This window comes from Muscardinus avellanarius (assembly GCF_963383645.1).
Source record: "Muscardinus avellanarius genome assembly, chromosome: 21".
In the NCBI taxonomy this organism is placed as follows: Eukaryota; Metazoa; Chordata; class Mammalia; order Rodentia; family Gliridae; genus Muscardinus; species Muscardinus avellanarius.
Window position 1 is genome coordinate 24,901,531 of NC_137807.1, and position 67,750 is coordinate 24,969,280.

A 67,750-nucleotide genomic window follows, 5' to 3' on the forward strand; every position below is an offset into this window, starting at 1 on the left:
TAGTTAGACTCATCAATGTAACAGGACCCTGTTTCAAAATAAAAATTTGCTGTGGGTATAGCTCAGAAATTGAATGTCAGCTGGGAGTGGTGGTGCACGCTTAGAATCCCTGCTCTTGGGAGGCTGAGACAGGAGGATCTCACAGGTTCAAAGCCAGCCTCAGCTACTTAGTGAGGCTCTCAGCAACTTAGTGAGACCCTGTTTCCAGATAAAATAGAAAATAGGTCTGAGAATATAGCCTGGAGGTCGAAAGCCTCTGGGTTCCACACCTAGTACCACAAAAAAAAAAAGAGAGAGAGAAATTGAATGTCCTTGGGGTCTATCTCCAGTACCCTTACCTCCCACCACCATTAAAAAAAATAAAAAATAAAAAACAACCTTGTTTGGTTGTCTCTCCCCACCGTCTGAGAGCTGTCACCCTCCAAGTCCCCTCCTTTTCTCTGTGGTCTTCTCCAGAAGATGGATTTGCCCATGTGTGTGGAGTGCAGTGAGCAGAGCAGGCCCTGAGCTAGGGTGCCGTGGGCGGGGACAGGGTGGAGAGCAGAGGACGGGCTGGTGTGCCTGACCCCACCCCACGGCTGGCTGGACACTAGTGTCAGGGAAGGGAGGCGACTCTAGGTGCCTGGCACATCAGAGAACGCGGGGATGGGCCAGAGTGTGGTTGGAGGGGGAGGAGGCTGGGAATACCATGACTGTTATGGAGGTGACCGTGGCAGCGGCTGGGGAAGCAGAGCTGGGGTGGTCAGCGGGAGACCGTGTGTGGCCTGCCCGGCTCTTGGTGAGCGAGGGCTTTCTCTGCAATTTGTCCCAAGTGAGTTTGAGTGGCAGGAAGGAGACAGGTCCCTCTGCTCCCCTCGCGTTTGAGTCCTTCCTGTGGGAAGGGTAGTGCTTCTCCTTGTGTGTATACTCTCCATTTTTTGTTGGCAGGGCATCCTAACCCTTTTCTCTCCGTCCCTGCAGGTTGGTGACATTGTGAAGGTCACGAGGATGAATATAAACGGGCAGTGGGAAGGCGAGGTGAATGGGCGCAAAGGGCTGTTCCCCTTCACGCACGTCAAAATCTTCGACCCTCAGAACCCGGATGAGAACGAGTGAGCGCTGCTGCCCCGTCCTGCTGCTTCGCCCGCCTGTCACGTCCTCGCAGTGGGAAGCATTCTCTCAGGCGAGCCTCACCGCACTGCCGACGTCAGCTGGCTGCACGCTGGTGTCTTGTGCACGTCCGCAGTGCGCGGCAGCCGTCTCCTGGCATCTGTATCATAGCAGCCCTATTGTCACAGAGTAGCCCGTCCTAGAGTTCTTTTGGAACGTAAACTGGAAACGCTGGTGGAGGGGCTGGCCAGGAGGCCTCCCATCGCCGCCCTGCTCGTGGTGCGCTCGTTCTGTCCTGTTCATCCGAGAGAGAGCGCTTGCAGCACGGCGGCTCCGCCACCCACTTGTCTTTCTTTGAACAACAGAGGAAATGAACCTTAAGAGAGAATTCTGTCCTAAATCCCTCAAATCTGGCCTTTTTTTCATTTTTTGGGTTTGGTTTGGCTTTTGGAAGACTAATTAGGCTTATGTGTTCTGAACAGATTTTTAAGTAGCAGGTCGGGCTTTTGTGATAGTCCAAATGACTGCCTCTGAGCTTCTGCGCCGAAGCTGCTGTGACTGCAGGAGCAGGAAGAGCTCCCCGAGGCGCGGAGCCGTGGCTGCAGCGGGACCTTGTGTCGACACACAGCAGAAAAGCTCACGGGGCGCTGTCGTGGTTGCCAGGCTGTGTCCAGCCTCTGGATTACTTTGTTCTCAAAAGCTTCCAAGTAGGGTGGTGCGGGGAAGATTTTCTTACCTTGTTCGCCAGTGACAAGAGCTGGGCGGGGTGCTTGGCCAGTTTTCTGTGAATGTACCCCTTCAAGGCATACAACTCAGAGTTCTTTAGAAAATAAGGTTGTTCATAGAATCATTGGACCTGCCGATGAGTCTACATTGGGTCATTGAGTTCTGCTCACTGAAGCCCACTCAGCCCTCTCCCCTGGCCCAAGTTCCCAGCTGGGCTGCCGGAGAAAGGTGGCGCTGCCCGTGCCGGCTCCGCGGTGTGCACAGCCGGCCATGGTGCTCCAGGCAGGCCCGATCCTGGAAGTGGGCTCCCACGTTCAGGTCCGTGTGCTGGTGACTAGGGCAAACCTTAACCACTTTTCAGTTCATTGATGTCTAAGCGTTTGTTAGCTGAGAGACGAGTTTATACAAGCCCGCTGGTACCAGTGGGGCTATCCCTCTGCTGCACGTGGCCATTTGGAACTCGGAGCCTCCACGCAGTTCAGTCAGCTCTCCCTCCTGGACCCTGGAGAAGACAAGCCTCGCACTGAATGAGTGCAGCAGACCTAGATGCGTGGCAGCGACCGAGTGCGCCCAGGCGTCCGCTTCAACTGTGGCCCTCCTGCTGGAGGTTCTTGGGGTTTGAGGTTCAGAGCAGTATATTCTGGGAACAGAACTAGTGAGACCAGTTTCCTTTTTTTCAATTTCTCTTGAAATCAGTATACCGTCAGACTGACAACTGCCAAATGAAAACATCTTGAGCGTGTTCCTATGGCAAAATAACAACAGTCGGCTGGAGTGGTCACCATGGCTGTCTGGGTTTCCTGAAAGGGGCTTAGCGATCTCCTCCTTACCTGGTTTGTTTTGGTTGCCTTTGTTGGCTAAGTCTGGTAGCGGGCCTCTTCTGAGTTGAGGCCCAGCCTAACACCCACAAGTAGTGGGCTTGTGACAAGAGTCCTGGGTTTTGCCTATAAACCGCTTACCTTTTAGCCAGTGGCCTGCTTCTGCCTGGCCCCTGTTGGCCCCTGAGTGGTGTGTGTGGCCATGTTCAAACAGAGCATAAGCCCTAACTCCCTCCCCTGTTGTTGTGACACTGGGGATGGAACCCAGAGGTGCTTGGCCACTGAGCTATATCCCCAACCTGCCCCCCTCCCTTTTTTCTTTTTTGAGACAGGCTCTTGTTAAGTTACCCAGGCTGGCGTAGAACTTGGGAACGTCATGCATCAGCCTCCTGAGTTGCTGGGATTACAGGCATGCGCTACCATGCTCACCTTTAGGCCTTTTATTTTTTGTTTTTACTTTTTTAGTACTGGGGATTGAACCCAGCGACATTCTGCACTGCACTACATCCCCAGCCCTTTACTTTTTATTTTGAGACAGGATCTCACCAGATTGCCCATGCTGGTCCTAAACTTGTGATCCTCCTGCCTCGGCTTTCCAGATCACTGAGATTACAGCGTGCCGCGGCTCCGAGCCTGCAGCCTTTTAAACCAGATTGAGCTGAAAGGCGCCGCCTTTGGATCCCAGCAGTCGGGTCAGAGCAGGAACGTGCATGAGCGTTTGGGAAGCAGGGCTTCCTTTGGGCTGGCCCTGGCCATCAGGAAGACCCGCCCTGGGCTCACAGTCAGGACGAGTGCGGAGCCGGAGCACAGCTCCGTGATGAACGGCTTCCGGAGACTCAGCGCAAAGTAGGTGAGCCTGAGCTCCGAGCTCTCAAGGTATGTGCCAAACGCAGTAACCTTTCAACTGAGAACCTAGCCCGTGTTTTAATCAAGCAGGGAAATTCTTTTTCACACTAAATAACGGAGCGCAAGCCACAGCTTGGGGCCTGGTGCCCGCTGGTCTGGGAAGGCGGTGCGCTTCAGGAGCAGTGCACACATGACCCCGAGGCGGCTTTCCTCTTTTGATTGTTACTGCTACAAGCTCTTCTCTACTGGGTCGTAGAACTACTTGGAAGTCAGAGGAACTCACTGTGGTTATTCACCTGGATAGGAAACAAGCTTTGTGCTGAGGGCATTGACAGTGCTAAAACCTCGCCTGTCCTGGGGAGGACCTCCGTCCTTGGAGCCGTCTGCTCGTCCCTGCACCACGTGGTGCCTCCTGGAGACATGCCAACCAAGGTGGGCTGTTGGTGACTGGCCACCCGGACACGCTCTGCCGCCGCGCCAGGAACACGTGCTCAGAGGAATAGGAACAGCTTCTTTTTTGAAAAGGGATGATGTGTTTTGTGCCAGGTGTTTATAATTTAATCCTTTAATATTATGTTCATTAATCTCTTAAAATGAGCGAATTCTCGATTGTTTTAACACAGTACCTAAGACTAATGCTTTCTGTGGACACCACTGAGCCCTGCTCAAGCCCCACCCTCCGGACTGGAGAGCCACGTCCCTGGCGACTGCTGTCAGCGCGAGCACTGAGCTGGCTGTGTCTTCTAGAGGAGCAGGACAGTTCTGAGACAGGACCGTTGTCCCTGCAGGAGGAACAGTGGCCTTGCTTCTTGACGGTCTTCACTGTGTGTTTTAAAACAACATAAAACTCTTTTGACCTGTAACTTAAAGATCATAAACTTCAGGCAATAATATTTTCTGTGTAAGCTCTTAAAATTATTTTTGGGGATCATAGCTTGTTTTATTTTGTGCTATAAAATTAACAGTATTAAATGACTTATATTCTTAGAATACATCGAGTGTCTTTTCTTAACAGATTAGTGCCTTTTTATTTTTGTATTCCATCTTTCGTTACTGGTCCCAGCATCCAAACCCTTGTTCCATGGCCTGTTTGTACATTGTCTCAATAAAACTTGCATCAGCCGGTGGTGGCGGCGGCCTCAGTGTTTTAGTGTCTACTGTCAGCCCCCGCCAACCTCCGGAGCAGTTACGCAGTGTCCAGTGCCCCTCAGAGGCCCACTGCTGCTGCCCAGACCCACCCCTCCTTGCACTCAACACTCCGGCCTCCCCTGAGCACCAGGGTCCGCGTCCATGTGCACACATGCTGCGTGCAGAGGACAGCGCCTGCCACTCGGGCAGCTCAGCCTCGGGGGCACGGGGCAGTGGTGCCTGTGCCTGTGCCACCACAGAGGAAAAGGGCGGTCTCCCTTCTCCCAGGAGGCCTCAAGGCCTCTGCCACGTGGAGGTGGGGGGGGGGGGCTCGAGCTAAGCAGAAGCCTGCACAGCAAGCAGCCAGTCCCAGGCAGAGCATGTGCCATCTGGCTTTCTTGTCTTTACTTTTTGGTGCTGGAGGTTGAACCCAGGAAGTTCTACCTCTCAGCTATATCCCCAGCCCTATTTTTTCTTTATTTTGAAACAGGATCTCCCTGAGTTGCAATGGGCCCCATTAAGCAGCTGAGGCTGGCCGCAAACTGCAGTCCTCCTGTCTCAGCCTCCCAAATGCTGAGATTATTAGCTTGTGCCACCACGCCCAGCTTTGAATCGGGTTTTGCTAGCTTGCTGAGGCTAGTCTTGAACCTGCAACTCTTCTGTCCACTTTCTGAAGCCCTCCTGTGTCTACAGCCCTCGTGAACGTTGGGCACCTTCAGTAACACTTGGTGGTGTGGCGCCTGCTGCCTTCCCTCCCAGGCCCCGCGCTTGAGCCAGGGCCCTGACCCCATGTCTGTGATCAGGAAAGAAACCCCTCTTCTGTGGCCTGCACTGGCGCTTCAGACCGCTCTGCAGAGATGGGGCTGGCATCCGGCTGTCCACAGAGCCTGCACCTGCCACGGCCTGACTTTAGACCTAGGGTGGTGGGGTGGGAGGGCCATTGCGTGCCCTCTGGCCTGCCCAACTTCTGGCCCCAAGGAACCAGGCGCCAGTACAGAGCAGGCAGTTCTTCCAGCCCTAAAATGGGGCGGTCCCCAGTGCAGGACAGCCCTACCCACGAGCCAGGGAGGCCTCTGGGGAACCCGGAGGGAGGGATGGCAAGGGAACTGCTGGGGATGTAGATCAGGAGTAGAGCATCCTGGGCTTAAACTCAAGTACTGCAAAATAAAAGCCAGGTGTGGCACTCCGGCAAGCCCAGTACTAGGGAGGGTCACAGGTTTGAGGAGAGCCCCAGCAAGTAGTGAAACTCATCAGCCTAGTGAGACCCCGTTTCAGAATTAAATAGGGCTGGGGATGCAGTTGACAGGTAGAAGGCCCCTGGGTTCAATCCTAAACACCAAAGGAGAAAGAAAACCATAACACTATTAAAAGCCCTTTGTAGATTTTTTTTTTTTTTTTTTTTTTTTTTTTTTTTTTTTTTTGCGGGTCTGGGGATGGAACCCAGGGGCATTCAACCTCCGAGCTACACCTCCTGCCCTATTTTTTATTCTTTATTTTGAAACCGGGTCTCACTGAGTTGCAAAGAGCCTCACTAAGTAGCTGAGGCTGTCCGCGAACCGCGATCCTCCGGTCTCAGCCTCCCAAATGCTGGGATTACAAGCGTGCGCCACCACGCCCGGCTCCTTTGTAGATAATTTTTAGTGGCTGAACAATAGGCCATTTGGCAGAAGCAGTTTTATGAGGGTAGTACTGGGGATTGAACCTAGGGACATTCTCCCAAGCTATACCCCTAGCCCTATTTTATTTTATTTTGAAACGGTCTAAGTTGCTGAGAATCTCTTTAAGTTGCCAGGGCTGGTTCTGAACCTGCAATCCTCGTCTCAGCCTCCCAAGTACCAGGATGACAGGCGTGTGCTGCCACCCACAGCTTACACAGCCTTTTTTACTTTGAGGCAGCATCTCACTAAGTTTCCCAGGCTGGCCTTGAACTTGCAATCCTTCCTCAGCCTCCCGAGTAGCTGGGACCTGGGTGGAAGCCAGTAACTCCAGAGGGCCAAGGCTAGGCTGAAGGGGCTGGGGAGATGGTGGTGAGGCCTGTGTGGACAACTCCTCGGCTGGGAAGAGGCTGGGCTGCAGCAGCAGGGTGAGAGAAGTCAGGGACAGGGATGGGGCACGGGGCTCAGCTACGCTTCCATAGGCCAAGACAGGATCGCAGCCAGCGGACAGCCTCAGCTACTCCAGCCCTTTGCAACTCAGTGAGACTGTCTCAAATTAAAAAATAGGGCTTGGGGGTGGAACTCAGAGGTAGAATGCCCCTGGGTTCCATTCCCAGTACCACCAAAAAAAAAGATGCATCATCACACAGCCCTGTGCACTCAACACACCTCAGGGGCATCAGCCCCTGGGGATCAGTTAGTTAAACTGATGTCTCCCCATCTATAAATCCACCTCAGCTTTCAGGGTAGAGGCCCCAAGCTTCCTCCCCACCAGAACCCCAGAGCTCAGTGAGGCCCTGCTGGCCCTCAGAGATGCCACAAGGTGGCGCCATTGTCAACCCAGTAGCTTAGGTCCTCCTTCTCCTCCTCCTCCTCCTCCTCCTCCTCCTCCTCCTCCTCCTCCTCCTCCTCCTCCTCCTCCTCCTCCTCCTCCTGTATTTGGTACTGAGGAATGAATCTAGGAATGGTCTATCTTGGTCTGTCTCCAAGCTGCACACCCAGAACTCTGTGTGTGTGTGTGTGTGTGTGTGTGTGTGTGTGTGTGTGTGTGTAACTGGGGATGGAACTCAGGGGCCTTCTACCTCTGAACTATGCCACAGTCTGTTTTTTTTTTTTGGGGGGGGTGGGATGGAACCCTTCTACCTCCAGGCTACACTCCCAGACACACACACACACACACACACACACACACACACACACATTTTTTTTGAAACAGGGTCTCTTAAACCATCGAGCCTGGCTTTGAACCTGTGCGATCCTCCTGTCTCCACCTCCTAAGCGTGGGGGTTACAAGCGTGCGCCACTACGCCCGGCGTCCCAGCCCTATTTTTAATTCTTTATTTTGAAACAGGGTCTCAGTGAGTTGCAAAGGGCCTCACTAAGTAGCTGAGGCTGTCCCATGAACCACAATCCTCCTGTCTCAGCCTCCCAAATGCTGGGATTACAATCCTGTGCAACCATGCCTGGCTTATTTTTTATATTTGAAACAAGCCTCACTAAGTTCCAGGGGGCCTTACTAGGTAGTTGAGGCTGGCCCCAAAGCCGGATCCTCCTCAACCTCCCAATTACTAGGATTATAGGTGCACATCGCCATGCCTGACCCCACATCCATTTTTATTTTTTAATTTGAAACAGGACCTTACTAAGTTGCTGAGTCAAGCCTAAGTGTTATAGCCTGTGCCACCACATCCAGCTACCTCCGAATATTTTTGTATTACCAGTATATTAGTTTTTCTGTGGAACATTCTATTTTCAAATCATAACAATCACACAAAAAAATAAACGACAGCTGGGCATCGTGCTGCACACTTGTAATCTCAGTACTTGGAAGGCTGAGACAGGAGGATCTCAGGTTTGCAGCCAGCCTCAGCAACTTAGAGGAGCCTCCCAATTTAGTGAGATCCATCTGAAAAGTAAAAATAAAATTAGCTGGGTGTGGTGGCCCAGGCCTGTGATTCTAGTACTTGGGAGGCAGAGACAGGAGGATCACAAGTTCTCAGCCAGCCTCAGCTACTTTAGTGAGGCCCTCTGCAACTTAGTGAGACCATGTTTCAAAATAAAGACTAAGCCAGGGGTGGTGGTGCACACTTGTAATCCCTGCGCTTGGGAGGCTGAGACAGGAGGATCACACAGGTTCAAAGCCAGCCTCGGCTACTTAGGCTCTCGGCAACTTAGTGAGACCCTGTTTCCAAAGAGAGTATAAAATAGGTCTGGGAATATAGCCCAAAGGTACAAAGCCCCTGGGTTCCACCCCCAGCACCACCAAAAAAAATAAATGAAAGAAAGAATAAGCCAGATGTGGTGACACATTCTTAATCCCAGCATTTGGGAGGCTGAGACAAGAGGATTGAGGGTTGCCTTAGTGAGGCCCTTCGCCTTAGTGAGGCCCTTCAAAACTTAGCAAGACCCTGTTTAGAAGAAGAAGAAGAAGAAGAAGAAGAAGAAGAAGAAGAAGAAGAAGAAGAAGAAGGAGGAGGAGGAGGAGGAGGAGGAGGAGGAGGAGGAGGGAGGAGGAGGAGGAGGAGGAGGAGGAGGTTTGGAGATGTATGGAAGTGTAACTTGAAGGTAGAACGCACTTACTGAGGCTCAATCCCCAGGACCAAAAATAAATAAATAAATAAATAAATAAATAAATAAATCCCTATTGGTAGCTGTAAGAAGGAAAGATGAATCCCAGTACTTGGGAGGCTGAGTCAGGAGGATCGCGGGTTCACGACCAGCCTCAGCAACATCGTTTTTGTTTCAAAACAAAAAATAAAAAAGGGCTTGGGATGCAGCTCAGAGGTAGAATGACCCTGGGTTCAAGCCCTGGTTGCACGCGCACACACACGCGCGCACAGTGGGACGAGCTAGAGGCTCCGGAGACTGGGCTTCCATGCAAGTGGCGGCCCCGTCCCCGTTGGGGTTCTCTCCCGCCCGGGGCGCCCTGGGGCTGGAGGCGGCGGCGGGCGGTGCTGCCCCAATGGCCGCAGTGTCGCCGCAGCGCCGGCTCCGCCCCGCCGCCCTCCCCGCCCGCCGCGGCCGCGGCGCCCAGGCCCGGAGCCCGGCCCGCGCGAGCAGGTGAGCGGCCGGCGGGGCTGGGGTCCGGCGGGGCTGGGGTCCAGCGGGCGGGGCTGGGGTCCGACGGGGCTGGGGTCCGGCGGGGCTGGGGTCCAGCGGGCGGGGCTGGGGTCCGGCGGGGCTGGGGTCCGGCGGGGCTGGGGTCCGGCGGGCGGGGCTGAGGTCCGGCGGGGCTGGGGTCCGGCGGGGCTGGGGTCCGGCGGGGCTGGGGTCCAGCAAGTGAGCCGCCGGCGGGGCTGGGGTCCGGCGGGGCTGGGGTCCGGCGGGCGGGGCTGGGGTCCGGCGGGGCTGGGGTCCGGCGGGCGGGGCTGGGGTCCGGCGGGGCTGGGGTCCGGCGGGGCTGGGGTCCGGCGGGGCTGGGGTCCAGCAAGTGAGCCGCCGGCGGGGCTGGGGTCCGGCGGGGCTGGGGTCCGGCGGGCGGGGCTGGGGTCCGGCGGGGCTGGGGTCCGGCGGGCGGGGCTGGGGTCCGGCGGGCGGGGCTGGGGTCCGGCGGGGCTGGGGTCCGGCGGGGCTGGGGTCCGGCGGGGGAGCCCCCTCCCGCCCTCCCGGCTGCAGGCCGCGGCGCGGAGCTGCACGTGCGAAGGCGGAGAGTGGACCGAGGCTCGCGGTGAGGAGCGCTCCGAGCCCCCAGCCGGCGGGAGCCCCCTCCCCGGGCGGGCAGGTCCAGGTCCAGGTCCGGGTGTGCGCCTGGAGCCCGCCCTTGGAGGCCGAGACCCGGGCGTCGCAGGCTGGGGCCGCCGCAACCTAGCAAGACCCTGTTTCCACGTAAAACTGAAACAGGGCTGTGGGTGTAGCTCAAGGCAGAACACGCCGAGTTCAGTCCTCGGCTCAGCAAAATAAACGAATGATGAGACCAGGAGGCCCCCAGTGGCCCCCCTCCACCCCAGCCTGGGGGAGGAGGCGCCTCTGTGAAGGGGTGCTGCCTCCAGGCTGTGGGGTCCTTGGGGCTGGACAGCGTCCCAGTGAGTACTGAGCATGGGGCGCCGGTGGGAGTTCTCAACAGTGGGCTGCGTGGGAGCAGGAGACACAGTCTGCACAGCTGGGGCGCCCCTCTGGCCGAGCCCGCAGAGGCCTTTGCCTCTGCGCAGGGCGACTGGGCTCCAGGTTAGCCAACACACTAGGGTGAAGACGTGGTCCTCAATAAATCCCGTCCTAGGCCTGCGGCCCTGAGTGCCACCTGGCACCGGGAGGACGGGCCGCCCGGCGGGGGCTGCAGGAGCCCTCTGGCTGGGCCACAGCCAGGGAGGGGCTGGGCAGGGCTGAGCTGCCAGTGCGCCAGGCCCTGGGGAAGGGCTCCCTGGTGCCCAGGGAAGGGGCAACTGGGCAGCTGGAGTGAGTTTTATGGACAGGCCTTAAAGGGTGATGAGTAGGGGAAGGAGCGGGTGCGCCCAGTGGCTTCGAGCGCCTGCCCCCAAGACAGGTGCCCACAGGGGATGGGCCTCCCCAAACCTGGCCCCTGTTCCTCCCAGCCCCGTGCCCTCTGGCACCCACCCACGACCCTCCTGGGACTCAGCCAGGGAGCCTCAGCCCCACCTCAGATTACACGCCAGAAAGGACTTCCAGGGGAACAGGGCGCAGCAGTGGGATTCATCGCACAGCTGTACACAGGGCCTTGGTCCTGGGCCTTCAGAAGTCCACCTGAGCTGCGTCTTCCGGAAGGCCCACCCTAGTTGGTGCCCCATTCCCCACGGGATGCCCTGCAGGGCCCCCCTCCAGGACCCTGCCCCTCTTAGGACTCACTAAGGTGTCTGGGGGAGGCCTCGCAGACCCCCACAATCCCACCTTCCCCTGACCTTGACAAGACCTTGGCCCCTCAGTTTCTCCATCTGCTATTGGGCATGACTTCCGCACAGGCCAGGGTGGGGGTGGGGTGCCGATGGCCGCCGGCACAGGCTGCGCCAGGGCTATGTGCCTGGCTCCCTCTCCCCCGACCCCATTAGTCCCGGGCTGGCCGCCCGATCCTGTTCACCACGGAGTTGGGTTTCCCTGGGGACCAGTGGGCTGGCTTAGCCCCACGTACCCCCCCAACGGCTCACACTGGGAGGGAGGGTGGGTGCTGGGCTGCCTCCTGGACCCCTGCCCTCCCTGCCCTGCCTCTCAAAGCAGGCTGGCTGTCTTGGGAGGAGGTGGGTCCAGCAGCCGCTGCAAGCCTGGGTGGAGGCTGAGGCCAGGGAGCAGCCCTGTCACTCCACTCCGTGGGAGAAAGGAGAAACTGAGAACCCGGAGGGCTCTGGCCTGGCCTAGAGGACCAGGGTTTCACTCAAACTTGGTAGCCTGGGAAAACAGAGAGCCCTGGCCAGGCACGGTGGTGCGTGCCTGTAATCCCAGTACTTGGGATGCTAGCACGGGAGGATCACAGGTTCAAGACCAACCTCAACAACGTAGCCAGCCCCTGTTTCAAAATAAAAATAAACAGATCTAGAGTTATAGTTTGGAGGTAGAATGCCTCTGGGTTTAATCCCTAGTACCAGAAAATAAAAAAGGGGTCTCCTAATAGTGTATATAGACCATTCTAAGGAAAGAGTGGGGTGTTTGGGTACAAAGTCTGGAGGGCCTCAGAGTGAGGTGCCCTCTGGGGTCTCCTACCCACAAGGGTTCCCAGCTCAAATGTAGACTCTTCCAGAAATCCCCGAAGTCCGTCTCTGGCACTCTGTCTATCCACACCAGCCCCAGCAAAGCCCTGTGTTCATGTGCCCAGTGTCCTCTGCAGACCCAGCTGGGATGGCCACCACAGTGTCTCCAGGGGCCACAGGAGGCCCAGCCCCATGGGGGGCGCCCTAGGCCTCCGACAGCCCAGCCATCTGTGTTCCTGCCTGCTGCCCATCCTCTGGCCGCTCACCATGGGCGGCTGCTTCTCCAAGCCCAAGCCAGGTACCTCCTCTTCCATGAGCTTCTCCTGCCTCCTCCCTCCTGCCTCCTGCTTCCTCCCTCCTGCCTCCTCCCTCCTGCCTCCTCTCTCCTCCCTCCTGCCTCCTCCCTCCTGCCTCCTGCCTCCTCCCTCCTGCCTCCTCCCTCCTCCCTCTTTCCTCCTCCCTCCTGCCTCCTCTCTCCTCCCTCCTGCCTCCTGCCTCCTGCCTCCTGCCCCTTTCCTCCTCCCTCCTCCCTCCTCCCTCCTCCTTCCTCCCTCCTCCCTCCCCTCCTGCTTCTGCACTCCGCCAGCCTCCGAAGTAGGTCAGGCTAGGCAGGAGCCCGGAATGTAAATGTGCTGAGATCAGAGGGGGTGGGGGACCTGGAGTGCTTTTCCAGGCACCTCTTCCGGTGGGAGCCCCTCTTTATTTGGGGCTCTGGGTGCTGGTGGTGGGCATGGCGTCTGGATTCTGCTGGGAATGGAAGGGCACCATCAGCTCTCCGAGCCTCTCTGCCAGGCACTCCTGTCCTCCCTGACTCTCAGAGTGGCTGGGAGGGTGCGGCAGACAGGTCCCTGCCTTCTTCACCCCTTCTGGTCTTGCCGCAAGTCCTAAGGCAGCACCTTGGCCTCTCTGGGGAAGGCCCCTGTGTAACACAGCCTCTGCCCTGCCTGGCTCCAGGAGCTTCTGCATTCAGGGTGCTGGGGAAATGCGGATCTGCTCCCCACTGGAAACCCGTGTCCCGGGGGCTCTCCCTCAGGCCCCCACCTGCCCTCTCCCCACCTTATAACATTCAGGGATGTAGGACGTGCAGCCACATCCCAGATGGGGAAACTGAGGCCCTGAGAGGCCTCCAGAAGCCAGCCCACGCCCGGCCGCCTCCACCTACGCCACGGGCTCTGGCCCCGCTGGCCGCACGGCTCCCCTTACCTGATACCATCGGCTCCGTTACCTGGGAGCGCACCAGCCCTTTCTCCTTTTCCCGGGTCTGAAGGAGAACTTGGGGGAGGGAGGAGGCCAGCGATGCCCCCCTGAGAGGGCCCCCTGTGTTATGGACACCAGGTCCAGCCCAGGTTATACCACCCTCTGTGCCTCCAGGTGTGGTTGGTCAAGTGACAGCCACTGTCTTCACCCCAGCCCTCCCTCCCAGGAGGGCTGCAGGGTGTCAGCCCCACCCGGGGCACCTCCAGGTTCTGCTGCTGCTGAGCCTGGCCTTGAACCTGCGATCCTCCTGTCTCAGCCTCCCAAGCGCAGGGATTACAGGCGTGTGCCACCATGCCTGTTTTTTTGTTTTGTTTTGTTTTTTTGTTTGTTTTGGTACTGGGGATGGAACCCAGGGGCATTCTACCTCTGAGCGACACCCCCAGCCCTATTTTTTATTCTTTATTTTTTGAAACAGGGTCTCACTGAGTTGCAAAGGGCCTAAGTAGCTGATGCTGGCTTTGAACCTGCACGATCCTCCTGTCCCAACCTCCCAAATGCTGGGATTACAAGCATGTGCCACCACGTCTGACTTACAGGTTCTCTTAAAGTATCCCAACCCAGGCAGAACATCCCTGGGTTCAATCCTCCACCTAAATAACTAATAAATAAACAGGCTGAGCATGGTGGCACATGCTTGTAACCCCAGTACTTGGAAGTCTGAGACAGGAGGATTGTAGGTTCAAGCTAGCTGCTGAAACTTAGCGAGGCCCTCTTAGCAAAACCCAATAAAAAATAAAATAAGGCTAAGGGTGTAGTTCAAAGATAGAATGCCTCTGGGTTCAACTCCCATACCAAAACAAACAAACAAACAAACAAACAAAAAGCAAATAAATAAATAGGACCCTCAAAGGCCTGGCGTGGTGGCATATGCCTGTATAACGAGTACTTGGGAGACTGAGACAGGAGGATCAGAGGTTTGAGGACAGCCTCAGCAAGTTGTGAGACTCAGCAACCTAGTGAGATCTTATTTCCAGACAAAAAATAAAAAGGGCTAAGGTGTAGCTTGGAGGTAGAATGCTCCTGGGTTCAATCCCCACTACAAAATAACAATTAAAAAGGCCCCCCAAAGCCAGGCATGGTGATGCATGCTTGTCTGGTTCTTGGGAGGCTGAGACAGGAGGATCGCAGGTTCGCAGGCAGCCTTAGCAGCTTAGTGAGACCCTGTTTCCAAGTAAAATATAAAATAGTTCTGGGGGCATACCCCAGAGCTAGAAGGCCTCTGGGTTCCATCCCCAGTACTACAAAAAATAAAAATAGGCTGGGGATGTAGCTTGGAGGTAGAAGTTCCCTGGGTTCAATCACCAGTACTGGAAAAAAACAAAACAAAACAAAAAAAACCCCAGAGCCCCAAAGGGCTGACCTGCCTAGGACTCCTGACCCCAGGATTTCCAATATGGGGGCTAGTCAAAGACAGTGTACTTGGGTATGGTGGCACATACCTATAATCTCAGTATCTGGGAGGCTGAGACAGGAAGAATGCAGATTCAAGAACGGCCTTCAAAATAAAAAAGAAAGCTGGGCCTGGTGGTGCACACTTGTAATCCCAGCATTTGGGAGGCTGAGACAGGAGGATCACAGTTCGAGGACAGCCTCAGCTACTTAGTAAGGCCCTCTGCAACTCAGTGAGACCCTGTTTCAAAATAAAGAATAAAAAATAGGGCTGGGAGTGTAGCTCAGAGGTAGAATGCCCCTGGGTTCCATCCCCAGACCCGCAGGGAGGGGAGAAGCATTGAATATCATCAAACAGGTTGATACTATTCTCTCTCTCACACTTAAAAAAAAATTATTTTTTGCAATACTGGGACTTGAACCCAGCGGCATTCTACCTCTGAGCTACACCCTAGCCCTATTTTTTATTCTTTATTTTGAAACCGGGTCTCACTGAGTTGCAAAAGGCCTCACTACATAGCTGAGGCTGGCCGTGAACCTGTGATCCTGCGGTCTCACCCTCCCAAGTGCTGGGATTCCAAGCGTGCCCACCACGCCCGGCCTGCTCTCTGCCTTTGTGCAGGTGGGGTGCTGGGGATTTAACCCAGGGCCGTGGGCACGCTGAGCACACGCTCTACGGAGCTGCTCCCCAGCCTCTCCTCTCAGCTTTATGACTAGGGCATTTAGGCCCAGAGGGGAAGGCTGGGAGTTCTGGAGCTGGGTCCCTGGTGGTGTGGTGAGCGGAGACTCCTGCCTTCTGCTGCTCCTCCTGACTTACAGTCTTCCTGGGGGACTACATCAGCCCTACAGCACACCTCGGAGCCTTCTAGCAGGAGGTGGAGGATGAAAACTGTCCGGCTTGGCTGTCACTGGCCCCCGCCAGGCTGCCCTGTGGAGTCCCACAGCTGAGACCAAAGCAGTTTTCTTTTTCATTCTTCCAAAAACATTCTAGCACCATTACATAAAGTGTGGGAAATGGAGGACCCCCGCACACGCACACCCACACTCTCCCGCCTGGCAGGACGGCCTCGCCTGGCCGGGCTCCTGCACTCTCCCTACCAGGCCCTCAGCGAGGGGAGCTGACTGAGCTGCGGGCTGGGACGGGCCTGGGAGTGAAAGGGGCCAGGATAGGGTGGGGGTTAGCCGGCAGGAGCGGGGTGCCCTGCTGGGCTGCGCCAGGAACCCCAAAACTGTTCCTGGGTAGGAGTTAGCCAGGACCTGGCAGGATGGCAACCCAGGCCAAGTGACTGGGTACAGGCAAAAGCCAGAAGGTATACTTGCAAGGTTTTTGGGTCCTTGAGCCGGGCATGGCAGCCCACACTTGTAATCCCAGTACTTGGGAGGCTGAGTCCGGGGGATCTTGGATTCTCAGCCAGCTTCGGATGCTTAGTGAGGCTCTCTGCAGCTTAGTGAGACCCTGTTTCAAAAAATAAAGAATAAACCAGGTGTGGCGGTGCATGCCTAGAATCCCGGCATTTGGGAGGCTGAGACAGGAGGATCGCGGATTGTGGCCAGCCTCAGCTACTTAGTGAGGCCCTCTGCAACTTAGTGAGATCCTATTTCAAAATAAAGACTAAGGAATAGGGCTGGGGGTGTAGCTCAGAGGTAGAATGGCCCTGGGTTCAATCCCCAGTACCACAGAAAAGGCCCCCCGATTCTTGGGTCCTTTGGTTGTAGAGGTCTGGTGTCAGGGGAGCTGAGGGGAGGCTAGGAGAGGTCTGGAGGCCCTGGCGCCTTGGGGACGGGAGAGGCACCTCCTGCCCCCACAGGCCCATGCTGGGCCCCAGGCTTAGCTTCCTCAGGCTTAGCCTCTTCCCCGCTGCAGCTGCCTGGGAAGCCGGATTATTGCTGCTAAAAATTCTGTTTATTGTTCCTGTCTAATTAGAAAAATACCCCAGGCATGTTCTAGGAATGTAGAAAAGCATGAAGAAAGTGAGCGTCTTAGATCGGGCCCATCAGGAGGTGACCTCGTGGGCAGGTCTGTGTCCACGCCTCTCTGCTGGGCTCTACTCCCTGACCCTGACCCTGCCTGTGGACACCAGGAACCCAGGGCTCAGGAACCCAATGAGTCTCGAACTGGTGAGAATCGCTGCTGTGAGAAGTTGGGGTGTAGCTTGGAGGTGAAAAGCCCCCAGGTTTCATCCCCAGTACCACACACACATTAAAAAAATTAGGAAGCCAAATCTGGGTACAGTGGTACATACCTGTACCTGGGAGGCTGAGAGAGGAGGACTGCAGACTGGAGGACAGCCTCAACAACTTTGAGAGGTCTCAGCAAGTTAGCCAGACCCTCTTTTCTTTCTTTTTCTCTTTCTTTCTTTCTTTTCTTTTTTCTTTTTCTTTTTTTTTTCTGTACTATGGATGGACCCCAGGGGCATTCTACCTCCCAGCTACTCCCCCAGTCCTATTTTTTTATTCTTTGTTTTGGAATAGGGTCTCACTGAGTTGCAGAGGGCCTCACTAAGTAGCTGCAGCTGTCCTCGAATTGTGATCCTCCAGTCTCTACCTCCCAATTTCTGGGATTACAAGCATGTACCACCATGCCCGGCCTCAGACCCTGTTTCAAAAAAAAAAATCTCAGTACCTGGGAAGCTGAGACAGGAGGATCACAGTTTCAAGGCCAGCCTCAGTAACCTTGTGAGGCCTTCCACAACTTAGTGAGACCTTCTTTCCAAACAACAAAATAAAATAGGGCTTGGGTATAGCTCCGAGGTAGCTCCTCTTGGTTCAATCCTCAGTGACACAGAGAAGTTCTGGGGGGATAGCTTGACGGTAAAATGCCACTGGGGTCAACCCCTAGTACTAAAACAAACAAACAAACAAACAAACAAATAAATATATGAGCTAGGCATGGTGGCACTTGGAAGGCTCAGATAGGAAGGTTGCAAGTTTGAGAATAGCCTCAGAATGTAGTGAGACTCTCAACAAACCTAGTGAGACCCTGTTTCAAAACTAAATAAAAAAGGGCTAGGGTTGGTAGCTCAGATGTAGAATGTCCCAGGGTTTAATTCCCAGTATCACAAAAAAAAGAAAAAATATATATATTAAAAGAGGCTGGAGCTGGGCATGGTGGCGCACACTTGTAATCCCCGCACTTGGGAGGCTGAGACAAGAGGATCACGTAGGTTCGAAACCAGCCTTGCTGGCTTAAGAGACCCTGTCTCCAAATAAAATATAAAAATAGGTCTGGGAGTGTAGCCCAGAGGTAGAAGGCCCCTGGGTTCCATCCCCAGTACCACCAAAATAAAAACTAGAAAAGAGAGGCTGGAGCCAGACGTGGCAGCGCACACTTGTAATCCCAGCATTCGGGAGGCTGAGACAGGAGGGTCAGCTACTACTTAGGCCCTTTGCAATTCAGTGAGACTCTGTTTCAAAATAAAGAATACAAAATAAGGGGGGGTAGCTCGCAGGTAGAATGTCCCTGGGTTCAATCCACAGTACCACAAAAAGGGGAGCTGGGGGTGTAGCCCAGTGGTAGAATATCCCTGGCTTCAATTCCCAGTTTAGGGGGCATGCAGGCAGGCAGGCTGGGGCTATAGCTCAGTGGCAGAGCACTTGTCCGGCGTATCTAGCATATGTGTAGCCTGCAGAGGCTCTGGGTCGAATCCTCAGCACTGCCAAGCATAGAAAAAGAGCCGGGCGTGGTGGCGCACGCTTGTCATCCCAGCATTCGGGAGGCTGAGACCAGAGGATCGCAGTTCGTGGCCAGCCTCAGCTACTTAGTGAGGCCCTCTGCAACTCAGTGAGACCCTGTTTCAAAATAAAGAACAAAAAATAAGGCAGGGGGTGTAGCTCAGAGGTCAAATGGCCCTGGGTTCCATCCCCAGACCGGCAAAAAAAAAAAAAAAAAAAAAATAGGGCTGGGGGTATGGCTTGGAACCTAGAATGCCCCTAGGTTCAATTCCTAGTCATGCAAAAATAAAAAAAAGAAAAAGAAAAGAAAAGAAAAGAAAACATAAAGAAAATATGCAGAAACTATTTCAGCAGGTTGAGAAAGGCCCCTCTGTTGCCGCACCTCTCTCTCTTTCCTGGGGTACAGAGGGCTTTCTGGGGAGGAGGCAGGACTGAGCCTGCTGGCACTGTTGGAGCCGGGGAGGGGGCTCACGGCGTGTCCCCACCCACAGTGGAACTCAAGATCGAGGTGGTGCTGCCTGAGAAGGAGCGGGGCAAGGAGGAGCTGTCCGCCAGCGGCAAGGGCAGCCCCCGCGCCTACCAGGGCAATGGCACTGCTCGCCACTTCCACACCGAGGAGCGCCTGCCCGCCCCGCACCCCTACCCCGGCCCGCAGGACTGCGTGGAGGCCGCCGTCGGCCACGTCAAGGACCTGGAGAATGGACAGTGGGTGCCGGCGCGGAGGCGGGAGGGGTGGCCCTGCCTGCCCTGCTCCTGGTCGGCTGCCTGGGCCTGCCCCTGCAGGCTGGGCCCCTGAGAACAGCCTCTCCCCAGGATGCGGGAGGTGGAGCTGGGCTGGGGAAAGGTGTTGCTGGTGAAGGACAACGGGGAGTTCCATGCAGTGGGCCACAAGTGCCCACACTATGGCGCGCCCTTGGTCAAAGGTGAGACGGACGGACGGTAGGACGGGGTGTACTCGGAGGTAGGGGTGGGGGACAGGACCTGCCTGCAGGGGGCTCCTTCCTGGGCCCTGGGCTCCCCATCTGTCATGGGGTCTCCTGGGCTGGGGAAAGGACCCCAGGTGCCAGGGTCCTTGGAGAGGAGCCTTGCTGGTGGCTCCGAACCTGGCACCCGTCCTCCAGGAGTGCTGTCCCGTGGCCGGGTGCGCTGTCCCTGGCATGGCGCCTGCTTCAACATCAGCACCGGGGACCTGGAGGACTTCCCCGGCCTGGACAGTCTGCACAAGTTCCAGGTGGGGCTTGGCGTGCGGCCTGGGGAACAAGGCCCGGGGGTGCAGAGCCAGGGGCTGAAGCACCCCAGAATCTGGTCCTGAGCTGTGCTACCCTTTCAGGTGAAGATCGAGAAGGAGAAGGTGTATGTCCGGGCCAGCAAACAGGTGAGGGGAAGGCTGGGGTCCCAGGCACAGGCAGGGAGGGCATCTTGGTTCTGAGAAGAGCTTGCAGGGCTCTGAGGCCTGAGGGGGCCTGGCTGTGCGGCCGGGCCAAGCGCTCAGCACAGCGGGCCGAGGCCAGGCTGAGCAGCAGGTTCTGGCCCGATGGGATGACTGCAGTTGCCAGCTGTCCCTACCGCTGTCCCCCCCAGGCCCTGCAGCTGCAGCGAAGAACTAAGGTAATGGCCAAGTGTATCTCTCCAAGTGCCGGGCACAGCGGCAACACCAACGTGCTCATCATAGGCGCAGGTCAGTGTTGAGGTCACCCGGGCAGAGCGGTGGTGGGGCTGGGGGATGGGGAGAAACCATGTCCAGCCCCCTCCCTCAGGTGCTGCCGGCCTGGTGTGCGCGGAGACACTGCGGCAGGAAGGCTTCTCAGACAGGATCGTCCTGTGCACGCTTGACCGGCATCTCCCGTACGACCGGCCCAAGCTCAGCAAGGTGGGGGACCGGCCAGGGCACAGTGGCTCCTCTCCCTTGGGTCCTTGTCAGGCTGGGAGCCTCTTTGACCCATCTTGGGTCGGTCTAGCTTCCCTCTCCCCTCGTACCAGGTCCATTCGAGGTACTCCTAAAGATCTGGGCTTTATGAGTTCTGTCCTACAGCACCCCCAAGCCAGGGCGGGCACCATGTCCTTTGCTGTGAAATGCAACAGTGGCCCTGTCTGAGGGGGGCTCTGTCCTGCAGTCCCTGGACACACAACCTGAGGAGCTGGCCCTGAGGCCCAAGGAGTTCTTCCGGGCCTATGGCATCGAGGTGCTCACAGAGGCCCAGGTAAGAGGTCAGGATGGGAAAGAGGCCGGGAGGGATCGGCGGTCCTTGGGGCCTCAGGCCCTGCAGGCCCCTGGCAGTGGCGGGGGAGGGACTCTGCCCTTCCCGCCCCATTGTTCAGGCCCCTGAGGCCATACTGCGCACACACAGACTGCTAGGGTCTGGGGAGATGGTCCACCTACTCAGGACTGGACAGCTGGGGGCTGGGAGGAGCCAGGAGCTGAGGCCATGCCTGTAATCCCAGTACTTGAGCGGCTGGGACAGCAGGATCATGCAGGTTTGAAGCCAGCCGCAGCTACTTAATGAGGCTCTCAGCAACTTAGTGAGACCCTGTTTCCAAATAAAGTATAAAATAGGTCTGGGAGTGTAGCCTGGAGGTAGAAAGCCCCTGGGTTCCATCCCCAGTACAAAAAAAAAAAAAAAAAAAGAAGAAGAAAAAGAGTAAGAAATAAAAAGGATATAGATCAGCTCAGAGGTAGAGTGCCCCTGGGTCAGTCCCCAGTACAAAAAAAAAGTCTTGCTGGGTTCTGGGCACATGGCAGGATGGCGGGAGTGGGCGTGGAGGCCAGGTGCGCGCCAGGCCCACTCTGCTGGGGGTCCAGGTGGTCACGGTGGACGTGAGGAGCAAGAGGGCCGTGTTCAAGGACGGCTTCACGCTGGAGTACAGCAAGCTGCTGCTGGCACCTGGGAGCAGGTGGGGCCCCTCCTGCTCCCCTGGGACACCTGGTGGGGCCCCCAAAGGGAGGGCCTGGCTGACGCCTCCGGTCTCAGCCCTAAGACCCTGAGCTGCAAAGGCAAGGAGGCAGAAAATGTGTTCACCATCCGGACGCCGGAGGACGCCAACCGCGTGGGGAGGCTGGCCCGGGGCCGCAATGCTGTGGTCGTGGGAGCTGGCTTCCTGGGTGAGCAGCTGGGGGCGGGAGGCCGGGAGCTGCCGGCTCTGGGAGGTGCCGGGTGCCAGTCCGCTGCCCCTGCCCACTGCCTAGGCATGGAGGTGGCCGCCTACCTGACCGAGAAGGCTCACTCTGTGTCTGTGGTGGAGCTGGAGGAGACGCCCTTCCGGCGGTTCCTGGGGGAGCGCGTGGGTCGCGCCCTCTTGAAGGTGAGCCGCCTGGCCCCTGGTCCTGGGTTGTCCAGCCCACCCCTGGCCGCCCATCCTCACCGCCCACCCACCCTCCCACTCTGCCAGATGTTTGAGAACAATCGGGTCAAGTTCTACATGCAGACGGAGGTGTCGGAGCTGCGGGCCCAGGAGGGGAAGGTGGGCCTCTGCCTCCCTCTCTCTGTCCCCTGCCCCTCATGTCCCCGGGCCCCGGGGCCTCGCGCTCACGGCCACTCCCCACAGCTGAAGGAAGTGGTGCTGAAGAGCGGCAAGGTGGTGCGGGCGGATGTCTGCGTGGTGGGCATCGGTGAGTAGACGTGCGGTGGGCGCCCTGGCAGAGCCACCACACAGCCAGCTGGCCTTGATCCAGCCCCCCTGTGCCCCAGCCTGAGTTCCACAGCTGTACACAGCTACCCCAGCAGTACCCACTTCCTGGGGTTGCTGGGAGACACGTGTGCCCGGCTTAGCCCAGGCCCCCCACGAGCACGCCCCCAACTGCTCCAGGCTCAGCCCCACGCCCTGGGAACCAGACAAGCCTCTTGCTGGTCCCTACAACACATGAAGGGGACAGGGGAGGGCACCTGGGGAGGTGGCAGCCGGGCACTGGAGAAGCTCGGCTTCCTGGGCCCTCCGCGGGCTGCGGGCTGTGTGGTGCGCCCCACGGGGAGGCGCGGGAGTCTGCAGGGGTGTGGACAGAGGGTTGGGGCGCGTGAGGACCCAGGGCAGGTGCTGAGGAAGGTCAGTTAGGCTCGGGCCGGCAGGCAGTGTGACGGGAAGGCGGACTGTCATGGACGTGGGAGCCTCCGTTCCGTCAGGTGCGGTGCCCGCCACGGGCTTCCTGAGGCAGAGTGGCATCGGTCTGGACTCCCGCGGCTTCATCCCTGTCAACAAGGTGGGCGGGCAGGGCGGCGGGGTGCAGGGTGGGGTGGCGGGGTCCAGGCGGGCCCTGTCCCACCGCAGAGCCCTGGGCCCTCTCCGCAGATGATGCAGACCAACATCCCAGGTGTGTTCGCGGCGGGCGATGCCGTCACCTTTCCCCTGGCCGGAAGAAACAACCGCAAAGTGAACATCCCCCACTGGCAGATGGCGCACGTCCAGGGTACGGCCCGCCCTCGGCACGCGGGGCAGGAGGCTGGCCCAGGGCCTCCGCCTCCTCCCGGGCCCATGCCTCTGGTGCTGGCCTGGTGGCCTGGCCCTTGTGTTAGGCACTCAAGGCTCCCAGCGGCCTGTCTGGCCAGCTCCATCAGGTGAACAGGCCAGCGGGCACAGCGAGCCCTTGGCTCACCTCAAATATCCTTCTGAATATTTGGCCAGCACAGCTTCCCACCCCAGGGGTCCTTTCACCAGTCTCTCCTTTCCTCTTGTCCTCAAGGACACATATTCTGCAGAATTCCTGACCCACCTGTGCAGTCCCCTGGAGAGGGACAGAGGGATTATGTCTTTGTTTATTTGTTTGTTTGTTTATTGGTACTGGGGATTGAACCCAGGGGTGTTCTACCTCTGAGTTACACCCCCAGCCTTATTTTATTTTTTATTTTGAAACAGGGTCTCACTAAATTGCTGAGAGCCTCGCCAAATTGCTGAGGCTGGCTGCAGACTTGCAATCCTCCTGTATCAGCCTCCCAAGTACTGGGATTACAGGCATGCATCACCACATTCAGCTGGAACAGAGGGATTTAACAGCTTCCCATTAAGTGTTTCTGTCTTCTTTGGGCCACTGGACCCTCGCTGTGAACTCAGTTGCCTGGCACAGGCTCCTGGGGGTGGCCATCTAGCCTGGGCTCAGTGGACATTGTCATTTCTGTGGAATAGCTTCCCCCCCCTACATCTGGTGGACGCCAAGTTCTCTAAGCTTCACCCATAGCACATACTTGGCCGGGGCCCCTAAGCTGCAGGTGCCAGCAAGTTAGACATTTCAGTGCCTCAGAGAGAGGTCTGCCCGACTCCCAGCCTGGGACAAGGGACCACCCCAGGGCCCACCTGCACGCTTCCTCTGCCTTCATCATTACCGGAAGGTCTGCTGCTTGAAGCCCCACTCCTGGTACCAACTTTGATTCAAGTTCGTCACGCTGTCGATGCTGCCAGATTGTAAAGAACCAAAGGCTACATACACCTCAGCCAAACATAATTAGGGTTTAGGATCTAACTGGGAGGATCCATGTCTGTCCAGCTATGAGGTCTGGTGAGGCCTTAGAGACACTGGGAAGTCGCCCATCCTGTTTTTCTTTTTTTCTCTGGGGCCTGCCTGTGGCTGTCATTTCTGTTTTCCTGGCCCTCGTGCTCTATTCGCCTCCGTCTTCCTTCTTGAGGGGTCTGATTAGCTGTCTGTGTGCATGGTTGAAATGTTGAACCGTGAGTAGGCAGGCAATCCCAAAAGCTGACCTGCCAGAGAGGCAGGGCGCTTTCCGCATTCAGATTCTCCAGAGGAGCGCCCTAGGCGCCTGGCTTGGAGTCAGGGGCCCTCTGCACCAGCCAGCGGAGGGCAGTGGGCCGAAACACGCGTGCCTGTAGATCTCTAGGGAGTCCAGGAGCAGCGCACTGCCATGGGTCCCCAGAGCACCGGGGCAGGCAGTGTGGCGGTGGTGAGGGCAAGGGTTGGGGTTCTCACAGCCCTGGGTCCCGCAGGGCGTGTGGCAGCCCAGAACATGCTGGCCCAGGAGGCGGAGATCAACACCGTGCCCTACCTGTGGACGGCTATGTTCGGCAAGAGTCTGCGATACGCGGGTAACCCAGGCTCCTCGGGCGGGGCGGGGCCACGACCCTCCAGGGAGACGCGACAGGGAGCTCCCTGGGGGCGGGGCCAGACACTGCCCAATCGGAGGAGGAGGGCCGAGAGGGTGTCCAGGGAGGGCCCGGCGCCTGTGAAGTCCCCACCCCTCCCACAGGCTACGGAGAGGGCTTCGATGACGTCATCATCCAGGGGGACCTGGAGGAGCTGAAGTTTGTGGCTTTTTACACCAAGTGAGAACAAGGGGCGCGACGTGGCGGGAGTGGGTCGGGAAGGGAGACTCAGGCCGGAGAAAGCTCCTGGGGAGGGGGCTAAGCCCCACGGTGGGCCGAGGGGCAGAGGGCAGACAGGTGAGGGGGTCTTGGGTAGGCCCGGGGCTTCCCAAGGGGCACCTGAATCCTGTGCTGGTACCAATAGGGAGGGTTGCGTGATCCTGACGCCCCAGCAAGATGTCTCCCAGGGGCCCAGGTGAGCAGATTTCCGTCCCCGTCTTCAAGAAGGACAGCTCATAGCCTGGCCTGGTGGCACATACCTGCAACCCCAGTACTTGGGAAGCTGACACAGGCGGAGGATCGCAGGTTTGCAGCTAGCCTCAGCTACTGAGTGAGGCGCTCTGCAACGTATTGAGACCCTGTTTCAAAATAAAGAATAAGCCGGGCGTGGTGGCACATGTTTGTAATCCCAGCATTCGGGAGGCTGAGACCGGAGGATCACGGTTCGCGGACAGCCTCAGCTACTTAGTGAGGTCCTTCGCAACTCAGTGAGACCCTGTTTCAAAAAAAAAAAAAAAAAAATGGGCAGGGGTTGTAGCTCGGAGGTCAAATGCCTCTGGGTTCCAGCCCCAGACCCACAAAAAGAAAAGAAAAGCAAAGAAAGAAAGAAAGAAAAAATATAGTGGGGGGTAAATTAAAAATGAAGCTCAGAGGTAGAATGCCTCTGGGTTTAATCCCGAGTGCCACCAAAAGTAAAATAAAATGGGGCTGGGGGTAGAGTTCAGGTAGTTGTTGCTGCAGGGAGTGGTGGTACCATCTGTAAGCCCAGTACAGGAGACTGAAGGTTTGAGGCTAACCTGGGCAACTTAGTAAATCCACCTCTCTCTCTCTCTCTCTCTCTCTCTCTCTCTCTCTCTCTCTCTCTCTCTCTCTCTCTCCCTCTCCCTCTCCCTCTCCCTCTCCCTCTCCCTCTCGTGCGAATTATTGAACCCAGGGGCATTTGGCCTCTGAGCTGCATCCCCAGCCCTTTTTTACTTTTTGTCTTGAAGCAGGGTCTCGCTAGGTTGCTGAGAGCCTCACTACTTACTTGCCATCCTCCTGTCTCAGCCTCCTAAGTACTGAGATTCCAGGTGAGCGCCACCACACCCAGCAATGAGACTATTTCAAAATAAATTTTTAAAAAAGGGGCTAGGGGTATAGCTCTGAGGTATAATGCCCTGGGTTCAATCCCAGGACAAAAAAAAAAAAAAAAGAAAAAAGAAAAAAAGAGAAGAAAGAAAAACAGAAAGCAAGAAAGAAGTCGCGCTGCTGCCAAGTCCTCAGCCTCAGCGCCCTCTCTCTGCAGGGGCGACGAGGTGATCGCTGTGGCCAGCATGAACTACGATCCCATCGTGTCAAAGGTGGCCGAGGTGCTGGGCTCTGGCCGTGCCATCCGGAAGCGGGAGGTGGAGTGAGTGTGGGGGGATTTGGGGTGGAGTGAAAGCCCCCAAGGATTGGCTCACATGGGTGTGATGGCCAGCCTCCCCCTCAGTCCTCCAGGGCCCTTGCCCACCCTCTTGGGGTAGTACGGGGCAAAGACTGTGGTCTGAGGGCTGGCTGGTTATATGTCTACAGGGGGCAGAATGTGTCCTAGGGCAGGGCCAGCTCTTTGGGGAGGTGTCAGGGCAGCTCTGGACCCCTAACTGCATGTGACTGTGCTGAGCTGGCAGAAGCTAGAGGAGGAAACAGCTACGGACAGCCTCGACGCATCCTGCACAGAGATAGGAATGGTTGTTTGGGGCCTGGGAGGCACCTCACTCCAGCATGGTGCCAACGAGAGTCCTTGTGGCCTGATCTACATTCAGAAATTCTCCAGGGACTGGGGACATCCTGGAAGCCACTAGGGGCCGGCGGCTATGGGACCCGGGTAGGCCTTAGGCTAAAGATAATGGAGACCGGGAGCAGATGTGATGAATGACATGCTCTTTCCCTGGCCTTCTTTGTTTCTCCCTCTTGCCTTCGCAAAGGCTGTTTATGCTGCACAGCAAGTACGTGTGTCCTCTGTATCTCCTGTTCTCCTGAGTCTCTCCCCGCACCCCTGCCCAAGTGCGCTCTCCTCTGGGCACCCGGGTCTGACAAGGAGCAGGCCCCTTCCTGTCCTCAGCAATCAGCTGCCCCTGGTGCTCAGAGTGGGGGACCTGCTGCCTTCTTCTGCCTGACTCAGCCTCCGTCATTTCCGCAGGACTGGAGACATGTCTTGGCTCACGGGGAAAGGATCCTGAACGCCTGTGCAGTGGACTTGGGCAAGCACAAGTGGGTCAATGGGGACGGAGGCCAAGCCTGGGGGCAGGTGCCAATCTCCAATGTCCCAGCGCCCCCCAGGACAGACCTAAGCCCTCCCAGTGCCTGCCTGCCGCTGCCCAGATCCCCTGCAGGGAGGCCTCTGCTCCCTCCCAAGGCCTCAGCTGTCACCGACAGTTGGCACTGGAGACAGGACAGGCCCTGTCTCTTTTCCCTGTTTGGACTGGACCCCTGGAGGCCCCTGCAACATGTTAGACACCATCTTAAAATTAAAACGACACACTTGCAGGTCTGTGTGGCTCTCAGTGTCATTGGGGCAACACGCACAGGAACAAAGCAGACCACAGGGTCAACAAATACAGTCGAGGAAGCTTGGCCTGTGAGCACCCGATCGAGGTAGCAACTGGATCTTGATTTTCAACAAACAGGTATTCCAGGCAGAAGAGACAGTATGTAAAAAGGGCAGCTCATGCCTGACACTTTGAGGGCATTTGCTCAGATAATGCCAGAGGAGCTGGGTCCTGAGACAAGACACGATGCTTCTCATGGAAGCCAAAGGTTTCCAAATCCTAATTTTGCAGGTAAAGAAGCTGTGCTAAGCTGGGTGTGGTGCTTCAAGCTTGTAACCCCAGTGCTGGGGAGGCTGAGACAGGAGGATCGCACAGGTTCGAAGCCAGCCTCAGCTACTTAGGCTCTCAGCAACTTAGTGAGACCCTGTTTCCAAATAAGAAATAGGTCTGGGAGTATAGCCCGGAGGTAGAAAGCCCCTGCGTTCCATCCCCAGTACCACAAAAACAAACAAAACAGGCCTGGGGGTATAGCTTGGAGCTTTGGGTTCGATCCCTAGTATAGTACCAAAAAAGCTCTGGGCCAGGCTGCTCCCCGCAGCTGAGAGGCGAATACGGAGTGTGGTTGAGCAAAGACGGCTGGGGCACTTGAGAGCCCGGAACCTTTCATCGGGGATCCCGGGCGCCGCGGACGATCCAGGAGAAAGCCACGGCAGACCCAGAGCATGCCGGGAGCTGGGCGCCCGCTGCGGGCACCGTGGGCACCGCCCAGACCGGCGCTGGACAGTGCAATCCCGACGGGTTTAGGGTCGGGACGCTGCGTTTACTGCGAAGGGGAACCCGGGCCCGGGTTCGGACATAAATACTTCTCCCGTCCCCCAGGCTCCGCTCCTGCCCGCCGGCGTCCGGAAGAGCGCTAGGCATGCCGGGAAGCGCGGGCGGCCTAAGCCCGGCCGCTGGCCGGAAGTGCCCCGGCGGCGGCGCAGAGCTCGCTGGGAAATGTGGTCCCTGCAGGCGGCCCGGGGCGGTGGCCGCGAGTCCTGCCGACCCCGCGGCCCCGCGGGCGTGGACCCGGGATGGCTGGGCCGGGCGGCTCGGGGGCACCGATTGGGGCCGGGGCCCTGGCGGGCGGGGCGCGCTCCAAGGTGGCTCCCAGCGTGGACTTCGACCACAGCTGCTCGGACAGTGTCGAGTACCTGACGCTCAACTTCGGGCCCTTCGAAACGGTGCATCGCTGGCGGCGCCTCCCGCCCTGCGACGAGTTCGTGGGAGCCCGGTACGGCGGGGCCGGGGGGTCCTGAGCGCAGGGGCGCGGGTGAGGTCCCAGGAGGCCCCGGCGCCGAGGCTTGGGCTGGGATCTGCTAATGAGTCGGGGGACCCTGGCCAGGGTACTCGAGTTGATGTGTGGCAGCGTCTATGGCTGGGGCCCCAGGAGCCGTGCGGTGAGCTGGGAGTCCCAGCATCCCTTGGCGATGTCAGGCATTCCCGGTGTGGTGGAATTTAGGGGCCTCTGTAGATCTTGGCAGTCAAAAGGAGTTAACCAACAAATATGGTAGCTCCGTCCGCATTCTGGAGGCGCCACGCACTAAGGTCCTGCCTCACCACCCTCCACCACCTCTTTCTTTCCAGGCGCAGCAAGCACACAGTGGTGGCCTATAAAGATGCCATCTACGTATTTGGTGGTGACAATGGGTAAGTAGCTGAGCATCGGGGTGTTTGGACCAGGTAGGGAAGGCAGTGTGCTCCCAGACTGGGCCCGTGGACCTCCACTGCTGTCCTTCCAGGCTTTGGCCAAGTACTCTAAGCCTCATTTCCCACCCAGGAGCTGCCCCGCACTTACCTTCTAGATCTCGGTGAAGATGAAATGGGATCCTGGCTGGGTGGGGTGGAACCCGACTGTAATCCAAGTACTCGACAGGCTGAGACAGAAGGATCATAGATTCAAGGCCAGCCTCAGCAATATGGGGAGATCCTGGCTCAAAATAAAAATTAAATAAATAAAAATAAGAAAAGTTTGTAGGGAGGTACCCAGGCTTAGTGGTGCACACCTATAATCCCAGTACTTGGGAGGCTGAGACAGGAGGATCACAGGTTCCAGGAGACTCTCAGAAACCTGGCAAGATTGTTTCGAGGCAAAAAGTAAAAAGGGCTGGGGATGCAACTTGGAGGTAGAGTGCCCCTGGGTTCCATCCCCAGCGAGAGAGAGAGCCAGAGAGAGAGGGACACACACACTCATACTGTGCGCACCCCGAAATGCCCTTGCTTAGGACTCAGTGTCCACAAACACACCTTTGTTGCCAGCTATGCCGGGCACTCTTTTCCCCACGCTTCCCTCCAAGCAGCCAGAGTGTGTGGAGGCCAGTTTTCTTTATTGTGTGACTTTTGTGCTTTTGGTGACTTTTCTTGCTTTGCTATAAACTCTGGCAATAACTTTTCTGGCGGTGACCTGACACTGCTGGCGGGCACCCCTCCATCCACTTGATGGCCACCGTCAGCGCCTTGTGCCCCGGGGCGAGGGCTTGTACATCACCCACCCTGCCATGAGGCCTGCTCCTGCTCCCTCAGCCTTGGTCCTGCAGGGGTCTCTGGGCAGCTGACTTGGGGCTGGTGGCGTATACTGTGACTCTGTGGGGACCTGCGGGTGGCAGAAGGGCCTCCTTGGCCATGAACCTCTGGCATCCAGCCTTTTTCCTCCAGTTTCTTTCCCCAAGAGCAGCCAGAGGGATCCATTACAGATGCAGCTCATAGCCCGTGACGCCTGCCCACCTGTGAGCAAAAGCCCAGGTCCTTAGCGAGCGTGTGTGAGGCCAGACGCGCGCCCGCGCTGTTCCTCCGCCTGGCCCCTTTGCTGCGTCTGCATTGTTCACGCACCCTCCTCCTCAGCCAGTCAGTGCTCAGGCTTCCTGCCTTTGCCTTCCGCTTCCTCCGCCCCAGCGGGGCCAGTGCGCCTCTCATCCTGTATCTTCGCACCTAGGCAACTCAACAGATGTCTAGGAAAAGGATGAAATAAGGAAGAGGCGTTGACCTACTGGTGCTGCTAGAGCCTTAACAGGACCCTCCAGGCCGGCAGCCAGCACAGGGCGGGTGGGCAGTGGGCACCTCTGTCCTCAGTGCTGGTGTGACGACTGTAGGACGATAAACAGAAATGGTTTTCCACCGTGTATCAAAAGACAAGGTTACACAAGTTAATTATAGGTCTCTGTGGCTTTTATTTGTGACTCATGGACTGAGCAGCCTCCTCTTCACAGACTATAGAGAGTTGTCACCAGACAAGAGCAGCGCCTGTGGGATTGGTAAGGTGGAGACAGAACAGCAGGGGGAAAAAGGGCTGGCCAGGTGCGCACCCCAGTCCCAGTACCTGGGAGGCTGACACTGGAAGATCACAGGTTCAAGGCCAGCCTCGGTAATTTAGGGAGGGAGACTCTTTCAAAATTAAAAAAAAAATTAGCTGAGCGTAGTGGTGTACACTTGTAATCCCAGTACTTGAGAGGCTGAGACCACAGGATCGCAGGCGTGTGGCCAGCCTCAGCTACTTAGGCCATCACAACTTAGTAAGACCATGTTTCAAAATAAAGAATAAAAAGTAGGTCTGGGATGTAGCTTGGAGGTAGAATGCCCCTGGGTTTCATCCCTGGTACCGCAAATAAATAAATAAATAAATAAATAAATAATAAAAAGCTGGGCAGGATGGTACATGCCCATAATCTCAGTACTTGGGAGGTTGAGACTGGAAGATTGCAAGTTTGAGGCCAGCCTCAGCAATTTAGTGAGACTGTGTTTCAAAATTAAAAAATAAAATAGGGCTGGGAGTGTATGTGGAAGGCAGAACGCCCCTGGGTCCACTTCTCTAGCACCCACGCATACACAAATGAAAGTAGGAAGGAAGCCTGTGGGTTACCACTAAGTTCTTCCAGGTTACTTTTTTTACTTATTACTTATTTATTTACTTATTTATTTCTTTATTTTTACCATACTGGGGATGGAACCCAGGGGCATTCTATCTCCAAGCTATGCCCAAGTTCTCTTTTTTATTCTTTATTTTGAAACAGGGTCTCACTGAGTTGCAAAGGGCCTCACTAAGTAGTATCCGAGGCTGTCCATGAACTGTGATCCTCCTGTCTCAGCCTCCCAAATGCTGGGTTTACAGGCATGCTTCACCATGCCTGGCTCCAGGTTACTTTTCTGTTAGGTTAAAGCAGAGAGGATTCTTTACTCTTCTGACTTGGGTAGATGGAGATTGGTATGGGCTGTTTTCAGGAAAAGCTAGTCTGTTTTACAATCTCTATTGGTATCTCCCTGCTTCCTGAAAGTTTGAATTTGGGAGGCATTGGCCTGAGAGACTCCATTTTGGTTGGGTCCTCTCTGTTGGAGCCTAATGTAGGAGTTCAGTCCAAAACAATGGGCAGACAGACAGACACACACACACACATATTTTGTGGTCCTGGGGATAGAACCCAGGGGCATTCTACCTTTGAGCTATACCCCTAGCCCTATTTTTTTTTTGTGGGGGGGGGCAGGGTCTCTTAAACCAGCGAGGCTGGCTTCGAACCTACATCCTCCTGTCTCCGCCTCCAAAGCACGGGGATTACAAGCGTGCGCCACCACACCTGGCTCCAGCCCTATTTTTTATTCTGTATTTTGAAACAGGGTCTCATTGAGTTGCAAAGGGCCTCACTAAGTAGCTGAGGCTGGCCGCAAACCACAATCCTCTGGTCTCAACCTCCCAAATGCTGGGATTACAAGTGTGTGCCATCACGCCCAGCTCATACATATATTATATATACTTCCCCAGCCCTATTTTTTATTCTTTTCTTGAAACAAGCTCTCACTAAGTTGTGGAGGGCCTCACTAAGTAGCTGAGACTGGCCGTGAACCTGCGATCCTCCTGTGTCAGCCTCCCAAGAACTGGGATGACATGTGAGCCAACATGCTGGGCTAATATATTTTTTTTTTAACTAGGAGACACTAAAAAACAGGATACAAATTTATCTCACTCTAGTTGCAACTTTGTAAAGACTAACAGAGTACAAATAAGATGGCCTCCTGGGACAGGGTGAATGGGAGAGAAGAAAGTGAAGGAGAGGGATTACCTCAGCCACGCTTGAGCTGCGCCCTGGTCCCAGGCTGTTGGAGGGCTGACTTCTCATCTTCTCTTGGGACTTACTGGTGAGATGCCAGGCATGTGGTATCGTAGCCAGTGGATTTATTTCCATTACACTGTATCTTTTTTTTTTTTCTACTGGGAATTGAACCCAGGGGCTTGCTTGCTTTATTTATTTATTTGTTTGTTTATTTATTTATTTATTTATTTATTTATTTATTTATTTATTTACTGGTGCTGTGGATTGAACCCAGGGCATTCTACTTTTGAGCTACACCCCATGCCCTTTATTATTATTTCTTTTTTCTTTTTCTTTTTTTCTCTTTTTGCAGTACTTTGGATTGAACTCAGGAGCATACTACTTCTGAGCTACACCCCCAGCCCAATTTTTTATTCTTTATTTTGAAACAGAGTCTTACTAAGTTGCAGAAGGCCTAAGTAGCTGAGGCTGATCACAAACCTGGATCCTCCTGTCTCAGCCTCCCAAGTACTAGGATTACAAGTGTGTGCCACCACACCGGCTTTTTTCCTTTTTTTAAAATTTTGCAGTACTGGGGACTGAACCTAGGGGCATTCTTTCTCCAAGCTACACCTTCAGCCCTCTTCTATTTTTTTTTTTTTTTTTTTAGTTTGAAACAGAGTCTCACTAAGTGGCAGAGGGTCTTACTAAGTAGCTGAGGCTGGCCACAAACCTGCAGTCCTCCCAAGTACTGGGATTTCAGATGTGTGCCACTGTGCTGGGCCTTTTCTAATTAAAATTTTTGTTGTTGCTGTTGTTTTTATTTTTGTGGGTCTGGGGATAGAACCTAGGGTGGTAGGGCCTGGAGGAGCGCCTCACTGTGGTGGTGCGGCCTGGGAGGAGGGTTGTTAGGAGGAGTGTGCCTTGTGCAGGCGTGGTGGGAGTGGGCGAAGCCTCTGGCCTTGGGTCCATCTCACGCCCTCACGTGGGTCCTGGTGGCTGGCTCATGCCTTAGTCCAGACCCCACGCAGGCTGGCCTTGCCCGGGGACCTTCCGTGGCGGTCACCACTTTTGTCCTCTGCCCAGGGTTGGTTCATGGGTCAGTGAGCCGGCCCCCAGTGGGCTGTGCTGCCGCTCGCTGCCTGGTCCAGGGCCTGGCGGGCGGTGCCCTGCGGGGCGCCTGGCCAACACCGCCCTCTTTCTGCTGCCTTTCAGGAAGACGATGCTCAACGACCTTCTGCGCTTTGACGTCAAGGACTGCTCCTGGTGCAGGTGGGGAAGGGCCCGGGCGCAGGTGATGGCGGCCTGCGCCTGGGCACAGCGTGCAGTGCTGGGAGCCCGGCGAAGCATAGGGGGGAAGGGCCCCGGGCGCAGGTGGGCTGCGGCCTGCTCCTGGGGCAGCCACCGGTGTGTCCTACAGGGCCAGGCATCGAGGAGGAGGGAAGGGCCTGGGTGCCACACCAGCGCCTCCTCTGACCTTTCCCCGTCTCCTGGGCTTAGGTGTTTTGTTTGTTTGTACTAGGGATTGAGCTCAGGGGCATTCTCCCTCTGAGTGACACCCCTAGCACTTTTGACTTCTCGACGCAGGGTCTTGCCTGGTGGCTGAGTCTCCCTGAGTTGCTAGGGCTGCGTTCCTCCTGCGTCAGCTTCCCAAGCACTGGGGTGACAGGCGTGCCCTGTTTGCTGGCTTGTCTCCAGGGTTTCTGTTCCAGCCACCGCTGTGACACATTATTCTGAATCCTTCCTTGTTGGGGGGGGGCACTGGGGATTGAACCCAGAGACATCCTACCTCTGAGGTATACTATCAGGCCTATTTTATTTTGAAATAGAATCTCACTAGGTTGGTTAGAGTCTCACTACATGCTGAGGCTGTCCTCGAGCCTGTGATCCTCCTGTCTCAGCTTCCCAAGTACTGGGAAGACAGCTGTGAGCCACCACATTCAGCTTCTGAAATTTTTTTAACAAAAAAGATCTGTTGTGGGGCCCAAATTCAGCCCTGGGGGAGCCTTTCAGTCAACAGAACTTCTCCTGGGCAGGTGCTGCTGCTGTGAGGGGTTTTTGTTTTTTGTTTTGGTTGTTTGTTCGTTTGTTTTTTGGTACTGAGGATGGAACCCAGGGCCTTTCTACCTTCGGGCTATACTCCCAGACTTATTTTATATTTTATTTGGAAACTTGTAAACAGGATCTCACTAAGTTGCTGAGAGCCTCACTAAGTAGTTTGAGGCTTGTTTCAATTGCGGGATCCTCCAGTCTCAGTCTTCCAAGTACTGGGATTACAAGCATGCGTTACCACGCCCGGCTCTGCTGTGAGATTTGACGCGGCAGCCAGGGGAGTGCATCAGCTAGCGAGGCCTCCCAGGATCGACTCTGAGTTGCGGGTGCTGCCCGGGAGCAGGCAGCTGTGCCTCCAGTCCTGCCTGCCCCCTGGGGGACATCTTCTGCCAGGACACCCCACCAGCAGCAGTGGGCACATGAAGACACTTCCACTAGGAGTGTGGCATTGGGCAAGAGGTGGCTGTCCTCTGGTGACTGCCTCCTGCGCTCAGCAGCCAGCATGGCGAGGCCCCGGTCTCTGGCTGCAGGAGATACCCGGCTCCTGCGCTCCATCGTCTGCGCACACAGTAACACGGAGCCCTCCTTGGCCACTCTGGTCTGTGGCATTTCAGGTCCCCGGGAGCCCCGCGGGGGAAACTCCTTGACCCCTTAACAGGAAGATGTTGGGGCCCAGGACGCACAGCCACAGGGCAGCGCCCACCCCTGCCCAGGAGCTCTGGTGACATTGGTGGCTGAGGCGGCTACGCATTTCTCTCACAAGTGATTTCATGATATGGCTCCTAGCAATTAATTTTAAAACCACCCTGAAGCCGGGCGTGGTGATGCACGCTTGTAATCCCGGTATTTGGGAGGCTGAGATGGGATTGCAAGTTTGCTGTCAGCCTCAGCAACTTAATGAGACCCTCTGCAACATAGTGAGGTGCCGTTTCCAAGTAAAATAGGGCTTGGGGTATAGCTCAGGTAGAATGGCCCTGGGTTGAATCCCCAGTAGCAAAAGTGAATACAAATCATGGTGACAGCAGGGCGTGCTACACACCTGTAATCCCAGCTGCTAGGAGGCTGAGACAGGAGAATTACAGGCAAGAGGCCAGCCTCAGAACCTAGACAAGAGCCTCAGGAACGTAGGGACACCCTGTTTCCAAATAACGCAAAAAGGGCTGGGGATGCAGTTTGGAGGTAGAGTGCCCCTGGGTGCAATCGCTAATATTACAAAAGAAAAGAAAAGGAGGAAGGGTGAGGTGTTGGGCACAGCGGGCACGTGTGCCTGGCTGACCCCTGTTGTCCCGCCCCGTGCCTACCCAGGGCCTTCACCACCGGCGCTCCGCCAGCACCCCGCTACCACCACTCGGCCGTGGTCTACGGGAGCAGCATGTTTGTCTTTGGTGAGCGCCCCGGCCCAGGGCCGTGGAGGCCTGCCCTCCAGCCTGGCCTTCTGCTTCCCGTCCGTGCGCGCTCTCAGTCCAGCTGAGGCTCCCTCTGGGTGGGGACCCCTCTCCCCAACGTCCTGAGCTCATCTCTGTGCCCCGGAGGCCGTCATAGAGATGGGGGCAGCTGGCAGTCCTGGGGTTTGCATGAAGTCTGGGTTCATAAATTATAGATGGGTCCAGATTCTGGCCAGGTCCCAGAGTTTGAAGACTGCAGCGGGGATCCGGGCGTGAGACTTTTGCTCTCTTTACACAGGGGGCTACACTGGAGACATTTACTCTAATTCTAACTTGAAGAACAAAAATGACCTCTTTGAATACAAGTTCGCAACTGGCCAGTGGACGGAGTGGAAGATCGAAGGACGGTGAGAGGCGGTGCTGCGGCTGTGGGCAGCGGGTGCTGTGGGCAGCGGGTGCTGCGGCTGTGGGCAGCGGGGCTGGTGGCCGTGGCCTGGGACCGGCCTGTGCAGTTCCCACCGAGAGCCCGTGGCTGAAGGCGTGCCACAGGGGGGCCAGGAGCAGCCCTTAGGCCTGTCTCCCGGCTGGCTCCCAGCCCTGGAGCTGCTGGGTACGCTGCCTTGTGTGCGCCCCTTTAGGATTTTTTTTTTTGGTAGTGGGGTTCCCAAGGGCATTTTACCTCCAAGCTACACCTCTAAGCTGATTTCTTTCTTTTTATATTTTTATATTTATATTTGCGGTGCTGGGGATGGAACCCAGGGGCATTCTACCTCTACCAGCCCTATTTTATTTTTTCTACCTCTATCAGCCCTATTTTATTTTTCAGTTTGAGACAGGGTCTCACTAAGTAGCTGAGGCTGGTCTCAAACCTGCAATCTCCTGTGTCAGCCTCCTGAGTACCAGGATCACAGGTGTGCGCCATCACGACTGGCGTACATCTGAGCTTCGTATCCAGGGGCCACCCAGGCCTCACAGACTCAGCCCCTGGCACCATTGTGCCCAATGTCCCAGCGGTGGCCCTCGGAGCCCCGAGTTGGGCCTCCGTCTGCGCCGTGGCCGCCTCCCTCACTTGCTTCTCCACGCTCCAGGCTGCCAGTCGCCAGGTCGGCCCATGGAGCCACGGTGTACAGCGACAAGCTGTGGATCTTCGCTGGCTACGACGGCAACGCCAGGTAGGGGGAGCGCTCCCCGGCCCAGCGGCTCCTTCCGGCCGAGGTCGCCAGGGCCTCCGGGTGCCACGTGGCTTCTCAGGAGGGTGCGTGGAGGGCAAGAGGAGTTTGGGCCAGTGGAGGCCACTGAGTAGAGCCCCAGGCGACCCTGTGGCCTCTGGCCGACTCAGAGGAGGGTGCTGGGACCACAGGCCGGGGTGCCTGCTATGGCATAGGTACTTTTTTCCTTACTTGAGAAAATTGGTTTTGCTCTGTTTTTCTGATTACGAAGGTAGCTTGTGCTCCTTCCAGACTTCAACATTGCGGGAATCCCTAACAGCACAGTGGCATAGCCCTGGTCATTTCCCTGGCGGGGGAGGTTGAGGAAGGGGCTGGCCCTGCCCCCCTGCCCAGGCGTCAGGCCTGGGCTCCTCGCTCCTGTCTGGCCTAGGCAGGGGACCTGGCGTGGCAGGGATTCGGCCCAGGCCCCTACACACACGCACGCGCACACACACACACACACACACTCCCAGCCCGCATGGCAGGTTGCTCTTCCAGACCCATAGTCCTGAACCCTCTGTCCTGACGCAGGTTGAATGACATGTGGACGATTGGCCTGCAGGACCGGGAGCTGACCTGCTGGGAGGAGGTGAGGGTGCAGAGCTGCCGGGGTCCGGCGGGGCCTGTGGGCTTGAGGAGTTGGGTCAGGGTGGCGGCAGGGCGGCCTCCTTCCCTCAGCAAGGCGCAGCCTCACTAGCCTCCCTCGACTGAGGAACCGTTGCAGGGTGATGGAAGGCTTTTAGGTCCCGGGCTGGGGTGTGGCTCAGGGTGCAGTGCTTACTTTATAAATAAGTAAATCTTATAAAGAAATCAGTCTTTAGAGCCAGGCACTGTAATCCTTGCACTTGGAAGGCTGAAACAGGAGGATTGCAGGTTTGAGGACAGCCTCAGCAAGTTGTAAGACTTGAATCAACCTAGCGAGACCCAAATTAAAAAATAAAGTTGGGAAAGGAATGTAGCTCGAAGGTAGAATGCTTCAATCCTCAGACACACACACACACACACACACACACACACACACACACACACACACGCTGCTGGTGGTGTAGCTTGGAGGTAGAATGCCCCTGGGTTCAATCCCCAGTACTGCAAAATGAATGAATGAAGGGATGGATGGATGGATGGATGGATGGGAGGACGTCTGTAATCCTCGTACTTGGGACCGAGACAGGAGGACCCCAGTTTGAAGCCAGCCTCAGCAACTTTATTCCCCAGCAACTTATTAAGACCCTGTTTCAAAATAAAAACTAAAGTAGAGCTGGGGGTATAGCTTAACGTTCCTGGGTTTAATCTCCAGTATCCTGTACACGTACACACAGAAGCTGGGGGTGTGGCTTAGAGGTAGAATGCCCCTGGGTTCCATTTTGACCCCTACCAGCGAGCGAGCAAGTGGGCCCTGAATCGTCAGTGGGGACAGAAGCACGTGACAGACGCGAGCTGGCCCAGGGCCGCACTCTCCAGTGCCCTGTCCGCCGACTCCCCCGGCTCCCTCAGGCCTTCTGTCCCCCGTAGAAATGTGTGACTATAGCCTTTGATGATTTGACCCTCATGGCTTTGGCCTCCGTGGATTGAAACTGGGCCCAGCTAGTGGCTAAGATGGGGCTGTACACTGTCCAGCAGCAAGTTAGTCTGAGTCCTCATTCACACACATTTCAAAAATAAAGATCTTCCAGGTGTGAGGATAAATGCCGGTAGTCCCAGTAGTTGGGAGGCTGAGGTAAGGGGTTGCAGGTTTGAGGCCAGCCTCAACAACTTAGACCCTTAGCAACTTAGATCTTGTTTCAAATAAAAAAGAAAATAGGAGCTGGGTGTGGTGGTGCACACTTGTAATTCCAGTACTTGGGAGGCTGAGACAGGAGGATCGTGCAGGTTTGAAGCCAGCCTCAGCAACTTAGTGAGGCTGTCAGCAACCTAGTCAGACCCTGTTTTTTTTTTTTTTTTTTTTTGGTGGATCTGGGGCATTCGACCTCTGAGTACACCCCCAGCCCTATTTTTTATTCTCTATTTTGAAACTGGGTCTCACTGAGTTGCAGAGGGCCTCACTAAGTAGCTGAGGCTGTCCGCAAACCGCAGTCCTCCGGGCTCAGCCTCCCAAATGCTGGAGACCCTGTTTCCAAACAAAATATAAAATAGTAACCTGGAGGTAGAAGGCCACTGGGTTCCATCCCCAGTTCACAAAAAGTAAATAAGTTAATTAATTAAATAAAATAGGGCTGGGGGTGTAGCTCAGAGGTAGAAGCCCCCCAGGTTCAATCCGCAGTATCAAAATAAGTAAATAAATAAATAGGGCTAGGGTGTAGCTTTGGGCAGGATGCCTCTGGGTTCAGTCCCACAGGGGGGAAGAAAACATGTAAAAGCCCAAGCGCCCGCGGAGCCTGGGCTGAGCTGCACCCCACCCCAGGTGGCCCAGAGCGGCGAGATCCCTCCGTCTTGTTGCAACTTCCCCGTGGCCGTGTGCCGGGACAGGATGTTTGTGTTCTCAGGGCAGAGTGGAGCCAAGATAACCAACAGCCTGTTCCAGTTTGAATTCAAAGACAAGACGTGAGTGCCCGGGTCGGGGAGGGGGATAATGGCCCCGCCTGTTTCTGGTTCTATGGAAGCTGCAGCTGGAATAGGAGGATGTGGTGCCCCCTGCAGGCCCCTCTGGGTATTTCTGCCATTCACCAAAACAGGGCCTGGTTTTGCCAGACTCGGTTTCACAAATAATGAGGGATGGGGACGGGCATGGTGGTGTGTACCTGTAACCCCAGCACTTGGGAGGCTGAGATAGGAGGCTCACAGATTTAAGGACACCCTCAGCAATTTAGCAAGCCTGTCAGTAACTTCGGATATGTTGCTTCAAAAATAAACAAGGGAGCCGGGCGTGGTGGCGCACCCTTGGAATCCCAGCATTCAGGAGGCTGAAACCGGAGGATCGCTGTTCGCGGACAGCCTCAGCTACTTAGTGAGGCCCTCTGCAATTCAGTGAGACCCGGTTTCAAAGTAAAGAATCAAAATAGGGCAGAGGGTGTGGCTCGGAGGTCAAATGCCCCTGGGTTCCATCCCCACACCTGCAAGTAAATAAATAAATAAAAATGAACAAGGGCTTTGGGTGTGTGTAGCTTGGAGGTAGAATGCCCCTAGGTTCAATCCCCAGTAAACCTCCTCCTAAGAAAAAAGATGGGCCCTGGGCAGGCTCCCTGGGGGCCTCCCTCTTGAGTGTCTTGTGTCAAGAGTGGCAAGTGTGGCTGGCACAGGTGCAGAGGGCATGGCTGAGAGGCTCTGGCCCACGCTGCCAGCCCTTGCCCTGTAAGGGGGCTGGGCTGTGGTCCTGGGGGTGAATGGAGGAGAGGGAGCAAGGGCTTGAGGGGCTGAGGAGCAGGGGTGGGAGGAAGGGCAGGGGAGCCCGGGCCGAGGGAGCCCCACGGGAGCCCGGGTCAGCTCAGGCCCAGTCGGCATAGGCGGGCTCCGTTTTGTTTCTTTGCCAAGTCAGCTAAGGAAGGGTATACCAGCAGGGTGGGGAGCCAGCAGGGGTGGAGGGCTCTTAGGAGCAGCAGTAGATTGTGGGGTCCGGGGTGGGGCCCTGCCATCTGGGTGGCATTGTGTTGGGCGTTACACGTGCAGTGCCATTCCCCAGAGAGCAGACTGCCTAAGGCCAGACGCTGCCCCCTGCCGCCGCTGCTACCTGCTCCATGTCTGGGGGGCTCTCGCAGAACTCTACGGTGGATGTCAGGGTGCAGGGCTGGTGCCAGAGCTGAGCAGGGCAAGGGACGCTGGACCCCGAGCTGTTTACCACGGGGGACCTCTGGTGGGGGAGTAGGGGACGGCCCCACCCTGGCACCGGCTCACTGTCCTGTGCTCCAGGTGGACGCGTATCCCCACCGAGCATCTGCTCCGGGGCTCCCCGCCGCCCCCACAGCGGCGCTACGGGCACACCATGGTGGCCTTTGACCGCCACCTGTACGTGTTTGGGGGTGCCGCTGACAACACGCTGCCCAATGAACTGCACTGCTACGACGTGGACTTCCAGACCTGGGAGGTCGTCCAGCCCAGCTCCGACAGCGAGGTGAGTGTGCCTGGGATGGCCCCAGGGCTGTGGGCAGCAAGAAGGTCAGGTCAGCAGCACAGCCGCCTCGGCCCGGACACCCGCCTTCCAGCCCCTCAGCACCCTCGTCCTGCAGTCTGTCGGTGGTTTTGTTTTGTTTTGATTCTGGGGATGGCACCCAGAGGGTGGTCTACCACCAAGCTACACTCCTAGACCTGTTTTTATTCTTTATTTTGAGACAAGGTCTCTAAGTTTCGGAGGACCTCACTAAGTAGCTGAGGCTGGCTGCAAACCCGCGAGCCTCTAGTCTTGGGATTATAGGCATGCGCCACCATGCCCAGGCAGGTTTTTTTTTTTTTTTTTTAATATTCCATGTGCATACCTGTCCACACTGCATCGCTGTCCTGCACGTTCAGGGAAGCCGCCTGTACTGCAGGCCCACGTGGTGGCCCGCTTCCCTCCTAAACCCAGGGCACCCCAACTTTTTATTGTTGTTGTATGGGGAGTGAACCCAGGGGCATTCTACCTCTGAGCTATACTTCCAGCCCTATTTTATTTTTTAGTATGAAACGGGGTCTCTCTAAGTTGCTGAGAGCCTTACTACGTTGCTGAGGCTGGCTTCGAACCTGAGAGCCTCCTGTCTTAGCCTCCCAAGTACCAGGATTATAGGTGTGCCGTACCCACCGCCTCCAGGGCGCTTTCTGGCAGGGACTAGGCCTTGCCAGTCGGTCACAGCCCAGTGTGTTCCCCCAGGTCGGCGGGGCTGAGGTGCCCGAGCGCGCTTCTGCATCTGAGGAGGCACCCACCCTGACCTCTGAGGAGCGGGGTGGCTCCAAGAAGTCCCGGGATGTTTTCGGCCTGGACTTTGGCAGCACCTCAGCCAAGCAGCCCGCCCCACCGGCATCTGAGGTGAGGTCCCAACCGCGGGCCTCGTGGACGCGTCACAGCCTGGGGCACAGCTTGCCCAGCCCTGCCCCACTGCAGACTGGCCCCAGGACCCCAGCTCTGCCCTTGTTCTCTGTTAACCCCGGTTCACCCAGCCCTCCCTGCCCTACTCATCCACACCCTCTCCTTGCGCCCCAGGGACTGGGCTCCCTGGCTCCTCCAGGGCGCAGCCCGACCTTCCTACCTGCTTGTTCTTCCCAGCTGCCCAGCGGGAGGCTCTTCCATGCGGCCGCCGTCATCTCGGACGCCATGTACATCTTTGGGGGCACCGTGGACAACAACATCCGCAGTGGGGAGATGTACAGGTTCCAGGTGAGTAGCTCCAGGCCCAGGGATGGGGAGTGGGGCTGGGGCCTTGCTGTCTGAGAAGCCTGGTGAAGGCGGGGCCCCCGGTCCAGGCGATGGGAGGGCAGTGGGCCTCAAGGCTGGCCAGCTGGCTTCCTGGAGGAAGCGGCTCCAATGCCCGGACGCAGGCTGCTGAGGGCAGGGACAGCGGGCTTCCCCGGGCAGGCTGGCCGGACCTGGGTCCTGTGGCGCCCACCTGCCCTGGGCTCTGGGTCGGCGCCGGCCCGGTGGGCCCAGGGCAGGTGCGTGGCAATGTCGGTGTCTCCCCTAGTTCTCCTGTTACCCAAAGTGCACGCTGCACGAGGACTACGGGCGGCTGTGGGAGAGCCGCCAGTTCTGCGACGTGGAGTTCGTGCTGGGTGAGGTGGGTTCCTCCTCTGTGCAGCCCCACCGGGGTGAGGACCAGCCGCCGGCCCCGCCCGAGCCAGGGCCCAGTCCCGCCCTCACCTGACGCCTCGTTCCTTGTGCAGAAGGAGGAGTGCGTGCAGGGCCACGTGGCCATCGTCACCGCGAGGAGCCGCTGGCTCCGCAGGAAGATCGTGCAGGCGCGGGAGCGGCTGGCCCAGGTGAGCCCACCCCGCTCCCGTGTGTGGGCAGCCGTGCCCTGTCCGCGGGATCCTCGAGCTCATCTCTTCCCCAGAAGCTGGAGGAGGAGGCCCCGGATCCCAGGGCAGCCCCGGGCACGGCCGCGGGCGGGACGCGGCCACCCCTGCTGCGCGTGGCCATCCGGGAGGCCGAGGCCCGGCCCTTCGAGGTGCTGATGCAGTTTCTCTACACCGACAAGATCAAGTACCCGCGGAAAGGTCCACCTGGGCATGGTGGCCTGGGACGGGGTGGGGGCAGACCTGGAGGTGGGTGTTGCGGCCGGCCATCCCAGGCTCCCTGAGTGGAGGTCACTGAGCTGTGGAGGGCCGGCCTCGCCCCCGCCGTCCGGCCTGGGTCCTGAGGCTCGGGGCTTTGGGCGCAGGCCACGTGGAGGACGTGCTGCTCATCATGGACGTGTACAAGCTGGCGCTGAGCTTTCAGCTCTGCCGCCTGGAGCAGCTGTGCCGGCAGTACATCGAGGCCTCCGTGGACCTGCAGAACGTGCTGGTGGTGTGCGAGAGCGCCGCCAGGCTGCAGCTGGGCCAGCTCAAGGTGCGCGGGGCTGCAGAGGCTCTGGCCGGCGGCTGGGCTGGGCTGGGCTCAGGCTGGGTCCCGCTCTGCTGCTGTGCGAGCCCTCGCCTGCCCGGCCCTGGCTGACTCCCCTCGCCTGCCCGGGCCTGTCTGCCCCAGGAGCACTGCCTGAACTTCGTGGTGAAGGAGTCCCACTTCAACCAGGTGATCATGATGAAGGAGTTCGAGCACCTCTCCTCCCCTCTGATCGTGGAGGTCGTGCGGCGGAAGCAACAGCCACCCCCTCGCACCCCCTCAGACCAGCCCGTGGACATTGGTAGGGAGCCCCGCTTCCCTCCCGGGGGGAGCAGGCGGGGTCCTCTTAGGCAGGGCACTTGGGAGCCGTGGAGAGCAGCTGGCAGGCCCTTGGGCCAGGGCAGCCCTGCTCCTGAGTGGACAGAGGCAGCAGGATTCCTTAGAGAACCCTCCAGAAAGCCAGGCATGGTGGCGCACTCCTGTTCATCCCAGGACTTGGGAGACTAAGACAGCAGGATTGCAGGTTAGAGGCCAGCCGCAGCAACCAGGTAAAATCCTCAGCGTCTTAGTGAGACTCTTGTTTCAAAATAAAAAATTAGCCAGGCATGGTGCCACTTGTTTGTAACCCCATACTTCTGCAATTTAGTGAGACCCTGTTTCAAAATAAAGAATAAAAAATCGGGCTGGAGTATAGCTTGGAGGTAGAAGGCCCCTGGGTTCCATCCCCTGGCCTGGAAAAAAACCCTAGAATTCCCAGCCCACAGCCTGGCGGGGTCTGGCACGGGCACTGCCAGCTGGCTGCAGGGCCGGGTCTGGTGGCCTGGCACTGTGATCAGCTGCTGGGTGTCCCTGGGCACAGACGGTACAGCAGCCCACAGCTTCATGTGCTTTCAGTGCCCTCCTGTCCCCTCCCCGTGTGGAGGCAGTGCCCTAGGCTCCTCCTTCCTGCCAAGGAGACTCCAGTGGCCACGCAGGGTCCTGGAGGGCACAGTGGGCGAGGAGGATGGGTGCTGGGGCAGCTGCGTGGGCTGGAGGAGACGAGCAAGGCTGGTGGCCGTCCTTGGCCTTGGCGAGTGCAGGGCAGCGGTGAGGTGGCGCGGGTAGACGGGGAGCGGCGCCCAGACTCCTGAGGCTGGGCACCTGCTGAGTGTCCCTCACCCCGCCAGGCACGTCTTTGATCCAGGACATGAAGGCATACCTGGAGGGGGCAGGCGCAGAGTTCTGTGACATCACGCTGTTGCTGGACGGGCACCCACGGCCCGCCCACAAGGCCATCCTCGCAGCCCGCTCCAGGTGGGTCAGGGCCTCCCGATGGCAAGGGCGGGGCCCAGGTGCGGCTTCCTCGCAGAGAACTGGGAGTCTGCCCCTGTGCTCACAGCTACTTTGAGGCCATGTTCCGGTCCTTCATGCCCGAGGACGGGCAGGTGAACATCTCCATTGGGGAGATGGTGCCCAGCAGGCAGGCCTTTGAGTCCATGCTGCGGTACATCTACTACGGGGAGGTCAACATGCCGCCCGAGGACTCCCTGTATCCTCACGCAGACCGTGCTCCCCGGGGTGACCCGGGCTCGTGCCTCGTTCCCGAGGATTTCTTGGTGCCTGGTGCCAGGCCTGCTGCTCTCGGAGCACTTCAGGTTTATTTTTTGCAGTACTGGGGATGAAACTCAGGGACATTCGACCTCTGAGCTACACCCCAGTCCTATTTTCTATTTTCTATTCTTTATTTTGAAGCAGGGTCTCACTGAGTTTCAAAGGGCCTCGCTAAGTAGCTGAGGCTGGCCAAGAACCGCGATCCTCCTGTCTCAGCCTCCTGAGTGCTGGGATTCCAGGCCACCACGCCCGGGTTTCTTTGAGCTCTGTGAGCAGGCAGGCGGCTGGGCTGGAGGGTTTGCAGGCGAGGAGAGGGGTCAGCACTGTTCTGTGCACTGGAGCCTCTGAGCCCCAGAACCTGTGTGGAAAGCAGGCTGGTGCCTGGGCCTGCGTTGGCGTCCCAGCCGCTGGTCACCGCCCAGGCGGGGCAGGAGGGGAAGCCTCTGGGCGGGGGACCGGGCTTCCTTTGCCCAGCAGCTCCTTAACAGTGTGCAGCTACCTGTTTGCGGCCCCCTACTACTATGGCTTCTACAACAACCGGCTGCAGGCCTACTGCAAGCAGAACCTGGAGATGAACGTGACCGTGCAGAATGTGCTGCAGGTAGAGGCCCTCGCGCCGCCCGCCCCGCCTCCCTCCCAGGGCGCCGGCCGTGCTCAGGGGCCCTGCCTGTCTTGCAGATCCTGGAGGCGGCGGACAAGACACAGGCACTGGACATGAAGCGGCACTGCCTGCATATCATCGTGCACCAGTTCACCAAGGTCAGGCGGCCGCGCCTCCCCGCAGGCAGCTGGGGCCGGGGTGGGCGGGCGGGTGGCAGAGCGCTGAGCTGCCGTCCTGTCTCCCGCGCAGGTCTCCAAGCTGCCCACATTGCGGTCACTGAGCCAGCAGCTGCTGCTGGACATCATCGAGTCTCTGGCTTCCCACATCTCCGACAAGCAGTGTGCAGAGCTGGGAGCTGACATCTGAGGCAGCCTGGGAGCCCCGGTGCCCCCGCCTCCAAGCCTGCCAGGCCTTGCCCGCGCCCGCAGCGCAGTGGATCTGTGGGGCTGACGGGGAGGTGCATGGGATCCCAGGTCCCATGGGTGGCATAGTGACGCACGGCCATCTCCAGGGCGGGAGGCCAGGGCTGCAGCTGTGGCACCACAGGAGACGGACTGGCGGCCGCCCCAGGGCGGGGAGAGGCTGGGAGTGTGGCGTAGCACAGCGAGCGGGCTCTGGGCATCACGGCGGCACCCTGTGGGCTGCTGTGCTGTCCCTCGCACCCTCTGACGTGTGAGCAGGGTCTCGGCAGAGTGTCCACTGGGTGGCAGGGCCCACTCCCTTGAGGGCTGTGGAAGCCGCTGTCCCCACCACGGGTTCACGAGGGCACCGGTGGCCATAGTGACTGCTGGGCAGGGCCAGCCCTCAGAGGGCGGCAGGTACCAGTGGCCTTTGCACACGGGTCGAAGAGGAGTGAGCAGGGTGCCCCGAGTACTTATTGTCACACACGTGCCCCATTAAAGCCACAGCAGCACTACCTGCTCACGCCTTGCTGGCGGTCTCCGCACTGGCCTCGCTGCCGTCTGCAGTAGAGGCCGAGCTGCACAGGATGGCGGCCTGGCTGACTTCCAGATGTGGGTCAGCAGAGTGGCCTGTTTCTCCAAGTCCCCGGCAACTCACTGTGGTACTGGGTGGTCTCGGCTCGCCCCTGGAGGACCTCACCACGGTGGTGCCCCAGGACCTGAGAGCCACTAGAGATGTCCAGGCCGGCAGAGTGCGCACACCTGTACTCCCAGTACTTGGGAGGCTGAAGCAGGAGGATACAGGCTCGAGGCCAGCCTCGGCAGCTTAGCGAGGTGTCACCCAGTCATGGAGGGGCCGGGTGTGGGGCCTCCAGGCCGGACCCTGCTCTCCTGAAGCCCCACCAAGGGTCTTCCAGGCTGGGCCCTGCACATCCGTCGCTGGCCGCACGTGCAGCCTACTGGGTCCTGAGGAGAGTTGGGCGCATCCTCCGTGTGACCTGCGACCACGGGGAGGCCCCACTCTGCCTTTGTGAGCAAGAATGCGGGAACGTTTCTCCTCTGCCAGCGAGCCAGGCTGATCTTGGGACTGGTCCGCTGGCCTCCCCGGCCTTGCAGCGCCGTCCCTACCCATCTGTGCTCCGTGGGGCACGGCCCTGCCGCACAGCAGCCCTGCTGGGGCTGGGCTTTAGGTCCAGAGCACCAGCCAGGTAGGAAGTGGCCAGTGCCAGGGAGCTGGAAGGGGGCGGGCGTGAGACAGGCTCCAGTGAGCTCAGCCACGGGGTTTCGAGACAGCGGCCGAGGTGCAGGGTGCCCTGGCCACCCACCCGGTTTCTGCCAAGCGGGGCTCTTGTGGCACCCAGGCTGCTCTGTGATGACCCTGTAATCGGCAACAGCCACCTCTCTGGACAAGAACAGGAATAAACTAAAAGCCACCCAGGGCAGCGTGCCAGCCCTGGGTTTAAGGAGACACGCACCCCTTGGCTAGCTTAGCAGCGAGCAGGAATCGTGTCTGCTGGACCAGTCACAACCACAGGGAAGATTCTAGGTGCCTGTGAGCTGAAGCACAGGGAGGACTCAGGCCGGGATCTGCCTGCGGCCAAGGTCTCCCCACCTTTCCAGGACCCCGTGTCTCTTGCTGGGCCTCACTACCTGCCAGGAGCAGCCCCTGGAGGCCAGTGATCGCCATTGCTGCCCCATTCCTCACGGTGAGACGTCCAGTGGCCAGCCACGCAGAGGGCCTGCCTGCTACCCAACGGGGTCAGGGGCAAGTTGTGCACTCGCACAACACTGGGCGTGGACTCCGCTCCGAGTGCTCTCGGGGCTGGCCGGCTGAAGTCAAGGCTGCCTCAGGACCCAAGGAATAGTGCCTGGCACTGCTGCCCCAAGGGCTGCTTCTCTGGGGAGGGCTGGGCACCCAGCAGACCCAAAGGGTCTGAGAAAGGACTGCCTAGGAAGGCTGTAGTCTCCCAGCTGGGAAGGCCGGCAACATGGCGGGGGCGGAGGCCTCCTCCACAGGCAAGCAGGTCACATCAGCAGGAGGAGGTAAAAAAGAATAAAAAACAACCCTGGAGCCAGGTGTGGTGTGCACACTTGTAATCCCAGCACTGGGGAGGCCAGACTAGAGGATCGCGATTTACACACAGCCTCTGCAACTCCAGGAAACCCTGTTTCAAAAGCAACGAAAAATAGAACTGGAGTGTAACTCAGAGGTACAATGCCTCTGGGTTCCATCCCCAGTACTGCAGAAAAAGCAGCTGTGGGCCCTCTGCCTTCAGAACAGCTGGAGCGGAGACTGCTGGGTAAGCTTAGGGCCGGCAGGCGCTATGGCAGGCGCTATTCATCAGAACATCTGACACCCGTAACACCAGAGGCCCCTCCACAGGGGGTGGCAAGGGCCGTCCAGCAAGCCTGCCGGCAGACACCCACAGCCCGGTGCCTCGGCCTTGGGCTGGGAGTGAGCGGACACCCCACCTGCAGCACTTACCGCTTCCTGCATCTCCGGAGCCGGCTGACGTCGGGGGGCCCAGGAGGGTAACTGTGCCCCTTGGTCTTGCTTGTGCGGCGTAACTTGGAGAAAGACTCAAATATGGTGGGGACCGCCCCTTCCTTCAGCCTGTGGTACCCACTGGGGAAAAGTACCCGAGTGAGCTGGAGAACAGGTGTGGCTGCCCTGCGGGTCTGCCCCTGGCCCCAGCATGGGTTCCCCTCACCAGGGCTGTGGGAGGCCCGAAGGCATACTACAGACGGTGACTCGGGACTGCCATGGTGGGCGCATTGTGAAGCTTCACCAGCCGTGCTGGAGGGGCCAATGAGCAAGAATCCTTTTCTCGATGGGCCTGGCTGGGAGGACTGGGTGCAAAGCCTCCCCGAAGGCTGTCTCTGATCAAAGTGATATTGGAAGTGCAATTTACTTTCTCCTTTTTTTTTTTTTTTTTTTTTTGCAGTACTGGGGATGTAACCCAGAGGCATTCTACCTCTGGGGTACATCCCTAGCCCTATTTTATAATTGATTTGGAAACAGGGTCTAAGTTGCTAAGAGCCTAAATAGCTGAGGCTGGTTTCGAACCTGTGCGATCCTGTCTTAGCCTCCCAAATGCTGGGGTTACAAGTGTGCGCCACCATGCCTGGCATTATTTTATATTATTATCATTATTATTTTGCTGAGTGGGGATTGAACCCAGGGGCATTCTGGAATGCCTTCCAGCTTTACCGCCAACCTTATTTTGTAATTCTTTATTTTTTTAAAACAATGTCTAGGTTGCGGAGTACCACATTAAGTAGGTGAACTTGCGAATCTCCTGTCTCAGCCTCCTAGAACTGGGATTACAAGCGTGGGCCACCACGCCAGGTTTATGAACCTCAATAGACTGCGGAGGCTGGCTCCTAAATTGCAATCCTCTTGTCTCCACCTCCCAAATACTGGATTACGAGCACGTGCCCCCAGCCAGGCCGGAAGTGGGATCTCTCCAAGTGGGAAGAGGAAGGGCACCCTTGAACCAGGGTTCTGAAGCCCGGGCTCCTTGCGGGAAGCCTCCGGGAGGAGGGGCGCAGGAGGGGCGAGCCTGCGATGCGCGGGGCTTCTGGGGCGGGGGCTCGCGGGCGGTGTCCTAGTCCAGTCGCCCCACTGCATCCCAGCCCTTTCTCTGGACTCCCGCAGAACTCTCGCGAGGGGCGGAGCTCCGAAAAGTTGCTCCCACTAAGTGGAGAGAGACCAGTCCCTGAACTGCGGGTTTCAGGCACGTGGGTCTTTCTACCAGCGAGGCCAAGTCGTTGTGAGTAGCCAGGCAACAGAGAGGCTACGCCGACCACGACCCAGAAAAATGAGGGCAGGCCTCTTTGGGAAAAACAGCCCGCAAATACAAAACTACCGGTGCGCCGAGCCGGATGGTCCTCCGGTACTTGGAGGCCGACACAGGAGGATCCCAGAATCCGGCGGTGGAACCGAGAGGCTTTTCTACCTGCGGGCTATACTCCCAGACCTATTTTCACACTTCATTTGGAAAGAGGGTCTCACTAAGTTGCTGAGAGCCTCACTCTTAATGAAGTAGCCGAGGCTGGCTTAGAACCTGTACTACGCTCACTCGTCTCAGCCTCCCAAGCACTGTGATTACAGCTTGCGTCACCATGCCCAGCTTCCAGTGGAGGAAATTTAAGTATATCATTACAGAAGACAACAGGGAGGTGAAGAATCCCACACCCCAAAGCCGGCTATTGAACACACCATTCTATGATGTTGATATTTCAGGCAAAAATACAGAAAAGGCCGGGTGTGGTGGCGCATGCTTGTAATCCCAGCACCTGGGAGGCAGAAACAGGAGGATCTGCAGGTTCACAGCCAGCCGCACTGGCTTAAGAGACCCTGTTTCCAAATAAAAAATATATAAAATAGGTCTGGGAGTGTAGCCCTAAGGTAGAAGGGCTTCCAGGAACCCCAGTACCACACACACACACAAAAAAAACTCAATGTTTAAAATAAAATTTTTCTAATTTCCTCCAATAATCACTTAGAAACTAAGGAAAATGCAGTAAAAGAGAAACACATGTAATGATTCTTCTCTTCCATCTCCTCATCCAGGCAACTATAGCCCCATTTTTCACTTTGATACGGTATTACGTTGCCCAAGATCATGCTAAATTGGTGAGACTGGCCTGGAACCTGCGATCCTCCTGTTTCAGCCTCCCCAAAATGGGATTAGAGATCTGGGCAATCAGGCCTGGCATGCATAATTAATTTGCTAGAAAAAGCAGACGCTTTTTTCCTTTACAAATCTACTTGGAAAAGGCAGGTATCTACACAGGGGATTTGGACATAGCATAGCACAAAGGATAGAACACCTCAATATGCAAATTTTAATAGGTAGATAAACCTTGAGACAATGGGGAGATACAAAATGCCCGTTGCCAGCCTCCCCGCCTCTCAGTATTCTTCCCCTTCCTCGGCCTCCGCTTCCACAGAATCCACGCCCACCTCTTCGTAATCCTTCTCCAGCGCAGCCAGGTCCTCCCGGGCCTCCGAGAACTCGCCTTCCTCCATGCCTTCCCCCACGTACCAGTGCACAAAGGCCCGCTTGGCGTACATGAGGTCGAACTTGTGGTCCAGGCGGGCCCAGGCCTCGGCGATGGCGGTGGTGTTGCTCAGCATGCACACGGCCCGCTGCACCTTGGCCAGGTCTCCCCCTGGGACCACGGTGGGGGGCTGGTAGTTGATGCCCACCTGCCACAAAAGGAGGAAAAGGGCTGAGGTTTATACTGGCCTCAGGAATGAGGCCTTGTTAAAAACACTGACTATGGACCAGTTTATACGGTGCCCCGAAAAATCGGTACTCTCGGTCATGATCTGTCAATGGATGATCCTGCCTCCCACACGAAGAGTGAAAGGGTGGCTGTGAGAAGCAACATCCAGGCTGCATTTGGTAAAACCTGAGCCCCTTAGCAAGTCAATTACTGAGTTCCCTTGGCTCCAGCTATCCTGGAAGGAGGCGTTCTCCCAGGACAGTGGGCCCTCAGGGGCAGCCATTTCTGAGGCCTGCTGCTCCGCTCAGACAGGCAGTGCCTAGGGGTCCCCCAGACCTACCTTGAACCCGGTCGGGCACCAGTCGACAAACTGGATGGTGCGCTTGGTCTTGATGGTGGCAATGGCCGCGTTGACGTCTTTGGGGACCACGTCCCCCCGGTACAGCATGCAGCAGGCCATGTACTTGCCGTGGCGGGGGTCACACTTGACCATCTGATTGGCCGGCTCGAAGCAGGCGTTGGTGATCTCGGCCACCGAGAGCTGCTCGTGGTAGGCCTTCTCGGCCGAGATGACTGGGGCGTAGGTGGCCAGGGGGAAGTGGATGCGGGGGTAGGGCACCAGGTTGGTCTGGAATTCCGTGAGGTCCACGTTCAGGGCCCCGTCGAAGCGCAGGGAGGCCGTGATGGAGGACACGATCTGGCCGATCAGACGGTTGAGGTTGGTGTAGGTGGGGCGCTCGATGTCCAGGTTGCGCCGACAGATGTCGTAGATGGCCTCGTTGTCCACCATGAAGGCGCAGTCCGAGTGCTCGAGGGTCGTGTGGGTGGTCAGGATGGAGTTGTAGGGCTCCACCACGGCCGTGGAGACCTGGGGGGCCGGGTAGATGGCAAATTCCAGCTTGGACTTCTTGCCATAGTCCACCGACAGTCGCTCCATGAGCAGAGACGCGAAGCCGGAGCCGGTGCCGCCGCCGAAGCTGTGGAAGATGAGGAAGCCCTGCAGCCCTGTGCACAGGTCCGCCTGCGAGAAGCCAGACAGGGAACGTGAGGCAGGGCTGCGGAGCCGCCGGCCCAACAAGCCAGCCTCACTCTGCCGCCCCTGCGGGCTCTGTCCAAAATGAACGCACAGCCAGCTCACACACGACGGCTGCATCGCCGCACACACCAGGAACACCAAGACCGCGGACTCCCAGCAGCCTTTGCCGAATGGCCTCCCTCCCTCGCAGTCCCAGCTTGCCCTCGCCCTCCAGCCTGGACAGCGCCCCCATGAAGCATCTGGCGCTCTCCCTACCAGTTTCCGGATCCGGTCCAGGACCAGGTCGACGATCTCCTTGCCGATGGTGTAATGGCCTCTGGCATAATTATTGGCGGCGTCTTCCTTCCCGGTGATCAGCTGCTCCGGGTGGAAGAGCTGCCTGTAGGTCCCTGTGCGCACTTCATCTACAAGGAGACCCCAAGGTGTGAGCCTCTCGGGCCTACGGGGCTCACCGCGGGCCACACATCCCTCACACTTCTATGCACAGGCCGTTCCTTGTACGTCAACGGTGGGCCTCGAAGAAACGTCCCTGTGATACACGGGCCCCTCCGCGGTCAATGGCTGTCATCCACTGAAGGGAGATACCTCTCACACGCCCACACAGGTGAGTGCACAGGAACAGAGTTTTTTCTACCCCGGCTACACACAGGGAACCACCTAAAACGCTGTCACAAACTGAGAAGTCGTCAGATGTGACTAAAGCCTGGATCTCACAGGCAGGTCTGTTCTTTCATCTTCCGGGAGGGCGCCCCTTCTGAAGGTGTTCTTCACGTCTCTTGATGGGAACTACCTTGGGTGTCTAATCTGGAGCAACTCTGAATGTGCCACACCTGCCTGCCATGTCTAGAGCAGGCAAGACGGTCACGCACCAGCAGACAGTGTGCGTGCCTTGAAGGAGGGAGCCGAGGCGCAGGCCCTGCACTTGCCGTGTGCGGCGCCACCTGCGCAGGCAGAGGGATCTCCACAGCCCGCCTACTGTTGGCAAAGCCGAGCCCCACAGCAGTGACCTTCATTCACAAACCTTTCGTTTTCTCACCCGACAGTGTCTTGCGCCTGCAGAGGAACTGGAGGAACTGGAGGAGCCCAGCCGCCCTTCCCTGAGGCGGCCCGCCCCCCAGCACAGCCTCCCTGCAGGCCCCGGCGCCTACCGACCACGGTTGGCTCCAGGTCCACGAACACCGCTCTGGGCACGTGCTTGCCAGCCCCGGTCTCGCTGAAGAACGTGTTGAACGAGTCGTCCCCGCCACCGATGGTCTTGTCACTTGGCATCTGGCCGTCGGGCTGAATGCCATGTTCCAGGCAGTACAGCTCCCAGCAGGCATTGCCGATCTGGACGCCCGCCTGCCCCACGTGGATAGAGATGCACTCGCGCTGGAACCAGAACACGAGTGTGAGGCGGGGCCACCTTACGGCCATGCAAAGTATACAACATGCATAACATTATAATAATTTAGTTTTTTACCGACCTTTCTTAAATGTGACCTGCAGGGGTACTAGGTAACTTCATTCCTGTGCTAACTGACTTGCTCTAAAAGTCATTAAGTGGCAGAGTTAGGCACAGAACCTATATGGATGTGGCTACATAAAACAGGATTACTTTTAGGTTAATACTGGGAAATCAAGCTGGGCGTGGTGTCACAGGCTTGTAATTCCAATACTTGGAAGGCTGAGACAGGAGGATTGCAGGTGTTCAGCCAGGCTCACCTACTTAGTGAGGCCTGCTGCAAATTAATGTAACCGTGTTTCAAAATAAAGAATAAAATATGGAGCTGGGGGTGTGGCTTGGAGGTAGAATGCCCTGAGTTCAATCCCCAGTAATGCCCAAAATAAAACTGGAAGTCATGTAAAGTCAACAGTCAGCTCCTTTTTTCTAGTCATGGCACGTGAGGCTCGTGTCCTACAGAAGCATAACGTAGTAAGTAGAGTTGCCAAGAGAAGATGGGCTGGGTCCCAGGTCACCACGGGCCATGACCTGTGGCCACTGCATGTCTTCCCTCTGCCCACCTTGATCAGCCTGCACCACTGCCCACCACCCGCTGTGCTCTGGGTGCTGATCCCATGCAGCTTCAGGGCCTGGCTCGCCTTGATGAGGTCGGGGCAGTGAGCAGCGTCCTCGCTCTGTGCCAGATGCCCTGGGCTGCCTAGTTCTTTCGGTAAGGCCTTGCTTTTCTTGTTTTCTCTTTCTCTTTTTTGGGGGTGCAGGGGGTTGAACCCAGAGGCATTCTACCTCTGAGCTATACCTCCACCCTTGTTTATTTTGAAACAGGGTTGAAGTTACTAAGGGTTTCACTAAGTTGGTGAGGCTAGCTTCGAACTTGTGATCCTGTCTAAGCCTTCCAAGTACTGGGATTACAGGCATGCAGCACCATCCCTGGCTTGTTTTTGTTTTGTTTCAAAACTGGGGCTTGAAGCAAGAGGCATTCTACCAAGCCACACCCCTAGCCCTATGTTTATTTTTGAAACATGTCTGGCTAAATTGCCTCAAATCTGCCATCCTTCTGTGTTAGCCTTCCACATACTGGGGTTACAAGCATCCACCACCAAGCTCAGCTCCTCGTTTTATTTTTATCTTTTATTTTTGCAGAACTTTATCACTAAGATACTACGTGTTGGCCTAGAACCTGTGATCCTCCATTTTTAGCCACCCACATACTAGAATTGTAGACATGCACCACTGTGCCCCAATTTCTCATAACTTTACTTTTTGTGGTACTGAGGAATGGAACCCAGGGCATTCGACCTCCAAGCTATACCCTCAACTCTGTTTTCTCTCTTTCCTTCCTTCCTTTCGTGCTGTGGATGGAAACAGGGGCTTTTCTACCTCTGGGCTACACTCCCACATCTATATTTTATTTGGAAACAGGGTCTAACTTGCTGAAAGCCTCACTAAGCTACTGAGGCTGACTTCCAATCTGTGTGATCCTCCTGTCTCAGCCTCCCAAGTACTGGCATTACAAATGTGCCCAGTTTACACTCTCAACTTCTAGTGACCATTACCTCGTCTCTATCAAGCCTAGGGCTGAAATGATGCCTAGCATGAGAGACCCGGGTTTCTTTTACTTTGGTGCTGGAGATTGAACCCAGAGACCTTCTTCTACCTCTAAGCTACACTCCTACTTCTGTTTTTATTTGCAAACAAGAGTCTCTATAGGTTGCTGAAGCTGTCCTTGAACTTGCAATCCTGTCTCAGCCTCAAGGACTGGGATTACAGGCGTTTGCCATGCCGCCAGGCTAACTCTGGATTTAATCCCCAGCACTGAAGGAAAAACTTTTTTTGAAGCCTGACCGGGATTGCACAAACACAGCTTCGAGGCCAGCCCCAGCAACTCGGCTAGACCCTCGGCAACGCCTCGTTTCAAAATAAAAACTAGGGCAGGGGGCGCAGCTCGAGGTGAGCGCCTGTGGGTTCAGTCCCTGCAGCACCAGGGACAATAAAAGCAGTGATTTGGGGAGAGCAGGACGGTCTCTAGCCGGAGGGCTGGGCGCCGCCATCTTACCAACGCGCGCTAGCCCGCTCCTCCTGCGGGTCGGGCTCGCGGCCTCGTCTCAACCACACACGCTCCCTCCAGCAGCCCGCGGCGCCCCGCTGCCTCCCCGGCCCCGTCCTCCCGGCCCGGGCCCGGGCCCGCTGGCCGCGCCCCTCCTGCGCCCGCCGCCCGCCGCCCGGCCTCACCATGCTGCTCTCCCGAAGCCGCCACCGTCTGCGCCCGCGGAGCCCAACCGCCGCCGCCTCCAACCCCCGCGCCACGCGCCCGCGCGCTCATTGGCCCAGAGCTCCCGGGGGCGGGCCGGCGTCCCGGGACCCTTTCTGATTGGCCGCCACGCCCCTCCGCGCGATGGCGCTTTCTGATTGGAGGCAGCTTTGGCGGGAAGGATGCCGATTCGCTGTCGGCGACGATGGGGTCCATCTCTCCCGAAGGTCCTTAGACCCGCGGGGTTGGAGCGGCCCCGACGCCGCCTTGGTGGGAGCTGGACCTCAGCGTGCACACGAGGCCCCGCACACAAATTCCAAACGAGGAAGGGTTGTGTGTCGGACCTTTCCCCGGGTGCCGCTGGCCGGCCACCTCCCTCTTTATAAATTCTTTTTTTTTTTTTTTTCGGAACTTGGGATTGAACTCAGGGACATTGTACCTTCGAGCTATACTCCCAGCCCCTACTTTTAAAATTATTACTATTCCTTTTTTTTTTTTTTTTTTTTTTGTGGTACTGGGGTTGGAACCCAGGGGCCTTCTACCTCCGGGCTACACTCCAAGACCTATTTTATTTTTTATTTGGAAACTGGGTCTCTTAAACCAGCCGAGGCTGGTTTCGAACGTGTGCGATCCTCTTGTCTCTGCCTCCCAAATGCGGGATTACAAGCATGCGCCACCATGCCTGGCTGCCTGCCTATTTCTTTCCCTCCCCTCTATGTGTGTGTGTGTGATATGAATGTATGTATATAATTTTTTTCTTTTTTGTGGTACTGGGGTTCCTATAAACCCTTCTTACCCTGAAGCCCTTCTACTTCCGGGCTATACTCCCAGACCTATTTTATATATATTTTTTGAAACGGTCTCTTAAGCCAGCGTAGCTGGCTTCGAACCTGCACAATCCTGTGTCAGCCTCACCCGTGCGTGGATTACAAGCGTGGCCACCACGCCTGGCTCATTCAATATTGAGACAGGGTCTGCCTAGGTTGCGCAGGCTGGCCTCATGTCACGGTCCTCCTATCTCAGGCGCCCTAGTTATTGGGATTCCAGGCATGAGCCCCCATGCCCAGCATGATTCTTTTTTTAATTGCTGAGTAATCATCCATTGTGCAAACATACCGCATTTTATTTTATTTACCCATGGGTGAGCATTTCTCCTTTTTGATATTATGACTAATGCTGCTGTGAACATTCATGCACAGGCATTTGCATAGACACGTTTTCTTTTTCTTGTTCACCTGGGAATTCTGTAGGGGTTTGTGTGTGTGTGTGTGTGTGTGTGTGTGTGTGTGTGTGTGTGTGTACTGGGGATTGTACCCATGGGTGTTATCTCTGAGCTATACCTCTAGCCCTTTTTACTTTTGGTTTTGACACTGGATCTCACTAAGTTGTGGAAGGCCTCATTAAGCTGTTGAGGCTGGCCACGAACCTGCAATCCTCCTGTCTCAGCCTCCCTAGCGCTGGGATTACAGGCATGTACTACGGGCACCAGTCTTGATGCAAAGCTTTGGAAGAGCCACCTTTGTCGAGCCAGCGAGGTCGTCAAATTCTCTGTTCACGTGGATATCCTGAGGAGAAATCCATGACAAGGCAGTGCACCCCTCCTTGCCGAGAAGTTGATTGCGTTTACTTGCCAACACAAGAAGTTCCTTCAGGCTGGTTTTTCTCCTGTGGATGACAATCTCACACTCCCCAAACGATTCAAATAGAGAAGGTAAGCCCAGCGTGGTGGCGTACACTTGTAACCCCAGCTTTTGAGGGGCCGAGACTGGAGGATCAGGTTTTGTGACCAGCCTCAGCTACTTAGTGAGACCCTGTTTCAAAAATAAAAGAATAAAAAGTAGGGCTGGGGCTGTAAGTCAGAGGTAGAATGCCCCTGGGTTTGACTCTAATACCATGAAAAGGAATTAAAAAAATAAGGCTGGGGGTATAGCTCAGAGGCAGGATGTCCCTGGGTTCCATTCCCAGTACTAAAAAAAAATAAAAATAAAGATTGTGGCTCATGCCTATAATCCCAGTACTTGGAAGACCGAGACAGGAGGACCGCAGGTTTGAAGCCAGCTCCAGCAATTTAGTAAGGCTCTCAACAACTTAGTGAGACCCTGTTTCAAAATAAAAGATAAAATAGGGCTTGGGGTGTAGCTCAGAGGTAAGATGCCCCTGTGTTCCATCCCCCCCAAAAATACAACGTAAGCCTGGTGGTGCTCACCTGGAATCCGAGTACTTGGGAGGCTGACAGGAGAATCACAGGTTCAAGAACAGCCCCAGTAAGGAGTAAGACTCAATCTAGTGAGCTCTTGTTTCAACAAACAAACAAAATGGAGCTGGGGGTATAACTGGGAGGTGGAGTGCCCCTGGGTCCCATCCGCAGTGCCCCCACAGTGGCACTGAAGGAGGTCCGGCTCCCTCAGTCACACAGTGCCCTGGCCCAGCTGCAGGCAGTCCAGGCTGGGGAGAGGGAGAAGGGCGGCTTTGCAGGGGCTGAACTACTGGGTGGCCTCGGCTCGCCCCTGGAGGACCTCACCACGGTGGGTGCCCCAGGGCCTGAGAGCCACTAGAGATGTCCAGGCCGGCAGAGTGCGCACACCTGTACTCCCAGTACTTGGGAGGCTGAAGCAGGAGGATACAGGCTCGAGGCCAGCCTCGGCAGCTTAGCGAGGTGTCACCCAGACATGGAGGGGCCGGGTGTGGGGCCTCCAGGCCGGCCCCTGCTCTCCTGAAGCCCCACCAAGGGTCTTCCGGGCTGGGCCCTGCACATCCGCCGCTGGCCGCACGTGCAGCCTACTGGGTCCTGAGGAGAGTTGGGCGCATCCTCCGTGTGACCTGCGACCACGGGGAGGCCCCACTCTGCCTTTGTGAGCAAGAATGCGGGAATGTTTTTCCTCTGCTAGGGAGCCAGGCTGATCTTGGGACTGGTCCGCTGGCCTCCCCGGCCTTGCAGCGCCATCCCTCCCCATCCGTGCTCCGTCCCTGCTGGGACTGGGCTTTAGGTCCAGAGCGCCAGCTAGGTAGGAAGTGGCCAGTGCCAGGGAGCTGGAAGGGGGCGGGCGTGAGACAGGCTCCGGTGAGCTCAGCCACGGGGTTCCGAGATAGCGGCCGAGGTGCAGGGCGCCCTGGCCACCCATCTGGTTTCTGCCAGGCGGGGCTCTCGCAGCACCCAGGCTGCTCTGTGATGACTCTGTAATCGGCAGCATCCACCTCTCTGGACAAAAAGAGGAATAAACTAAAAGCCACACAGGATCCGGGCGTGGTGGGCACGCCTGTAATCCCGCGCTTGGGAGGCTGAAACAGGAGGATCACACAGGTTCGAAGCCAGCCTCTGCTACTGAGTCATGCTCTCAGCAACTTAGTGAGACCCTGTTTTCAGATAAAGTATAAAATATGTCTGGGAATATAGCCCAGAGGTAGAAAAGCCCCTGGGTTCCACCCCATTACCAAAAAAAAAAAAAAAAAAAAAAAAAAAAGGCTGAGATTGTACCTCGGAGGTAGAATGCTTCTGGGTTCCATCCCTGGTAACACAACGCACACACACAGAGCCATATGTGCTGGCCCTGGGGTTAAGGAGATTTGTTCCCTGGGATCTGCCTGCGGCCAAGGTCTCCCCACCCTTCCAGGACCCCTTGTCTCTTGCTGGGCCTTACTACCTGTCAGGAGCAGCCCCTGGAGGCCAGTGATCACCACTGCTGCCCCGTTCCTCACGGTGACATTCAGAGGCCAGCCACGCAGAGGGCCAGCCTGAGACCGACAGGAACGAAAGCTAGTTGTGCGCCCGCACAACACTGGGCGTGGACTCCGCTCCGAGTGCTCTCAGGGGGCTGGCCTGTTGAAGTCAAGGCTGCCTCAGGACCCAAGGAATGGTGCCTGGCACTGCCCCAGGTCCCTGCTCACACCACTGAGTCCCGTTGGGGGAACCGTGGCATGGGAGTCACACAGGCGGGTGGCTGCCACCTGTCTGCCAGCGTGGCACTGAGGGTGGGTGGGAACCAGGCTCTCCCAACCTGCAGCTAGTTTGGTCCCCAGGATCTGACCCCTGTTGGCGCTTTGGCACTGTGTGGAACAAGCCCACTAACCCTGGAAAGCCAGACAGCAGGGCCTCCTAGAACCCACTTTATTATGGCGGGTGGTGTGGCAGTCCAGGCCAGCAGCTGGCCCGCCCGCCTCAGGCCACACTGTTGCTTAGCTGCATGGCAAAGTCTTGCACGTGCTCCTTCAGAGTCTGGCGGGCATCCGCCTGTGCCCGCTTCTCCCGCGCCCGTTCCTGCTGCAGCTTGGTGAGCCGCAGCCGCAGCCGCTGCTCCCTCCGCTTGCAGGCCTGCAGCTGGCGCTGAGCCTTGTCCAGGGCGTCGAGGGCCGCTTCAGCCCTCCGCTTCCAAAGGAGGGCGCTGCCAACTTGGTAGCTGTGCTCACTCTGGATGTAGGCTCCGGCCGGCGGGGGCAGGCGCAGCATGTAGGCCGAGGGCGAGACCGGCCGCGGCTCAAGACGGGAGGGCTGCTGCTCTGGGGAGGGCTGCGCACTGCAGCCCGCTTCATCTGCCTGGGCACCCAGCGGACCCAAAAGGTCTGAGAAGGGACTGCCTAGGCCAGGCTCCAGTCTTCCAGCTGGGGAGGCTGGCAACGTGGCAGGGGCGGAGGCCTCTTCCACAGGAAAACAGGTCACATCAGCAGGAGGAGGTGGAGAAAACGGCGTCATGGGCCCTCTGCCTTCAGAGCAGCTGAAAGCGAGAGAGAAAAAAGACTGCTAAGGCCAGACCTCCCCTCACCAGCACACAGGGTGGGTGCGGCAAGGGCCGTCCAGCAAGCCTGCCGGCAGACACCCACAGCCCGGTGCCTCGGCCTTGGGCTGGGAGTGAGCGGACACCCCACCTGCAGCACTTACCGCTTCCTGCATCTCCGGAGCCGGCTGACGTCGGGGGGCCCAGGAGGGTAACTGTGCCCCTTGGTCTTGCTTGTGCGGCGTAACTTGGAGAAAGACTCAAATATGGTGGGGACCGCCCCTTCCTTCAGCCTGTGGTACCCACTGGGGAAAAGTACCCGAGTGAGCTGGAGAACAGGTGTGGCCGCCCTGCGCGTCTGCCCCTGGCCCCAGCACGGGTTCCCCTCACCAGGGCTGTGGGAGGCCCGAAGGCATACTACAGACGGTGACGCGGGACTGCCATGGTGGGCGCGTCCCACCAAGCTCTCCCCTGCAGAACTCCAGGCTTTTTTTTATTTATTATCATTATTTTTTTGCAGTACTGAGGATGAAACCTAGGGGCATTCTGCCTCTGAGCTACACCCCCACACCTGTTTTTTATTCTTTTGAAACAGGACCTCACTGAGTTGCAGAGGGCCTCCCTAAGCAGTAGCTGAGGCTGTCCACAAATGGCATTCTTCCTGTCTCAGCTTCCCAAATGCTGGGATTACAAGCGTGCGCCCCCACGCAGGGCTCCTCGAAGTTTTAAAGTGGGTGGAGAAGCTCCACCAGGGTGCTGGTGATCAACCAGTAAGGACTGGGTGCTGAATCCCGGGAAAGGTGGTTTGTCACAGGTCACTGGCACAGTGATCCTGGCCATCGGGGTTTCCTGAACAGACAGAGGTGGGAAGAGGAAACAGCACCCTTGGAACCAGGGCTACCTAGCGGTCCTCAGCCAGCTGCTGCAAGGGTCTCCTCACCAGTGCCCACAGCTGCCCAGTCTCGAGAACCTCCGACGCCCCTCGCCATGGCCATCGCCGCCTACCAAGGAGGCCCACCTGATTCCCACCAGCTCAAAGCAGTTCTCCTCGAAGTGTTTGGAGCAGAAGTAGATGTATTCAGAGGCGGGGTCCCACAGGCCCTGGCCGCTGGGGTCCAGCCGTTGACAGTTGGCCAGCCACAAGCCTCGCCTCGGGTTGTCCTTCTTGGGCAGTCTGCGGCACAGATCTGTGAGCACCAGGCTGCCCGCGACCCCGGTCACGCGGCTCAAGCCCCCCAGGCAGGAAGAGCCCGCCCTGCCCACGCAGCCCGGAGGCCCCCGGCCCTGCCCGCCTAGCACCACCCGCTCAGGCACCGACGAGGAAACTGAGGCCGCGAGAAGATCAGCGGCGTGCGCAGCGCCCTCCAGCCGCGTGGAGAGGGCGAGGAAAGCCCTGCGGGCGCTGGGTCCTCCTTTTCCGGGCTGGACAGGCCGCCACGGGCCCGGCCCCGCCACCTCCCATTCCCAGGTTCCCGTCCCGCGCCCCGCGGCGCCCCGCGGCGCATGCGCAGGTCCCCGCAGCACGCACGCGCCGACCTGTGGAAGGAGATGCCGCGGTTGCGCGTCTCGCGAGTGTCGCGTGTGCAGCAGCCGGCGGCGGAGCAGTGGCGCGGCATCTGGGGACAGGCGGGAGCCAGTTCGCGGGCGGCTGCCCGGCGCGGAGGGGCTCGGTCCCAGCCGCCACTCCCTCCCGGGGGCCGCGGCCGGGGCTTCCCGTGTCCCAGTCCCGTCCCAACCCGTCCTCTGGACTCCCGGCGGCGGCACTCACGGTCCCGCCATGGCCGCGCCGCACAAGTCTCGCGAGGGGGCGGAGCTGGCCGGAAGCTGGTCCCTGAGGCCGGCAGCCGGAGGCGCTCGGGGGCGGGGCCGGAAGCGGCGGGGCGGGGCCGGAAGTGACGCGGCGCGCACGCGCGCTTCGCCTGGGGGACTGCCGCCTCCGAGGCACGTGGCTGCTTTGTCTGTCGCAGAGATGGCCTGCTCTCGCATGCTTGCGCCTGGCTCAGGGGAGGCCCGGGCAAGGACTCAGGACCCTTGTGAGAAAAGAAAGAAAAAGCAAAAGAGCCCTTGCAAACGCCAGTGTTCAAAGCTTCCTTCTGGGAGCCGGGTGTGATGATGCATGCTTGTAATCCCAGTACTTGGGAGGCTGAGACAGGAGGATTTGATCCCAGGTTTGCGACCAGCCTTAGCTAGTGAGGCCACTGCAACTTAGATTCTGTTTCAAAATAAAGAATAGAGGTCTGGGGGTGTAGCTTGAAGGTAGAATGCCCGTGGGTTCAATCCCCAGTATCCACAAAAAATTTTCCTTCCAGTTATAGGCTGGTGGGAGGTCCCTGGGTACACTGGGGGCAGGTGGGGCAAGAGGAGCTGTGGTGCTTCCAGCAGCAACGTGGCAGCAATGGAGGAAACAAGAATATCCACTGATGAGGGAGTAAGTGGTTTAGGTAGCCCTGGACACAGGCCCGGGGATTGCGCCTCAATCCTAAAAGACTGATGGTGAAGACTGTGTACAGCAGGTAAACCAGAATTCTTTGTCAGTCTAGAAAGGCAAGCCAGGCTTGGTGGTATATGCTTGTAATCCCAGTAATTGGGAGGCTGAGACAGGAGGATTGTAGGTTTGAGGACAGCCTCATCAAGTAGTGAGATTTGGATCAACCTAGGGAGACCGTTTCAAACTAAAAATTAATAAAAACAAATAGGGCTGGGGGGTTAGCTCAGAGCTAGAATGCCCTTGGGTTCAATCCTCAAAACCACACACATACAAGAAGGCAGGAAAAGAGGTCGGCTAGAAGAAATAAAAAGGTAGAAAGGAAACAATTATATATATATGTGGTACTGGGGTTCCTGGAAACCCTTCTACCTCCAGGTTACACTCCCAGACCTATTTTATACTTTTTTATTTATTTATTTATTTATTATATTATTATTATTATTATTATTATTATTATTATTATTATTATTATTTTGGTGGTACTGGGGTTCCTGGAAGCCCTTCTACCTCCGGGCTACACTCCCAGACCTATTTTTATATTTTTATTTGGAAACAGGGTCTCCTAAGCCGCGCGCGCGGCTGGCTTCGAACCTGCGCGATCCTCCTGTCTCTGCCTCCCAAGCGTGGGGATTACAAGCGTGCGCCACCATGCCCGGCCTATTTTATACTTTTTTAAAATTTGGCTTTGAACCTGCACGATCCTGTCTCCGCCTCCCAAGCACAGGTATTACAAGCATGCACCACCATGCCCGGTAAAACAACATTTTAATACAGAAATTATGCTGTATTAAATCTTAGTTTGAAATAGGGTCTCCCTAACTTAATGGTGCCCCTTCCCATCACATAGTGACCTCTGGTCCTGGTTGAGCTTACCCCTCTGGGAACTCCTTACCTCTTTTTGCTCTATTCTGTGACAGAATGACTAAAAAGGTTAAATTTAAAATATTTCCTCCTAGCCGGGCGTGGTGGCGCACACTTGTAATCCCAGCATTCCCGAGGCTGAGACTTGGGAGGATCGTGGTTAGCGGACAGCCTCCTCAGCTACTTAGTGAGGCCTGGTTTCAAAATAAAGAATAAAAAATAGGGCAGGGGGTGTGGCTCGGAGGTAGATTGCCCCTGACCCGCAAAAAAAAAAAAAAAAAAAAAAAAAAAAATTGAAAAAAAAAATTGAAAAAAAAAATTGAAAAAAGGACAAGGGGTGTAGCTTAGGGTTTGAACACACCTGAGGCTCAATCCCCAGGACACATACACACACAGCCAAGCATTGAAAAGTCTTTCTTGGGGTAATGAAGTTAACTAAACACAGACATGCCTAATAATTTCTTAGAAAAAAAAAAAAAAAAGGCTGGCGGCATAGCTCAGCTGTAGTGCTCACCTAGATGTAGGAGTTGCTGGGTTATATTCTCTAGCACCAGAAAAAGAAACACGGACTTTTTTTCCTCTCAAAAGGCACAGAGCTATGCCAGGCGTGGTGGCGCACACTTGTAATCCCTGTGCTTGGGAGGCTGAGACAGGAGGATTGCACAGGTTCAAAGCCAGCCTCAGCTACTGGGTGAGGCTCTCAGCAACTTACCGAGACGCTGTTTTCAAATAAAATAGAATATGGGTCTGGGAGTATAGCCCAGAGGTAGAAAGCCCCTGGGTTCCACCTGCTGCAGTCCCCCCTTGGCAAATGAGAGCGTGAAAAAACGCTTCTATTATTTGGCAAGGTCTCACAGAGGCCACACCCCGAGGAGAAGACGTCATCTCTGCCAAAAATACTCCCTGCTCTTAGATTTCTACACTAATAAGCTCCAATGATGTAAAACAGGATCCCAAGAATTAGGACTGTGGAAGAAGTTGAGTCCATGAAAGATAAATTTTCTAGTAAAATGTCTGAACCTTCAGAATTTCTTTATATTGTTCCAGCTGTAATAAAGGGCAGCCAGAATTCAGGGGCTGCAAAATTCCTTTCCGCAGGCAGGTCCTTTGATCTAAAGATTAGCTCCCAGCACCTCTCTGCCAGCAGGGGAAGCTGCAAACCTACCTTCTGCTCCATTTCCCAAAGAGACATAAAACTGTCTCTGGAATCTGGGCCATTTGTTTCCCCCTTAAGAGATGCTAATAAGCTCTTAACAAAAGCCTACCATTTGTGACTCAGCAGCAGGACAGTAAAAAACTCAAAAGTCTGCTTCAAGATCATGCATTAAAGAACAATTATAGAAATCCAATCACCTGTGTTATAATGCTTTTGCCCTGTCTACTAATATCAGTATTGCCTTATAGGGGATGGCGGAGCAGACAGGACCGGACAAATCCGCAATGCAGCCCTATGGATCTTGATAAAGAAGGGCCTAGACTAAGCCCTAGAGACAAAAAGACTCTGGAAGGATCAAAGGAGATCCTAGAAGACTGAATTTCCCCAAAACGGACTTTGGGTGTGACCCTGCCTTTGCAGATGCCTGCCTGTCCCAAATGCCTTTCTAGACTCAGGACATTGCCCCCTAGGGCTCACCTGTGAGGCCAGAAACCTGATTCCAATGACAAAGGCCAAGGGGGCTGACTCTAACAGCCCAATCCCAGACGAATCTTAAACTGTGACTCCATGGATCTTCTTTTATCCCGTTTATCTTGTTCACACTTAATGCCTCACTATTGTCCTTTGGTGCTTACATAGGGTATAGGGTATAAATACTGGTGATGGAAATTAAAACATTGTCAATTGCACAGAAGGCAGTTGTCCCTGTGATTTCTTCAGTTTCCTCTCTCCCAGGTCCCTGGGGACGAAAATCCCACACTTATGGGGGCTTGAAGGAGCTCCTACTTGCTAAGGGGGAGGGATTGCTGTAGGACTTAACCCCTGCTGAACTGCAACCGAAGCCCTTGCCCATCTTCTGAGGATCTCGGTCCCGAGCGGACTCTGCCAGATTTATTATTCCTGATTGAGCAAGTTCGTCGCATCCACCCCCAGTACCACCAAAAAGAATTAAAAAATAAATAAAGGCACAGAGCTATTAGGGGATTTGGTCAAAGCACAGCACAAAGGATAGAACACCTCAATATGCAAATTTTAATAGGTAAACCTTGAGACAGTGGAGAGATACAAAATGCGTTGCCAGCCTCCCCGCCTCTCAGTATTCTTCCCCTTCCTCGGCCTCCGCTTCCACAGAATCCACGCCCACCTCTTCGTAATCCTTCTCCAGCGCGGCCAGGTCCTCCCGGGCCTCCGAGAACTCGCCTTCCTCCATGCCTTCCCCCACGTACCAGTGCACAAAGGCCCGCTTGGCGTACATGAGGTCGAACTTGTGGTCCAGGCGGGCCCAGGCCTCGGCGATGGCGGTGGTGTTGCTCAGCATGCACACGGCCCGCTGCACCTTGGCCAGGTCTCCCCCCGGGACCACGGTGGGGGGCTGGTAGTTGATGCCCACCTGCCACAAAAGGAGGAAAAGGGCTGAGGTTTATACTGGCCTCAGGAATGAGGTCTTGTTAAAAACGCTGACTATGGACCAGTTTATACGGTGCCCCGAAAAATCGGTACTCTCGGTCATGATCTGTCAATGGATGGCAGTTAGCAGGAGCTGGGCACAGTGAGGCTCCAGAGGACAGGAAGGGGCACAGGGAGCCCGTGCCCTGATCCAGGCCGCCCTCCTAAAACCTTTGTGTTGTTGTTGTTATACTGGCAATTGAACCCAGGGGTGTTCTACCTCCAACTACAACCTCAGACCTTTGCTCCCCCCCCAAACCAAAAACAAAGTACAAAAACCTGAGCAATAGGTGATCAAAGTCCTGCTAGGACTAAAAAGCACCAAATCTCCACCATAGGCAGTGTAGGAGCGGGGAAGCGAGCCGGACCTGCAGCCAGACCACCCCTGCACTCTCTCCCTTAACTGCTGCTCTGAGCTTTGGACTCTTCGAGATGCCTCAGCCTTAGTCTTCCCAGGTATGGACACTGATCCTGCCTCCCACACGAAGAGTGAAAGGGTGGCTGTGAGAAGCAACATCCAGGCTGCATTTGGTAAAACCTGAGCCCCTTAGCAAGTCAATTACTGAGTTCCCTTGGCTCCAGCTATCCTGGAAGGAGGCGTTCTCCCAGGACAGTGGGCCCTCAGGGGCGGCCATTTCTGAGGCCTGCTGCTCCGCTCAGACAGGCAGTGCCTAGGGGTCCCCCAGACCTACCTTGAACCCGGTCGGGCACCAGTCGACAAACTGGATGGTGCGCTTGGTCTTGATGGTGGCAATGGCCGCGTTGACGTCTTTGGGGACCACGTCCCCCCGGTACAGCATGCAGCAGGCCATGTACTTGCCGTGGCGGGGGTCACACTTGACCATCTGATTGGCCGGCTCGAAGCAGGCGTTGGTGATCTCGGCCACCGAGAGCTGCTCGTGGTAGGCCTTCTCGGCCGAGATGACCGGGGCGTAGGTGGCCAGGGGGAAGTGGATGCGGGGGTAGGGCACCAGGTTGGTCTGGAATTCCGTGAGGTCCACGTTCAGGGCCCCGTCGAAGCGCAGGGAGGCCGTGATGGAGGACACGATCTGGCCGATCAGACGGTTGAGGTTGGTGTAGGTGGGGCGCTCGATGTCCAGGTTGCGCCGACAGATGTCGTAGATGGCCTCGTTGTCCACCATGAAGGCGCAGTCCGAGTGCTCGAGGGTCGTGTGGGTGGTCAGGATGGAGTTGTAGGGCTCCACCACGGCCGTGGAGACCTGGGGGGCCGGGTAGATGGCAAATTCCAGCTTGGACTTCTTGCCATAGTCCACCGACAGTCGCTCCATGAGCAGAGACACGAAGCCGGAGCCGGTGCCGCCGCCGAAGCTGTGGAAGATGAGGAAGCCCTGCAGCCCTGTGCAC

The 67,750-nt window shown here is 56.8% G+C and overlaps 6 protein-coding genes across 7 annotated transcripts in view; 3 read left to right on the plus strand and 3 right to left on the minus strand.

Moving 5' to 3' along the window:
• Positions 1-1,095, plus strand: part of CRKL (CRK like proto-oncogene, adaptor protein) — a gene marked incomplete at both ends in the record, with an annotated part of 17,427 nt that extends 16,332 nt beyond the window's left edge. The window contains one exon of the mRNA XM_080717946.1: positions 961-1,095. Within this exon, the coding sequence (XP_080574072.1) occupies positions 961-1,095 (135 nt within the window). The remainder of the gene's footprint in view (positions 1-960) is intronic.
• An 11,067-nt stretch (positions 1,096-12,162) lies between these two features.
• Positions 12,163-26,714, plus strand: AIFM3 (AIF family member 3; the record flags this gene model as incomplete). 2 transcript variants are annotated; one of them, XM_080717382.1, is made up of 20 exons in its annotated part: positions 12,163-12,193; positions 18,705-18,918; positions 19,027-19,136; positions 19,335-19,444; positions 19,544-19,588; positions 19,795-19,891; positions 19,971-20,083; positions 20,328-20,414; positions 21,014-21,105; positions 21,183-21,313; positions 21,398-21,513; positions 21,601-21,672; positions 21,757-21,820; positions 22,329-22,405; positions 22,495-22,612; positions 24,139-24,237; positions 24,399-24,474; positions 25,799-25,903; positions 26,460-26,480; positions 26,675-26,714. In XM_080717382.1, the coding sequence occupies 20 exons, from the start codon at positions 12,163-12,165 to the stop codon at positions 26,712-26,714; spliced, it is 1,818 nt and encodes a 605-aa protein (XP_080573508.1). The 2 variants fall into 2 exon arrangements, with proteins under 2 accessions (XP_080573508.1, XP_080573509.1); XM_080717383.1 differs by lacking the exon at positions 26,460-26,480.
• A 1,382-nt stretch (positions 26,715-28,096) lies between these two features.
• LZTR1 (leucine zipper like post translational regulator 1) lies at positions 28,097-45,727 on the plus strand (the record flags this gene model as incomplete). Its single annotated transcript, XM_080717449.1, has 21 exons — positions 28,097-28,296; positions 28,650-28,712; positions 33,296-33,352; positions 35,438-35,517; positions 35,816-35,924; positions 36,606-36,689; positions 37,257-37,314; positions 39,127-39,266; positions 40,569-40,770; positions 41,503-41,658; positions 41,896-42,006; positions 42,311-42,403; positions 42,510-42,605; positions 42,680-42,842; positions 43,007-43,176; positions 43,315-43,471; positions 44,337-44,463; positions 44,549-44,698; positions 45,256-45,361; positions 45,439-45,519; positions 45,611-45,727. 21 exons carry the CDS (start codon positions 28,097-28,099, stop codon positions 45,725-45,727), a joined length of 2,520 nt encoding a protein of 839 aa, XP_080573575.1.
• A 4,953-nt stretch (positions 45,728-50,680) lies between these two features.
• Positions 50,681-53,421, minus strand: LOC308277964 (tubulin alpha-3 chain; the record flags this gene model as incomplete). Its single annotated transcript, XM_080717510.1, has 4 exons — positions 53,182-53,421; positions 52,289-52,437; positions 51,338-52,018; positions 50,681-50,977 (listed from the first exon to the last, which is right to left on the minus strand). Exons 1-4 carry the CDS (start codon positions 53,300-53,302, stop codon positions 50,681-50,683), a joined length of 1,248 nt encoding a protein of 415 aa, XP_080573636.1. The 5' UTR covers positions 53,303-53,421.
• A 6,460-nt stretch (positions 53,422-59,881) lies between these two features.
• Positions 59,882-62,050, minus strand: THAP7 (THAP domain containing 7; the record flags this gene model as incomplete). Its single annotated transcript, XM_080717630.1, has 4 exons — positions 59,882-60,434; positions 60,599-60,739; positions 61,453-61,608; positions 61,971-62,050. 4 exons carry the CDS (start codon positions 62,048-62,050, stop codon positions 59,882-59,884), a joined length of 930 nt encoding a protein of 309 aa, XP_080573756.1.
• A 3,982-nt stretch (positions 62,051-66,032) lies between these two features.
• Positions 66,033-67,750, minus strand: part of LOC308278120 (tubulin alpha-3 chain-like) — a gene marked incomplete at its 3' end in the record, with an annotated part of 3,129 nt that continues 1,411 nt past the window's right edge. Inside the window, exons 3-4 of the mRNA XM_080717745.1 lie at positions 67,078-67,750; positions 66,033-66,329 (exon numbers count right to left, since the gene is read on the minus strand). The exon at positions 67,078-67,750 is cut by the window's right edge and continues 8 nt beyond it. Of these exons, the coding sequence (XP_080573871.1) occupies positions 66,033-66,329; positions 67,078-67,750 (970 nt within the window). The remainder of the gene's footprint in view (positions 66,330-67,077) is intronic.